General features: G+C 49.3%; 3 protein-coding genes across 11 annotated transcripts; 1 reads left to right on the forward strand and 2 right to left on the reverse strand.

Annotated features, from left to right (window-relative positions):
• Nucleotides 1-2,110: 2,110 nt before the first annotated feature.
• Nucleotides 2,111-25,613, reverse strand: LRRC74A (leucine rich repeat containing 74A). Of its 2 annotated transcripts, XM_077267528.1 has the most exons (13): nt 25,253-25,612; nt 24,882-25,060; nt 24,685-24,792; nt 24,515-24,608; nt 22,575-22,624; nt 21,368-21,449; nt 17,554-17,639; nt 16,429-16,623; nt 8,113-8,208; nt 7,884-8,027; nt 6,867-6,971; nt 6,470-6,555; nt 2,111-2,936 (listed from the first exon to the last, which is right to left on the reverse strand). In XM_077267528.1, the coding sequence occupies exons 1-13, from the start codon at nt 25,332-25,334 to the stop codon at nt 2,546-2,548; spliced, it is 1,698 nt and encodes a 565-aa protein (XP_077123643.1). In that variant the 5' UTR covers nt 25,335-25,612; the 3' UTR covers nt 2,111-2,545. The 2 variants fall into 2 exon arrangements, with proteins under 2 accessions (XP_077123643.1, XP_077123644.1); XM_077267529.1 differs by lacking the exon at nt 16,429-16,623 and having other exon boundaries at nt 25,253-25,613.
• On the forward strand, nt 25,012-38,623 carry ANGEL1 (angel homolog 1). Of its 4 annotated transcripts, none has more exons than XM_077267532.1 (9): nt 25,012-25,265; nt 35,046-35,314; nt 35,388-35,596; nt 35,749-35,818; nt 35,901-36,467; nt 37,471-37,581; nt 37,684-37,738; nt 38,004-38,173; nt 38,246-38,623. In XM_077267532.1, exons 2-9 carry the CDS (start codon nt 35,074-35,076, stop codon nt 38,458-38,460), a joined length of 1,638 nt encoding a protein of 545 aa, XP_077123647.1. In that variant the 5' UTR covers nt 25,012-25,265; nt 35,046-35,073; the 3' UTR covers nt 38,461-38,623. The 4 variants fall into 4 exon arrangements, 3 of the variants coding, with proteins under 3 accessions (XP_077123647.1, XP_077123645.1, XP_077123646.1); XR_013216511.1 differs by lacking the exon at nt 25,012-25,265 and adding an exon at nt 29,313-29,530 and having other exon boundaries at nt 37,870-38,173; XM_077267530.1 differs by lacking the exon at nt 25,012-25,265 and adding an exon at nt 29,316-29,530.
• Nucleotides 38,624-38,676: 53 nt separating this feature from the next.
• On the reverse strand, nt 38,677-44,314 carry VASH1 (vasohibin 1). 5 transcript variants are annotated; one of them, XM_077267537.1, is made up of 8 exons: nt 43,713-44,314; nt 43,156-43,552; nt 42,984-43,072; nt 42,188-42,244; nt 41,862-41,936; nt 39,753-40,134; nt 39,573-39,679; nt 38,677-39,041 (listed from the first exon to the last, which is right to left on the reverse strand). In XM_077267537.1, the coding sequence occupies exons 2-8, from the start codon at nt 43,336-43,338 to the stop codon at nt 38,972-38,974; spliced, it is 963 nt and encodes a 320-aa protein (XP_077123652.1). In that variant the 5' UTR covers nt 43,339-43,552; nt 43,713-44,314; the 3' UTR covers nt 38,677-38,971. The 5 variants fall into 5 exon arrangements, with proteins under 5 accessions (XP_077123652.1, XP_077123654.1, XP_077123653.1 ...); XM_077267539.1 differs by having other exon boundaries at nt 43,156-43,256; nt 44,124-44,313; XM_077267538.1 differs by having other exon boundaries at nt 43,156-43,256; nt 44,092-44,313.
• Between the last annotated feature and the right edge of the window lie 8,617 nt (nt 44,315-52,931).

Consider the following 52,931-nt stretch of genomic DNA (forward strand, 5'->3'; position numbering starts at 1 on the left):
GAGCAGTGGTGATTACGAGTATGGGTACTTGAAACAATGATGACTATGAGGATGTAAACTGGGAGCATTAACTACGAGCAGTGGTGACTACGAGGATGTGTACTGAGAGTGGTGGTGACTACAAGGATGTGTACTGGGAGCAGTGGTGACTACGAGAAAGTATACTGGAAGCAGTCATTACTACGAGGATTTGTACTGATAGCAGTGGTGACTACCAGGATGTGTACTGGGAGCAAAGGTGCCTACGAGGATATGTACTGGGAGCAGTGGTGCCTACGAGGATGTGTACTGGGAGCAGTGGTGCCTATGGGGATGTGTACTGGGAGCAGTGGTGCCTACGAGGATGTGTACTTGGGAGCATTGGTGCCTACAAAGATATGCATTTAGAGCAGTGTTGACTACGATTATGTGTACTGAGAGCAGCGGTGCCTACGAGGATGTGTACTGGGAGCAGTGGTGATTACGAGGATGTGTACTAGGAGCAGTGGTGACTACGAGGGTGTGTACTGGCAGCAGTGGTGAGAAGAAGATGTGCACTGGGAGCAGTAGTGATTACGAGGATGTGTACTAGGAGCAGTGATGATTACAAGGGTGTGTACTGGGAGCAGTGGTGACTACGAGGATGTGTACTGGGAATAGAGTAGAACACAAGGATCTGTGTTGTGAATACGATTTGCAATAAAATGTCTGTTTTGATACAACATATCGTAGGATAATATTCTATGAAGCTCTAATATTGAAGTCTCAACTGTAATATGCATTACTTATCGTAAGAGCCAACACACTGCATGGTTTCTACTGTAATAGCGGCCACATTATGGAGCTCTGTACTGTATGAGCGGTCACACTATGGAGCTCTGTGCTGTAAGAGCGGTCACACTATGGAGCTCTGTACTGTAAGAGCAGTCACACTATGGAGCTCTGTACTGTACGAGCGGTCACACTATGGAGCTCTGTACTGTAAGAGCAGTCACACTATGGAGCTCTGTACTGTAAGAGCAGTCACACTATGGAGCTCTGTACTGTAAGAGCGGTCACACTATAGAGCTCTGTACTGTAAGAGCAGTCACACTATGGAGCTCTGTACTGTAAGAGCGGTCACACTATAGAGCTCTGTACTGTAAGAGCGGTCACACTATGGAGCTCTGTACTGTAAGAGCAGTCACACTATGGAGCTCTGTACTGTAAGAGCGGTCACACTATAGAGCTCTGTACTGTAAGAGCGGTCACACTATGGAGCTCTGTACTGTAAGAGCGGTCACACTATAGAGCTCTGTACTGTAAGAGCGGTCACACTATGGAGCTCTGTAATGTAAGAGCAGTCACACTATGGAGCTCTGTACTGTAAGAGCGGTCACACTATAGAGCTCTGTACTGTAAGAGCGGTCACACTATGGAGCTCTGTACTGTAAGAGCGGTCACACTATAGAGCTCTGTACTGTAAGAGCGGTCACACTATGGAGCTCTGTAATGTAAGAGCAGTCACACTATGGAGCTCTGTACTGTAAGAGCGGTCACACTATAGAGCTCTGTACTGTAAGAGCGGTCACACTATGGAGCTCTGTACTGTAAGAGCGGTCACACTATAGAGCTCTGTACTGTAAGAGCGGTCACACTATAGAGCTCTGTGCTGTAAGAGCGGTCACACTATGGAGCTCTGTACTGTACGAGCGGTCACACTATGGAGCTTTGTGCTGTAAGAGCTGTCACACTATGGAGTTCTGTACTGGAAGAGCTGTCACACTACTGTATGGAGCTTTGTAGTCACGCTGTGGATTCCTCACAGTAAGATTGGTCACACTATGGAGTTCTGTACTGTAAGGGCGGTGTTATAGTAACAGCTGCAACACTGCAGCATTTTCTAGACTCCCCTAGAATTCCGTATCTCGTGGCCGCAGTCATGAGACCTGGGAGATTTTCTGATCCAATCTGTATTACAACATTTCAGTCAAATTATTGGACAAAATAAATACTCATGAAAATCTGGAATGGAGTTACCCATACACGAGGCCCCTGCAGATAATGCCATGACTATGTAATCAATCCTCACTTTCTGCAGCTCTTTACCTGCCATGAAATCGTTGTGAGACAGAAATACAGATACGGAAGGTGTTTCGACCGAAGCTTTATTACTGCAAGTGAGATGTGCACCGTGAATGCAGAGGAGCGCACTTTCAATGTGCATGGTGTCTAGTGTTGATCATCATCATTCCGGTAGACGTGTCATTGCCTCTTCTCCTGCTGCTCCTTATTATTACTGTAAATCATGCGAGCACAGCGAGCGTAAGATCTTGGTGGTTACTAATAATTTACTTTTCTGACCCAAGGATCTAAATATTGATTTCAACTCATGGAGGTTGGATTGTAAGTGTCTAGAAGGTAGGGATGATGGGAGTAATACACTGTTTCACATTGAGTTTAGAGTGAGCTGCTAAGGTCAGGGGTGATGGGACTGATACATCTATAAACATGAGATTATTAAGTCTGGACATTATTAACTGGACATTCTGCATTGATCTTCCCAACCTCAGTATAGCATGTCCTGTCACTTCATATTGGGGGGTGATGGGGTGTTTCTTTTTGGAGTCACAAGTTCAGATTGACTTCGTGAAGTTAAACTCCAGTGCGATTTATTACTGCACTCAACTTCCATGTCATCCGAGCCTGCATTTTGGGTGTGTAGAGAACTGGCTACCTCTGCAGGCTCTCCCTCCTGATACCAAGAGCTACATGGAGTAACACAAGAATGAGCAGAGCTGACAGCACTGCCTGGGGCCTGTCTGAACACAGGAGGTGGAGTCAGGGCTCTCACTGCCGTGTGAAAGGACTTCAGCGCTCTTTCGCTGCGCTGTCTTTCCTGGCGTTCTTTTTTTTCCCTGCGACGCTGTTGTTTGCGTTGTTCTTTCACCATTTGTTTACGAGAGTCAACGAAGTGCCTGAAAATGTGAAAGTTGGAAACAAGAATTGCTGCAACCAATAAAAAGATCACATACAGTTCGTGTTGTTGAAAGAAACCACTGCATTTTGTGAGTGGTCATGAGAGAAGGACATGGACATTAAAAGTGTTGATGTTCTGGAGATGAGAGCAGCACAGACAAATAATGAGAAACTCACTGTAATATAATCATTAGATAAGATGATAAGAAGAGCAGGAGAGGGAGAAGAGGAAGAGGTAGCGAAGAAGATGGCCTGAAGACAGTAAAGATGGAAAGAGATCAGGAGAAGAGTAAGAGATAGAGATAGTGAAGATGATGTCATTGAGATTTAGAAGATCCTTCCTTCCCAACATCACTGAAGGAGCGCTTACTCATGTCTCCAAATCGCACCTCACCATTTGGGCACTTGACCCCATCCCATTCTCACCAGCACACTTACCCTGGTTTTAACCCATCTTTTCAGTCTATCATTAACTTCTGGTACTTTCCCTTTTGCAATCAAACATGCCACTATCACACCTATCCTGAAGAAACCATCCCTCAACCTGACTTCTATATCTAGCTATTATCTCATATCATGCTATTATCCCATATCGCTGCTCCAATTCGCCGCCAAACTCCTCAAACAGCATGTCCATGCTGAACTTTCCTTCCACCTCTCTAGCTTACTCTTTGACAAGGTACAATCTGACTTCCGTCCCCACCACTCCACCGAAACTGCCCTGACCAAAATTACTAACGACTTACTGCCTAAGCTAATAAGCAATTCTCTATACTCCTCCTTCTAGATCTGTCATCAGCGTTTGACACAGTCGACCACTCATTTCTACTACAGATTCTCTCTTCACTTGGCGTCAAAGACCTTGACCTTTCCTGGATCTCCTCATACTTTTCTAACCTCATATTTAGCATCTCCCACTATACTACCTCTTCATCCTGCCCTATATATGTTGGTGTCCCTGAAGGCTCTGTCCTAAGAACCCTACTTTTCTCCATCTACACCTTTTGCCTGGGACAACTCATAAAGTCCCATGGCTTCCAGTGCCATCTGTACCCTGATGACACTTATATCTATTTCTCTGGCAGAGAGTCACCTCTCTGCTGTTAAGGAATCCCAGAGTGTCTATCACCCATATCCACCTCCTTTTCATCACGCTTCCTAAAGGTCACTGTGGGCAAAACTGAACTCGTCATCTTTTCTCCATCTCAACTATCTCTCCCAATAAATTACATTACACTTTCCATAGTACCTGAAGTCTGCAGGCTTGGCGTGTCCCTTGACTCTGCCCATTCATTCAAACCACACATCCAAGCTCTCACGACATCATGCCACCTCCAATTCAAAAACATTTCTAGAATCCGTTCTTTCCTTAACCTTGACTCTACTAACATTTTAGTGCATGCCCTCATCATCTCACATCTCGACTACTGTAATATTCTCCTCTTTGGTCTCCCTGATAACACTCTCGCACCTCTCCAGTCCGTCCTTAAGTCTGCTGCCCAACTAATCCAGCTTTCGCCTAACTTTTCCACTGCTTTTCTCTGCAAATTCTTTCATTGGCTCCCAATTCCCCAAAGTATCCAGCTCCAACTACTAACATTGAATTACAAAGCTGTCTGTCTGTCTCCTCTGTATATCTCCAAACTAATCTCCCGATATCTTCGACACGCAACCTCCGGTCGTCCCAAGACTTTCTCTACTTCATACTTTATATGTTTCTCACCCAATCGCCTCCAAGACATTTCTCGACTGTCCTCCTTCCTCTGGAATTCTGTGCCGCAACATGGCCGATTATCCACCTCATTTGGAACGGTCAGACAGAACTTGAAAACGCTTCTTTTCAAGAAAGATACAGCTTGCAGTGACCTCGCTGCCACCTCACCACCACCGGAGGTGCTACCTCTCCACCACCGAAGCTGCCACCTCACCACCATCAGAAATGCCACCTCACCACCACCGGAGGTGCCATCTCACCACTACCTGAGCTGCCACCTCATGACCACCAGAGCTGCCACCTCACCACCACCTGAGCTGCCACCTCACCACCACCAGAGTTGCCACCTCATCACCACCTGACTTGCCATCTTACCACGTGAGCTGCCATCTCACCACTACCTGAGCTGCCGGTCAGCACATCGGGTCTCTCTCGAGGTGCGGCAGCAGTTGCGCCAGGAGATAGACGAGATGCTGGGGGTGATCCAGGCATTCCTTTCCCCACAAGCCCATACCATGCAGCCACCTCTGGAACTCTGCATTATTGAGTTATAAATCATAGCTACCAGGAATTAAATACTGTAGCCGTATTTGGTCTCACTGCACAGATAAAATCCAGCAGAACCCAGTGGTGCCGGTGCCGTCCCGTTTAGAGCTTTTGGTGAAAAGTCATGGATATCCACGGTTCTGCCTGGAAAACCATACCTTCAGATATGGGAGGAGATACGCAGCACAGCCCACGGGTTGGCACAGAGTGTGGGAGGGGGCAGCCTAGGGGATAATAGGCAGCTCCTCATTTTGGACTAAGTTTTTTCTACTGGCAGGAGGCCTGTTATCTGATGCGGCCAGAGAATCACGTAACAAAGATTTGGACCTGTCATCCATCAGCACCTCCCAGTGGTCACATGCTACATAACAGTAATTGTAATCTATCTGCACCCTACCCTTGTACTACACTCCTGATTGTATACTTGTATATTTGCTCTTGAATATATATCTGCATCTTTCTAGTGCGTCTTTTGGCGAATAAATATAAAATTAATCTTCGGTTGCTCTTTTATCTCGATTCACAAAACCCCACGTCCGCACGCTCAGCAGGTTATTATACGCTACCCCGGGGTTGGTTTCTGACCCGATATAAGCCTGTTGTCGGACGGGGCTGATATATAACGAGAAACTGGTGGCAGCATACCGTATTGTGTTAGTGAGGACTCTGACAATGATGGCCGGGAGGTTTACATATGTATGCCCAGCCAGGACTGGTGATACATATCTCCCCTTCATGGGAGCTCCTCAATAACTTGTACCTATAAGGGAAGCCTCTCCAGCGACTATTTGCCCTCGGTGCAGTTCCCTGACTGACCTGGGGTAAGTAGTGGCGCCAGAGAGCCGATCTCTGCTGGATCATTCTCTCCCCACCCCACAGGTGAGTGAAGTTGACACACCCCTTCGCCTATAAGATCCGCTACAACAACTTATGTACAGCCACATGGAATCAATGGTGCGCTGAAAATATAAATAATAATAATAATATCAGGACAAATAAGATGAAATGATAGAGAAGATGTTGATGAAAGAAGAAAAGATTGAGGAGGTCAGATGAGAGATACCAGGGAGACAGAAAAAAAAAATGGAGAGAGAAGACACAAGAGCAGATGGTGTTAAAGTTTAATTCAACAAAAAGCTCAAATATGAACAGATAATTCTTACAGCAAAGAAATCCAGTTAGGCCGATAATATTAGACTGACAGGAAGAGAGACCGGAAACAGTAATGTGCATACTAGACTAACATATGATCTATGTCGTACACCCCCTCACCTGTAGTCTATGGTACCCGTCAGATCTTTATCCAATCTTTGTACCAACGAATCCATCTGAGCAGCATCCAAGGGCAGACCTGCCACCTGGAGAAAAAAGATTTTGGGATATTAAGGTAGCACATTATTGTCCATGATTTATATTGATATTCACAACTCTATTCTTGGTCCCTGTCTTTACAATTTTACAGCAGTTGGCAGTGAATGTGGCACCAGAAAGTTGAGCTATGAAGTCCCTGGCTATTGTCAACAGGTATCCACAAAGTGTCTAGGCTGCTTCCTGCAGCTACAGTATGTCAGCACAAACCATATGACTGCGATTGGTAAAGGAAAAATTATATATGAAGGTCCCTAATGAAAGACAACATTTCACACTTTATACGGAGCACAATACTCACTGACATATATCTGCAGAAATCACTGACAGGAATGCTCATGCTGCCATCTTTGTCCATGTTCTTGAAAAAATCAATCAATCGAAGTTTGTGTTCATCTAGGAAATCCTGAACGACAGAGCTTCCATGAATACACGACGAACACTGACGTATTCCTGTCACTATACCGAATCATTAGGGCATGGGATCAAACCTCACAATAACAACTTTGACTAGAAAATCCTCAAACATTGGAAACCAAAAACTCAGAGCTCCCATTAGAAAAGCCAGAACTCTGCAGAACACGTTGGGAAAAATTTGATAACTGCATGGGCAATGTTGTTCTGAGCACCGTCCAAAAGCTCTGATGCTTGCAGGACACTGTGCTTTGTATTGTGCACTATATGGCAGCTCATTTATTAACAAGTGCTGATTGGCTTTAAGACAGTTTTGTGAAGCATCACACATTGCTGACTGTACTGATAAACTCTACACAGAAAATAAGGCCACGTGCACACATCAGTATTTTACATCCGTATTTGTATGCCAAAACCAGGAGTGGAAGAATCAGAGGAAAAGTATCATAGAAACACATCACCACTTCTGCATTTTCCTGGTTTTGGCTTACAAATACAGAGGTCAAATACTGAACGTGTGAACATGGCTTAAAGGTCCATTTACACTGTAAGATTATAATGAACGAGTATCCCTAGGAACACTGGTTTCATAATAATCTTGCAGTCTAAACAGGCTTCCCATCAACTGCTCATTCGCCGGTGAAATTATTTTTTTGCGCTGCACAAAATCATTTTTACATCGGCATGTTTTAGAAGGACTCCCTCTGCTATGAACAATGACAGCCCGTGCAGTCTAAAAAATGTATTTCAGCTTGGTCAGTACACATCTGAACGACGGTCTACGCCTATAAACGACGCAAAATTGGGTGGTGTATTATGGTTGGCAGCTATCAGCTCCAGGTTACATCTGACCATTGTTTTCATACATGAGGTTCTAGATCTGTCTAGTTATAATATGTGGCACCTGAATGATCCTCATAGGGTCTGGACGAGCAGAACGTTTTCTGGTGACAAACCCTTTTTTTCCAGCAAAGCGGACATGTAGAGCAGGACGGGATGCTGAAGCAGAGTTGAGAAGGGACAAGAACTGCTCATTAACCAGAACATTCTGGAAGTTGAAGAAGACACAAGACTTTTAATGTGTGTACCATAAAATCCATTTGTTACTCTGTAGAAATCCCTGGTATACTCACAGAGATATCCAGCTCCTCAATCTTGTTCTCTGGCCTCTTAGTAATGCCATTTAGTAAAGTGATGGCACCCTCCACTGTGATGGGATTTCTGGACATCTGCATTGAATAGATAGCATATACAATAGAGTAGAACCAAAGTTCTTAAAGGGACTCTGTCACCCCCTCCAGCCGTTAGAAACTAAAAGAGCCACCTTGTGCAGCAGTAATGCTGCATTCTGACAAGGTGGCTCTTTAGTTATTGGTGCAGTCAAACCAGAAATAAAGCATTTTATAATTTCGCAAAAATACCTGTCTTTAGCCCTGGAGGCAGGTCTTAACCCCGCTGCTGCACGCGCCACACTGCCGTCACTCAAGGCTTCTTCGGCGCCGGGCGCCGCCCCCTCCGTGCTGTTTTCAAATCAAATCCGGCGCCTGCGCTGTTTTGTTCTGCCTGGGGCAGGCTCAGTGAGCGCTGCCCGTCTGACCTCAGATGCAGTCTCGCAGACTGTGCCTGTGCGGGCACCCAGCTTGTGAATCCCAGCCCCGCACTGTGTATAATGCATAACACACTGCGGGTCTGGGATTCACAAGCTGGGTGGCCGCACAGGCGCAGTCTGCAAGACTGCATCGGAGGTCAGACGGGCAGCGCTCACTGCACCTGCCCCAGGCAGAACAAGACAGCGCAGGCACCGGATTTGATTTGAAAACAGCGCGGAGGGGGCGGCGCCCGGCGCCGAAGAAGCCTTGAGTGACGGCAGTGTGGCGTGTGCAGCAGGGGGGTTAAGACCTGCCTCCAGGGCTAAAGACAGGTATTTTTGCAAAATTATAAAACACTTTATTTCTGCTTTGACTGCACCAATAACTAAAAGAGCCACCTTGCCAGAATGCAGCATTACTGCTGCACAAGGTGGCTCTTTTAGTTTCTATAGTTTCTAACGCCTGTAGGGGGTGACAGAGTCCCTTTAATGTGTCTGCTCAGCTATCAGGTACAGTTGCTGGATGAGATGAGTAAGGCTGATGAAAAGATGCTGTATAACTATAAGAGGAATATGTCACACGTACACTGCCGGTCAGATATCTGGAACCAGATTATAAATGGAATCTCGACAGAGAAGACAGCACTCTGGTCAGCTGCCAATACTGCTCCTCTCCAGTTATATGTAGCTAAGCTCATAGCAATAGCGCTGATTGCCACCTAGGTCCTCAAAGCAGAGATATTATTACCTCAAAGTAGACATGGGAGAGGATTGGAGAAATGTGATGGACAGATGTCTCCCCCAAGACAAGAACAGGGAAAAGAATGCAGATACAGTAGAGGAATGGAGAAACGTGGTGGACAGAGATGCCTCATCTGACACTGGTCATTGACAGGTAAAAGAACGCAGACATGGAAGAGGACTGGAAAAACAATACAAAGAAAATATCACAGGGGGGATGACTTCAGAAATTTGCGAAGGACAGAGAAATCTCATCTGAAACTAGTCAATACCAAGACAAGGGCAAAAAAACAAGTATGGGAGAGGACTGGAGAAACGTGAAGGACAAAGACGAAACATCTGAGACTGGTCAATACAAAAAAACGGAAATAACGCATACACAGAAGATAACTGGTGAAACAATACGACAACAGGGAAAAGATGGCATTGGGGAAGACTGAAGAAACGTATGATGGATAGACATGCCTTATTCGAGACTAGGTCACAACAAGAACAAGGAAAAGAATCCAGACACAGGAGAAGACTGAAGAAACGTGATGGATCGGGATATGTCATCCGAGGCGGGTCAGTACAAGAACAGGGAAAGAACAGAAGCTTGTAAGAGGACTGGGGAAACGTGATCAAAAGAGAAGTTTCAATGTCAAGTGTCTTCACCACAGGGTGAGACGTGTTATGACCCCAATGGCAGAGGGTCTCAGGAATCAATACCAAGTCTGCAAACACAAAAAAAACCAGCTCATAGGGCAGTGGTAACTGGGCTGACCATATATCTAATCCTAGCACCACAAATAGAAGTAGCCGGGGAACGTGCCTACGTTGGTTCTAGACGTCTCGCGCCAGCCGGAGAACTAACTAACCCTAGAAGGGAAAAGAAAGACCTTTCTTGCCTCCAGAGAAAAGACCCCAAAAGTTGGATACAAGCCCCCAACAAATAATAATGGTGAGGTAAGAGGAAAAGACAAACATAAGAATGAGCTAGGTATTTAGCAAAGAGAGGCCCACTAGCTAATAGCAGAATATAGTAAGATGACTTATATGGTCAGCAAAAACCCTATTAAAATATCCACGCTGGATATTCAAGAACCCCCGAACCGTCTAACGGCCGGGGGGAGAACACCAGCCCCCTAGAGCTTCCAGCAAGGTCAGAAATCACATTTAGTACAAGCTGGACAAAAATAGTAGCAAAGCAAGTAACTCAAAAAACAAAGAAGCAAGACTTAGCTTAATTTTGCAAGAGCCAGGACCAGCAGACAGGAGCAACAGAAGGATCAGATTACAACGATGCCAGGCACTGGACTAAGGATCCAGGAAGTTAATATAGCGACACCCCTGGACTATCGACCCAGGTGAGTGCCAAACAGAAAAAAGACAATCCCAGAGTCATACCACTAGTGACCACAAGAGGGAGCCAAAAAGTCTAATTCACAACAGTACCCCCCCCTTAAGGAGGGGTCACCGAACCCTCACCAAGACCACCAGGGCGATCAGGATGAGCAGCGTGAAAGGCACGAACTAAATCGGCCGCATGCACATCAGAGGCAACCACCCAGGAATTATCCTCCTGACCATAGCCCTTCCACTTGACCAGATACTGAAGCCTCCGCCTGGAGAGACGAGAATCCAAGATCTTCTCCACCACGTACTCCAACTCGCCCTCAACCAACACCGGAGCAGGAGGCTCAACAGAAGGAACCACAGGTACAATGTACCGCCGCAACAAAGACCTATGGAACACGTTGTGAATGGCAAACGACACAGGAAGATCCAAGCGAAAGGACACAGGATTAAGGATTTCCAATATCTTGTAAGGACCGATGAAGCGAGGCTTAAATTTAGGAGAGGAGACCTTCATAGGAACAAATCGAGAAGACAGCCATACCAAATCCCCAACACGAAGTCGGGGACCCACACCGCGGCGGCGGTTGGCAAAACGCTGAGCCTTCTCTTGTGACAACTTTAAGTTGTCCACCACATGATTCCAGATCTGCTGCAACCTATCCACCACAGAATCTACCCCAGGACAGTCAGAAGGCTCCACATGTCCCGAGGAAAAACGAGGATGGAAACCAGAGTTGCAGAAAAATGGCGAAACCAATGTAGCGGAACTAGCCCGATTATTAAGGGCAAACTCAGCCAACGGCAAGAAGGTCACCCAATCATCCTGATCCGCAGAAACAAAACACCTCAAATAAGCCTCCAGAGTCTGATTAGTTCGCTCCGTTTGTCCATTAGTCTGAGGATGAAAGGCAGACGAAAACGACAACTCAATGCCCATCCTAGCACAAAATGATCGCCAGAACCTGGAAACAAACTGGGATCCTCTGTCAGACACAATATTCTCAGGAATGCCGTGTAAACGAACCACATTCTGAAAGAACACAGGAACCAGATCGGAAGAGGAAGGCAGCTTAGGCAAAGGTACCAAATGGACCATCTTAGAAAAGCGATCACATACCACCCAGATGACAGACATGCCCTGAGACACCGGGAGATCTGAAATGAAATCCATGGAAATGTGTGTTCAAGGCCTCTTCGGGACAGGCAAGGGCAAGAGCAACCCGCTGGCACGCGAACAGCAAGGCTTAGCTCGAGCACAAGTCCCACATGACTGCACAAACGACCGCACATCCCGTGACAAGGAAGGCCACCAAAAGGACCTAGCCACCAGATCTCTGGTGCCAAAAATTCCCGGATGCCCTGCTAACACCGAGGAATGAACCTCGGAAATGACTCTGCTGGTCCACTTATCAGGAACAAACAGTCTGTCAGGTGGACAAGAGTCAGGTCTACCAGCCTGAAATCTCTGCAACACACGTCACAAATCCGGAGAAATGGCTGACAAGATAACTCCCTCTTTAAGAATACCAACTGGTTCTGCGACTCCCGGAGAGTCAGGCACAAAGCTCCTTGAAAGAGCATCAGCCTTCACATTCTTTGAACCTGGTAAATACGAGACCACAAAGTCAAAACGGGAGAAAAACAATGACCAGCGGGCCTGTCTAGGATTCAGGCGTTTAGCAGACTCGAGATACATCAAATTTTTGTGATCAGTCAAGACCACCACACGATGCTTAGCACCCTCGAGCCAATGACGCCACTCCTCAAATGCCCACTTCATGGCCAACAACTCCCGATTGCCAACATCATAATTCCGCTCAGCAGGCGAAAACTTTCTCGAGAAAAAGGCACAAGGTCTCATCACAGAGCAACCAGGGCCTCTCTGCGACAAAACGGCCCCTGCCCCAATCTCAGAAGCATCCACTTCAACCTGAAAGGGAAGTGAGACATCAGGCTGGCACAAAACAGGCGCCGAAGTAAACCGGCGCTTCAACTCCTGGAAAGCCTCCATGGCTGCTGGAGCCCAGTTAGCAACATCAGAACCTTTCTTGGTCATATCCGTCAAAGGTTTAGCAATGCTAGAAAAATTAGCAATAAAACGACGGTAGAAGTTAGCAAAACCCAAGAACTTCTGAAGACTCTTAACTGACGTGGGTTGAGTCCAATCATGAATAGCACGGACCTTGACTGGGTCCATCTCCACCGCAGAAGGGGAAAAAATAAACCCCAAAAAGGGAACCTTCTGTACTCCAAAGAGACACTTTGAGCCCTTAACAAATAAAGCATTCTCACGCAAAACCTGAAACACTATCCTGACCTGCTCTACATGCGAGTCCCAGTCATCAGAAAAAAACAGAATATCATCCAGATAAACGATCATAAATTTATCCAGATACTTCCGGAAAATATCATGCATAAAGGACTGAAACACTGAAGGAGCATTAGAGAGCCCAAAAGGCATCACCAAGTACTCAAAATGACCTTCGGGCGTATTAAACGCGGTTTTCCATTCATCTCCTCGCTTAATGCGCACAAGGTTGTACGCACCACGAAGATCTATCTTGGTGAACCACTTGGCACCTTTAATTCGGGCAAACAAGTCTGACAACAGAGGCAAAGGATACTGAAATTTAACAGTGATTTTATTCAAAAGCCGATAGTCAATACAAGGTCTCAAAGATCCGTCCTTCTTGGCCACAAAAAAGAATCCCGCACCAAGAGGGGAAGAGGAAGGACGGATATGCCCCTTCTCCAGAGATTCCTTGATATACGAACGCATTGCGGTATGCTCAGGTACAGACAGATTAAATAGTCTTCCCTTAGGAAATTTGCTACCTGGAATCAAATCTATGGCACAGTCACAGTCCCTATGAGGAGGCAGAACACTGGACCTGGACTCGCTGAACACATCCTGATAATCAGACAAATACTCAGGAACTTCCGAAGGAGTAGAGGAAGCAATAGACACCGGCGGGGAATCACCATGAATACCCTGACAGCCCCAACTTGACACAGACATTGCCTTCCAATCCAAGACTGGATTATGAGTCTGTAACCATGGCAAACCCAAAACGACCAAATCATGCATTTTATGCAGAACAAGAAAACAAATCACCTCCCGATGTTCAGGAGTCATGCACATGGTTACCTGTGTCCAAAACTGCGGTTTATTTTCCGCCAATGGCGTAGCATCAATACCCCTCAGAGGGATAGGATTAACCAACGGCTCAAGAACAAAACCACAGCGCTTGGCAAATGACAGATCCATAAGACTCAGGGCAGCACCTGAATCCACAAACGCCATAACAGGGTAAGAGGACAATGAGCAAATTAAAGTCACAGACAAAATAAATTTAGGTTGCAAATTACCAATGGCGACAGGACTAACAACCCTTGTTAGGCGTTTAGAGCATGCTGATATAACATGTGTAGAATCACCACAGTAAAAACACAACCCATTCTGACGTCTATGATTTTTCCGCTCATTTCTGGTCTGAATTCTATCACATTGCATCAAATCAGGTGTTTGTTTAGACAACACCACCAGAGGATTAGCGGTTTTGCGCTCCCGCAAACGCCGGTCAATTTGAATAGCCAGCGCCATGGAATCATTCAGACTTGTAGGAATGGAGAAACCCACCATCACATTCTTAATGGCTTCAGAAAGGCCATTTCTGAAGTTTGCGGCCAGAGCACACTCATTCCACTGAGTAAGCACGGACCATTTCCGAAATTTTTGGCAATACACTTCAGCTTCATCCTGGCCCTGAGAAATAGCCAGCAAGGCTTTTTCTGCCTGAACCTCAAGATTGGGTTCCTCGTAAAGCAATCCGAGCGCCAGAAAAACGCATCAATATTTGCCAATGCCGGATCTCCTGGCGCTAGCGAGAAAGCCCAATCCTGAGGGTCGCCCCGTAAAAAAGAGATAACAATTTTAACTTGCTGAACTGAGTCTCCAGATGAACGGGGTCTCAGAGATAGAAACAATTTACAATTATCCCTGAAATTCCTAAACTTAAATCGGTCTCCAGAAAACAGTTCAGGAATAGGTATTTTAGGTTCAGACATAGGACTACTGGTAACAAAATCTTGTATGCTTTGCACACGAGCAGCAAGCTGGTCCACACTTGTAATCAAGGTCTGGACATTCATGTCTGCAGCAAGCTCAAGCCACTCAGAGGTAAAGGGGAGGAAGAGAGGAAAAAAAAAAAATTCAGAATTTCCTTTCTTATATCCCACTTCTGCAATGCATTAAACATTCAATGTTGGCCTGGCATACTGTTATGACCCCAATGGCAGAGGGTCTCAGGAATCAATACCAAGTCTGCAAACACAAAAAAAACCAGCTCATAGGGCAGTGGTAACTGGGCTGACCATATATCTAATCCTAGCACCACAAATAGAAGTAGCCGGGGAACGTGCCTACGTTGGTTCTAGACGTCTCGCGCCAGCCGGAGAACTAACTAACCCTAGAAGGGAAAAGAAAGACCTTTCTTGCCTCCAGAGAAAAGACCCCAAAAGTTGGATACAAGCCCCCAACAAATAATAACGGTGAGGTAAGAGGAAAAGACAAACATAAGAATGAGCTAGGTATTTAGCAAAGAGAGGCCCACTAGCTAATAGCAGAATATAGTAAGATGACTTATATGGTCAGCAAAAACCCTATTAAAATATCCACGCTGGATATTCAAGAACCCCCGAACCGTCTAACGGCCGGGGGGAGAACACCAGCCCCCTAGAGCTTCCAGCAAGGTCAGAAATCACATTTAGTACAAGCTGGACAAAAATAGTAGCAAAGCAAGTAACTCAAAAAACAAAGAAGCAAGACTTAGCTTAATTTTGCAAGAGCCAGGACCAGCAGACAGGAGCAACAGAAGGATCAGATTACAACGATGCCAGGCACTGGACTAAGGATCCAGGAAGTTAATATAGCGACACCCCTGGACTAACGACCCAGGTGAGTGCCAAACAGAAAAAAGACAATCCCAGAGTCATACCACTAGTGACCACAAGAGGGAGCCAAAAAGTCTAATTCACAACAGAGACGTAAGGAACAGAAGAGAAGATTGTGATTGAAATACATAACACATATAGATTTCACTTGCATATATACTAACAGCTAACATATACATTATAATCAATTGCTTAAAATGGCCACCAAAGACCAGACAACGCCTTGGGACTTTCCAGAGATAAAGAGGAACTGAACACCAGATGTCTCAAATTTTGGCCTAATTACAGAAAAGGTGACAGTTATAGGTTAAATACTTAATCAGCCTGTTGCTATGCCTTACCCACAATATTCCATATATTTAGATAACCAATAACAGAGAAGCTTGACTATATGATCCTTAACTAACCTCCCCTTTCTATATGCAACTCAAAAAGCATATGTTACTCAAATAAAGCATCAGTATTGATGCAATGTTATTCTGTCACCTTGGTCTACAGTGTCATTCTTGAGCGCTCAAATACTTAGCCTAATTGGGAACGGATGCAGCACACACGAAGATAGATTTATCCTAACAAAATTTCCACATCAAGATGCTGGAGAATTCTTGATACATTTGTCATTGTCTTAGAAGGACAAGGAATCCTAAATACAGAAAGACATGGCTCTGTCCTTTGACACCATTTTCTGATTCCATAATTTTGTCAACAGTGTATAATGTTGACTGCAGGTATAAGATGTAGATTATGATTGATAATGTTGTCTAAGTTCCATATAAGCCCTGGGAACGATTCTGCACACCACCTGTTTGCCCATATCATTTTGTGTTACCTTGAGCACGACCAGTGTCTCGTTACTCTCCAGGCCTTTACAAATAAGTCTGACGCCCTCGTTACTGATCCGGTTACAGCTGATATTGAGGTGAAGCAGGGAACTATTCACTCTCAGTGCCTCTCCCAGCGCAAGAGCTCCCTCATTGCCAAAACCATTATAGGACACATCTAAGACTTTAAGCATGCCATTCACCTGTGTGGAATCATAGAATATTCTTGGGAAGGCTTCCCAATAAAAACTCAGGAGACATCTAAAAGAGTACATTTTTGTGTAAGATGTGTTGACGTTAGTGTGATAAAGTGACAGGACTTGGTTTAGTATGGGGTACATGTTGAGATGAAATGACAGGCACTGAATTAGTTTGGGGTGGATTGTGTTGGCGTAAGGTGACAGGCACTGGATTAGCATGGGGTGGATGTTGGAATAAGGTGACAGGCACTGGATTTTAGTATGGGGTGGATGTTAGTGGGATGAGGTGACAGGCACTGGATTAATATGGGGTAGATGTTGGTAGGATGAGGAGACAGGTACCAGATTACTATGGAGTCGATGCTGGTGGGATGAGGTTACAGGACCTGGATTAGTATGGGGTGGATGTTGGTGACATGAGGTGACAGGACCTGGACTAGAATGGGGTAGATATTGGTGGGATGAGGTGACAGGACCTGGATTAGTATGGGGTAGATGTTGGTGGGATGAGGTGACAGGACCTTGGTTAGTATGGGGTGGATGTTGGTGGGATGAGGTGACAGAACCTGGGTTAGTATGGGGTGGATGTTGGCGGGATGAGATGATTGGCACCTGATTATTATGGGGTGGATGTTGGTGGGATGAGGTGATGAGCACCGGACAAGTATGGAGTGGATGTTGGTGGGATGAGGTGACGGGCACCAGACTAGTATGGGATGGATGTTGGTGGGATGAGGTGATGGGCACTGGACTAGTATGTGATGGATGTTGGTGGGATCAGGTGATGAGCACTGGACTAGTATGGGCTGGATGTTGGTTGGATGAGGTGACTGGCACCGTATTAGTATAGGGCTGCCGCTGGTGATGTGGCACTGCCAGGGTTAGTATATGAATAGTGCATGTATAATAAAGATCTTTGAAGTATATTGTCACCCTGAGGCCGGCACTGAGTGCTATGGCTCCCTTCATGCGAATGTGGTTCCAGCTGAGATTCAGTTCCTGGAGACCCTCACTGGCAGCTGAAAATGACAGTAAAAGAAAAGTCAGAGTCCATCAACTCACAGTAAGGCTTCAAGCTGCAAGCATTATTGCTTCTGATCACACAGCTGATGTGTTGTTACAATGTATGGTGTAGAACAGGGGTCTCAAACATGCGGGCTGCATGCAGCCCCTGAGGCTGCTTCATGTGTCCCGCAGGCACTCTAGACCTAGGGATGAGTAGGGACATCTAGGGATGAGTAGGACATGCCGACCTGGCTAGAGATTAGGGGGGCCATGCATATCAGGCTAGAGATAAGGGGGGACATGCCTACCAGGATGGGGATGAGAAGGCCATGCATACCAGGATAGGGATAAGGGGGCTATGCACACCAAGATAGGGATGAGAGGGCCATGCATGCCAGGATATGGATGAGAGAGGCAATGCACACCAGGATGGAGATGAGGGGACCATATATACCAGGATAGGGCATATTAAGTACAGAATTTACCACATTTTTTGCTTCAATTTTTTTTCTAATTTCCTCCTCTAAAACCTAGGTGCGTCTTATGGTCCGGTGTGTCGTATAGTCCGAAAAACATGGTAAATGTGCGTCCAAGGACTCCCATTCAACTGAAATAAAGCACTGCCTTGGCGGACCTCTGGACCGAGCCGCGATCGTCAAGAAGTCTACAGTGCCTGCGGGCCACATGTGCAGAAAAGAGGACACCAAAGGAATAGAGGACGATGAGAATAATCTTTTTTTTTTTCTTTTATGTGTATGTGAAGAACGGCACAATAGGGGACTTTACTACAATTTGAGGACCTGGATTAGGACATTACTACAATAAGGGAACCAGAATGGGGCATTATTACAAGAAGGGGACCAGGATGGAGGGCATTATTACAAGAAGGGGACCAGGATGGAGGACATTAGTACAAGAAGGGGACCAGGATGGAGGACATTAGTACAAGATGGGGACCAGGATGGGGCATTACTACAAGATGGGGACCATTGCTACAATATGGGGACCATGATGTGGCATTACTACAAGAAGAGGACCAGGATGGGGCATTACTACAAGAAGAGGACCAGGATGGGGAATGTAGTGAAATATGTATAAGTATATATGTGTGCAGTGAACTATGTATAGGTTTATTGTGTGACTAGTAATAATTTAACATCTGTCCTGAAGGCTGCAGGTCTGACCCAGGTGTTAATATGTATTTTCCTGAGACAGCAGACTTCTGTCTCCAATCTCACCAGGGGGTCGTGCTGGGAACCAAGAAGAAAGGGAACATTTGACACCTCCTAGCTCTTTGAAGATAGATGTCAATTACAACCTGACACTATCTATCTGTGGGAAGCTTTACACAAAGAATCTCAGAGAAAATAATATATTCATTGGGGGCGCGGCCGTGGTCCAATCAAAAACAAGCAATTAGAATATCAACTTGAGCTGGTCTAGAAATCCGACCTCCAGGGTGACTCTATAAATTTGGCTTGTATACATTCAAAATTGTTCACATGTGAGGGCAGCCTGGGAAGCTGATGTGATCCAGTCTATATTCATCCTACCCTCAGGAAGCAGAAGCAGACTACAAGTTACCTATTTATGTAAGTTTTCTCCTGTTTATTTTATACTGTTTTGCATACTGTATGTCTTTTTATTACCATATTTTTGTATCTTTTTCTTTACTGTAAGCACTGTACTTTTTGTATTAAAGCATAAACTTTAACAGTTGAACCTTGTATGTTCTAAAAAATCCATAGCCTAAGGTGTGTGAGCCTTATGAGTGGTAGACAGTATTAGTAATTTCCGGGACTCATCGCCTGTGTATTCGATGAGTGGTGGCAGCGTGTATGAGCGGGTGTGTGGCCTGGGTCGGTGTGTGATTTATGCTCCCATTACAGCATAGGACAGAGGTTGAATGCTGGACTGAGAGTGGGGAGATAGATTGACCCTTGCAGGCACAACCCCAAGTCACGTGCTGAGAGCGGGCACGTGACGAATTAGCGGCAGTACGGAGTGGGATCAGTGACAAGGCATGACAAGAAGAGGACCAAAACTTTGGGTAGATGGGGGGGGGGGGGTGACGTGGTTTATGAGGACTGCAATAAACCAGGTGGACTGACTATAGATAGAAATGGTACCTGTGTCTACCTCTTTAAGAAGCCAAGTGAGTCGACCTACCATAATACGTATTCACTCCTTTTGCGATGAAGCCCTTAAAAATTTCTGGTGCAAGCAATTCCCTTCATAAGTCACCTGCTTAGTGACAGAACGTCCCCCTGTGTGCAATCTAAGTGTCACATGTCTGTCAATATACACACTTTACCTTTTCTGAAAGGCCACAAAGGCTGCAGCACCAATAACAAGAGGAACCACTGACCAAACACCACCACAAAGACCATCGAGATTTCCAAACAACACCATGAAGACCAAGGAGATCTCCAAACAAGTCAGGACATAGTTGTTGAAAAGTACAAGTCAGGGTTGGGTTATAAAAAAAATCTCCCAATCTCTGATGATCCCCCGGAGAACCATCACATCAATTATCATAAAATGTAAAGAATATGGTACAACAACAAACCTACCAAGAGAGGGCGCCCACCAAAACTCTCAGCCCAGGCCGAGAGGGCAATAATCAGAGAAGCAGCACAGAGACCAAAGAAAACCCTGAAGTAGCTGTAGAGTTCCCAAGCAGAGACTGGAGAATCTGTCCATATGACCACAATAAGCTGTACACTCCATAGAGGAGGCCTTTATGGAAGAGTGGGCAGAAAAAAAAAGATTTACTTACACACAAAAATTGTAAGGCTCGTTTTGAATTTGTCAAAACACATGTGGGAGGCTCCCCAAATGTATGGAGGAAGGTACTGTGGTCAGATGAAACCAAAAAGTTTTTGGTCACCAAGGTAAATGCGATGCCTGGCGCCAAACCAGCACAGCTCATTGCCCCAAGAACACTATCCCCACAGTGAAACGTGATGGCAGCATCATGCTGTGGGGATGTTTTTTGGCAGCAGGGATAGGAAAAATGGTACGAATTAATGGGGAAGATGGATGGTGCGAAATACAGGGATATTCTTGAGCAAAACCTGCTTCAGTCTGTCAGTGATTTGAGACAGGGACGGAGGTTCACCTTCCAACAAAACAATGACCTAAAGCATACTGCTAAAGAAACACTCGAGTGGTTAAGGGGAAATGTGTAAATGTTCTCGAGTGGCTGAGTCAAAACCCAGACCTTAATCCAATGGAGAATCTGTGTTCAGACTTGAAGATTGCTGTTCGCCATCTAACCTGAAGGAGCTGGAGCAGTTTTGCCTTGAGGAATGGGCAAAAATCCCAGTGGCCAGATGTGGAAAGCTCATAGAGACTCATCCAAAGCATCTAGTTGCTGCACAAGGTGGTTCCACAAAGTACTGACTTTTTTGTGTGTGTGTGTGTGTGTGTAAGAGTTATGTACACGGAAGCTTTTAGTTATTTTGTCCTATTTGTTGTTCGCTTCACAATAAAAATAAAACTAAATATTCACAGTTCTTGGCGTCTTCTCTACAAGAACTGATGAACACCCAAAAAAAATTAAATTCCGGGTTGTAAAGTAGCAACACACAAAAAAAGCCAAGAAAGAGTGGGGATTGAATACTTTTGCAAGCTTCTATAGCTGCACATCTATGTAAATCAGCTTTGCTTTGCACTAATTAAGAAATGGGTGATATATTTGCATTTATCTTTGTGATCTCAGAATGTAGATTTCACTCACCGAGCATCTGACCCAGATATTCTCCTCCTTTCTCGCAAAATTCATTGTGGCTGAGATTTAGCTTGGTCACCCGGAAGTTGGCCTGTGGGCAGAGAAAGTGGGGTGTCACATCATGTAAGCTGCTATTATGGTTATTGGAGGTCTTTACTGTGATGTATGGGCAGCACGGTGGCTCAGTGGTTAGCACTGTAGCTTTGCAGCTCTGGGGTCCTGGGATCAAATCCAACCAAAGATGACATTTGGAAGGAGTTTGTATGTTCTCCCCGTGTTTGTGTGTGTTTCCTCCAGGTTCTCCGGCTTCCTCCTACACTCCAAAGACATACTGATAGGGAAAATAGATTGTGAGCCCCAATGGGACAGTGCCGATAATACATGTAAAGCGCTGTGGAATTAATGGCGCTATATAAGAGAGTAAAATAACTAAATAAAAGTATAAAATTCAAGCTGTAGACCGTGTCCAGACAAGTGTGTGAAAAATCAACCAATTTTTCGCCAGAAAATTTGAATGATTTCGACAGTATGTGACAATATTTCTGTAAAAATCAGATGCCGCTCTGTTCTTCTATGTGTGGCCTGATGTTTTACGTATCTATAGACGAGTTGAGTCTCATCCAAAAAGAGAATCCTACGATTTATCTCACATAGACACTCATTCTTTATGAGAACACTGCTGTGCGGACGGCTCTGCTGAACTGCGCTGGTCGATGTGCGGTCTCATCTGTACTTGGACAGCACTGTCCATATTATATGCTCCTCTGAACAAGCCCCTAAGATACAAGAACACAAGATCTACGCTATGTGCGCACAAGGTCTTTTTCAGACAGACGAACCCACTGACATTTTCAAGAGGAACACACTTTAGGAAACGATGGTGGTTTCTCCTGACGTGTTCCCTTTTTAGTGATTCTTGGGATTTTTTCTGTCTTTCAGCCTTCTTATTGACTGGTAATGTAAAGTAAGAGCTGAAAACACCTGAAGAATGGACCAGCACTTCTTATAAACACTTCACTTTCAGGAGCAGAAAGAATTACAAGACGCTCAAAAGCCTGAAAGCGTGCACAAGTCAATTGTACATAGAAATGCGTATGCTCAGACTTTTCAGCATATTCTCAGCAGTTTTCAGGCAGCTTTCAGAGAGGCGCCACCTGAAAAAGATGTTGTTTGCACATATCCTAAGAGAGGGAAACGGCAGGTCGTAGATACTCACAGACAGGGCCTCGGCAAAGTGCTTGGCGGACAGGTCACTGAATCCATTGTCTGAAAGATAAAGAAGTTATGAAGAACCAGAACAATGTTATACAGGGAGCTGCGCTCCAACGTCTGAGAATCCAGCTCCCTAACTGCTTTTATAGCACAGGTCGACAGGAGAATTGTAGTGTTCTGCCTTTAAGAGTAGGGTAACGGATATTGAGAAGATGGTGGCATCCGGCTCTCATTGGCCCTTTTGAAACCACAAAAAAACAGCACCTCAAGAAGATTAGTTGCACAAACATTAAGGTTAAATTTCTCTCTTAATTTCCATTATTTTTGTCGCATTTGTCCTCATATGGTATCGATAATAAACCTCTAATGAAGGAAGATGACAGCAAAGCATAAAACAACAATCTGTATTGTGTCATAGAAAACATTGTGATGCCTTGAAAGACATTCCCATCGTGATGGCGGGTGGGATAGTCCCATCATGATCACGGGAAGGACATTCCCATAGTGATGCCGGGAGGGACAGCAGTGCCATCGTGATTCTGGGAGGGAGGGTCCCATCATGATTCCGGGAATAACATTCCCATCGTGATTCTGGGAGGGAGGGTCCCATTGCGATTCCGAGAGGGACATTCCCATCGTGATGCGGGAGAGACAGCCCCATCGTGATGCCGGGAGGGAGGGTCCCATTGTGATTCCGGGAGGGACATTCCCATCGTGATGCGGGAGAGACAGCCTCATCGTGATGCCGGGAAGGACATTCCCATCGTGCTGCGGGGAGGGTGAGTCCCATCATGATTCCGGGAGGGACATTCCCATCATGATTCTGGGAGGGAGGGTCCCATCGTGATTCCAGGAGGGACATTCCCATTGTGATTCTGGGAGGGACATTCCCATCGTGATGCCGGGAAGGACATTCCCATTGTGATGCGGGGAGGGACGGTCCCATCGTGATTCCTGGAGAGACATTTCCATTGTGATGTCGGAAGGGACGATCCCATCATGATGACAGGAGGGATGGTGCCATCGTGATGCCGAGAAGGACGGTCCCATCGTGATGCGGAGAGAGACATTCCCATCATGATTATGGGAGGGATGGTCCCATCATGATGCTGAGAGGGACGGTCGCAGCGTGAAGCCGGGCGTGGCAGTTCCATTGTGATGCTAGGAGGGACATTACCATCGTGATGCAGCGAGGGACATTCCCATTGTGATGCGGGGAGTGTCGGTCCAATCGTGATACCGGGAGGGACAGCAGAGGGAAGCACAAAGTGCCTAAATATTAATTAAAAAGAATTCCTCAAATCCAAGTCAAAAAGTCAAATGATTGATAAATGCCCTACCCGACATAACGTAACGTGCATAATGGCCTGACTTACTGGTGACCTAGAGAGGTGCGGCTGGAGCCCCTCTGGGGGATGGCTATAGGTTGTGTGGATGTGCTGCGCTCTGCTGATGTGGCCACTGACCGCCTGCACATTCCGGCCCCCTTCCCTTCCTTCTTCAGACCCTTTTTATGGTTTATAAGCAGGTTGTCAGATTTTCTTACACTTTGGGGGTCATCTCCCTTCATCATGGCTTTACAACTGTTTATGGAGTTACTGTTCGCTCTTTTTGAATTTTGGCTATTATTTTGGTTAAATGTGGTATATATTAGTAGCCTCCTTCCGAGGGCATGTTAAGAGTTGTAGTTTTCCAGCAGCTGTGTTAGGCTGCCGTCACACTAGCAGTATTTGGTCAGTATTTTACATCAGTATTTGTAAGCCAAAACAAGGCGTGGAACAAATAGAGGAAAAGTATAATAGAAACATATGCACCACTTCTGCATGTATCACCCACTCCTGGTTTTGGCTTACAAATACTGATGTAAAATACTGACCAAATACTGCTAGTGTGATGGCAGCCTTAGGAGTCTTTTATCCTGCAGCAGATGGAGCAATAACGTACGTGCTACATTGAGGCCATTGATAGAGAGGTTGTCCAGTAACATGGTGGAGAGCACATCCGAGCCCTGCACGCCCAGGTGGTTGTCAGAGAGGTCCTGGTGGAGCAAAGAGTACAACCCTGAGTATACCGCCGGCATATTCATAAATACACACCATCTGTCACTTCCCTACCAGCTCTTGGATGGAGTTGTTCTCTCTCAGAACCTGCACCAGGTGCATCAGCCCCTCGGCCTGAATCCAGTTGTCTTCCAGACTCAGATGGGTGATGCTTGTGTTAGTCTGAAATACAGACAACATGGCGGCTGCAAAGAATGTGCAGTAACTTGACATAGGACTGCAGCCTGCTGACACTGCAGTGGGACACTTACCTGCAGGACTGCTGCCAAAGCACGGGCTCCACGAGGCCCCAAACCATGATGCTTCAGATCCACATGAGTCCTGTACATATGACGGAGAAAGTACGAGGCTGGTACAACGCCCACGTCGTGGCACGCCTGCATGTACAAGTGCTTCCCGTCAGTGGCCTCGGAGGGAGACTTCTTTGACCCTGAGGGGTGAAGGGGAGAGTTCTGCTCAGTCTTCTGTGCTGCAGAGCAGGCACCACCCGGGTACTGACAGCCTGAGTCATGATGAACGTCTGCTTCTCGGGGATGGCGCAGGACTACGCCACTACTTACACTTGGCTCTGATAAAACATGGCGCTTGGCCCAGCAGGACAGTGGTGGCACTGAGCACTCACCTGCAGCGTCCAGGTCTGTATCGTACTGGTCCTCAGAGGTCTCTAGTGAGAGGCTCAGCATCTGCGGGCACAGGGCAGCCATGCTGCTGTCGGAAACAAGTGTGACAGCATGTAATCCACACCACGGATCACATATCCCCTAGTGGGGGGGTCCCACTGCTGCACCAGTAACCAAGGCCCCCAGTAACGCCAGCATCCACCGTCACAAATAGCTCAGGTTTTACCAACATTCCCCCTGTCACACTGTGGGGTGTTCGGGGGTTTCTGAATATGTGGTGTCTGTATATAACTGGGGGGTGTTCGGGGGTCTCTGGATATGGGGTGTCTGTACATAACTGTGGGATGTTAGAAAGTCTCTGAATATATGGTGTCTGTATATAACTAGGGGGTGTTCGGGGGTTTCTGAATATGTGGTGTCTGTATATAACTGGGGGGTGTTCGGGGGTCTCTGGATATGGGGTGTCTGTACATAACTGTGGGATGTTAGAAAGTCTCTGAATATATGGTGTCTGTATATAACTAGGGGGTGTTTGGGGGTCTCTGAATATGTGGTGTCTGTATATAACTGTGGGGTGTTCGGGGGTCTCTGGATATGGGCTGTCTGTACATAACTGAGGGGTGTTAGAAAGTCTCTGAATATATGGTGTCTGTATATAACTGTGGGGTGTTCGGGGGTCTCTGAATATGGGGAAGTATATGGGGAAGTCTGTATATAACTGTGCGGTGTTCGGGGGTCTCTGAATAAATGGTGTCTGTATATAACTGTGGGGTGTTCGGGGGTCTCTGAATATGTGGTGTCTGTATATAACTGGGGGGTGTTCGGGGGTCTCTGAATATGGGGAAGTATATGGGGAAGTCTGTATATAACTGTGCGGTGTTCGGGGGTCTCTGAATATGGGGAAGTCTGTATATAACCGATGTTTGGGGGTCTCTGAATATGAGGGAGTCTGTATATAACTGCGGTGTTTTGGGGTCTCTGGATATGGGGGAATCTGTATATAACTGGGGTGTTTGGGGGTCTCTGAATATGGGGAAGTCTGTATATAACTGCGATGTTCGGGGGTCTCTGGATATGGGGGAATCTGTATATAACTGGGGTGTTCGGGGGTCTCTGAATATGGGGAAGTCTGTATATAACCGATGTTTGGGGGTCTCTGAATATGAGGGAGTCTGTATATAACTGCGGTGTTTTGGGGTCTCTGGATATGGGGGAATCTGTATATAACTGTGGGGTGTTCGGGGGTCTCTGAATATGGGGAAGTCTGTATATAACTGTGCGGTGGTCGGGGGTCTCTGGATATGGGAAAATCTGTATATAACTGTGGGGTGTTCGGGGGTCTCTGAACATGGGGAAGTCTGTATATAACTGCGATGTTCGGGGGTCTCTGGATATGGGGGAATCTGTATATAACTGGGGTGTTCGGGGGTCTCTGAATATGGGGAAGTCTGTATATAACCGATGTTTGGGGGTCTCTGAATATGAGGGAGTCTGTATATAACTGCGGTGTTTTGGGGTCTCTGGATATGGGGGAATCTGTATATAACTGTGGGGTGTTCGGGGGTCTCTGAATATGGGGAAGTCTGTATATAACTGTGCGGTGGTCGGGGGTCTCTGGATATGGGAAAATCTGTATATAACTGTGGGGTGTTCGGGGGTCTCTGAACATGGGGAAGTCTGTATATAACTGCGGTGTTCGGGGGTCTCTGGATATGGGGGAATCTGTATATAACTGGGGTGTTCGGGGGTCTCTGAATATGGGGAAGTCTGTATATAACTGCGGTGTTTGGGGGTCTCTGAATATGGGGAAGTCTGTATATAACTGGGGTGTTCGGGGGTCTCTGAATATGGGGAAGTCTGTATATAACTGCGATGTTTGGGGGTCTCTGAATATGAGGGAGTCTGTATATAACTGCGGTGTTTGGGGGTCTCTGAATATGGGGAAGTCTGTATATAACTGCGGTGTTTGGGGGTCTCTGAATATGGGGGAATCTATATAACTGTGGGGCGTTCAGGGGTCTCTGAATATGGGGAAGTATATGGGGAAGTCTGTATATAACTGTGCGGTGTTCGGGGGTCTCTGGATATGGGGGAATCTGTATATAACTGTGGGGTGTTCGGGGGTCTCTGAATATGGGGAAGTCTGTATATAACTGTGCGGTGGTCAGGGGTCTCTGGATATGGGGGAATCTGTATATAACTGTGGGGTGTTCGGGGGTCTCTGAACATGGGGAAGTCTGTATATAACTGCGGTGTTCGGGGGTCTCTGGATATGGGGGAATCTGTATATAACTGTGGGGTGTTCGGGGGATCTCTGAATATGGGGAAGTCTGTATATAACTGCGATGTTTGGGGGTCTCTGAATATGAGGGAGTCTGTATATAACTGCGGTGTTTGGGGGTCTCTGAATATGGGGAAGTCTGTATATAACTGCGGTGTTTGGGGGTCTCTGAATATGGGGGAATCTGTATATAACTGTCGGGCGTTCAGGGGTCTCTGAATATGGGGAAGTATATGGGGAAGTCTGTATATAACTGTGCGGTGTTCGGGGGTCTCTGGATATGGGGGAATCTGTATATAACTGTGGGGTGTTCGGGGGTCTCTGAATATGGGGAAGTCTGTATATAACTGTGCGGTGGTCAGGGGTCTCTGGATATGGGGGAATCTGTATATAACTGTGGGGTGTTCAGGGGTCTCTGAACATGGGGAAGTCTGTATATAACTGTGGTGTTCGGGGGTCTCTGGATATGGGGGAATCTGTATATAACTGTGGGGTGTTCGGGGGTCTCTGAATATGAGGGAGTCTGTATATAACTGCGGTGTTTGGGGGTCTCTGAATATGGGGAAGTCTATATAACTGTGCGGTGTTCGGGGGTCTCTGGATATGGGGGAATCTGTATATAACTGTGGGGCGTTCGGGGGTATTTGAATATGGGGAAGTCTGTGTATAACTGCGGTGTTCGGGGTCTCTGGATATGGGGGCGTCTGTATGTAACTGAGGTGTTTGGGGGGTCTCTGGATATGGGGGAATCTGTATATAACTGTGCGGTGTTCAGGGGTCTCTGAATTTGGGGGAGTCTGCGTATAACTGTGGGGTGTTCGGGGGTCTCTGAATATGGGGGAAGTCTGTATATAACTGCGGTGTTCGGGGGTCTCTGGATATGGGGGCGTCTGTATATAACTGCGGTGTTCAGGGGTCTCTGGATATGGGGGCGTCTGTATATAACTGCGGTGTTCGGGGGTCTCTGAATGTGATGTCTGTATATAACTGTGGGGTGTTCGGGGGTCTCTGGATATGGGGGCGTCTGTATATAACTGCGGTGTTCGGGGGTCTCTGAATGTGATGTCTGTATATAACTGAGGTGTTCGGGGGTCTCTGGATATGGGGGAAGTCTGTATATAACTGCGGTGTTCGGGGGTCTCTGGATATGGGGGCGTCTGTATATAACTGCGGTGTTCGGGGGTCTCTGAATGTGATGTCTGTATATAACTGAGGTGTTCGGGGGTCTCTGGATATGGGGGAAGTCTGTATATAACTGCGGTGTTCGGGGGTCTCTGAATGTGATGTCTGTATATAACTGAGGTGTTCGGGGGTCTCTGGATATGGGGGAAGTCTGTATATAACTGCGGTGTTCGGGGGTCTCTGGATATGGGGGCGTCTGTATATAACTGCGGTGTTCGGGGGTCTCTGAATGTGATGTCTGTATATAACTGAGGTGTTCGGGGGTCTCTGGATATGGGGGCGTCTGTATATAACTGCGGTGTTCGGGGGTCTCTGAATGTGATGTCTGTATATAACTGAGGTGTTCGGGGGTCTCTGGATATGGGGGAAGTCTGTATATAACTGCGGTGTTCGGGGGTCTCTGAATGTGATGTCTGTATATAACTGTGAGGTGTTCGGGGGTCTCTGAATATGTGGTGTCTGTATATAACTGCGGTGTTCGGGGGTCTCTGGATATGGGGGCGTCTGTAAATAAATATGTAAATAACAATCGGGTGTTCTGGGCGTCTGCGCAGAACTTAGAGTCACATGATGTGGGGCCGTGAACATACTGACATCACTGCGTTTAGTACGTGCATCTCATGCTGCTATCACCCGGAAGAGAACACTTCACACCGGAACTGGGATGGTAGTATTATTGTTTCGGCAGGAAGCACGTGCAGAGTTGTCAGAAGTGACGGAGCGGAGCCCGAGGCGGGGACGAATCCGAGAGCGTAAAAGGCAGAGCCGGGAGCGTGTAACGTGTGCGATGTGCTTGTGATACGTGCAAAAGTCACAGGCAAGTGAGAAACATGCGGCCGTCACAGAAGGGTTAATGGTCTATTATCAATTCACAGCATACAAAGTGACTGAATAAAAAGGGAAATGTGATTCCCATCAGTATCCGGTGACCGCCCGTCACCTCCATCAGTATCTGGTGACTGCCCGTCGCCTCCGTCATCAGTATCCGGTGACCGCCCATCGCCTCCATCATGTTGACGATGGAGGTGAAGGACGGTCACCAGATACTGAAGATGCAGGTGACGGGCAGTCACTGGATACTGATGATTGAGGCGACGGGCGGTCACCGGATACTGATGACGGAGGCGACGGGCAGTCACCAGATACTGATGGAGGCGATGGGCGGTCACCATATACTGATGATGGAGGTGACGGGCAGTCACTGGATACTGATGATTGAGGCGACGGGTGGTCACCGGATACTGATGACGGAGGCGACGGGTGGTCACCGGATACTGATGACGGAGGCGACGGGCGGTCACCAGATACTGATGGAGGCGATGGGCGGTCGCCAGATACTGATGATGGAGGTGACGGGTGGTCACCGGATACTGATGATGGAGGCGACGGGCAGTCACCAGATACTGATGGAGGTGATGGGCAGTCGCCAGATACCGATGATGGAGGTGACGGGTGGTCACCGGATACCGATGATGGAGGCGACGGGCAGTCACCAGATACTGATGGAGGCGATGGGCAGTCGCCAGATACCGATGATGGAGGTGATGGGCAGTCACCAGATACTGATGATGGAGGCGACGGGCGGTCACAGGATACTAATGATGGAGGCAACGGGCGGTCACCAGATACTGATGGGATTTACATTTCTCTTCAGTCACTTTTTATTTTATGAATTGATAATAAACTATTAACCCTTCTGTGTCTGAAGCTTCTGACTCGGCCGCATTTATTCTGTATCTAACACTTCTGCACAGCGCTGTATGTGACGTGTGTGTATGTTCTACATTAAAAAGAAAAAATAGGCCCCGCCCACCGTAGCATTAAATTTATGCCCAAATATGCTTTGTGGCCAATATACAAACACTCACATATACATACACGATGCAGCGCACTGCGACTAAGGAATACATGAACTCCAATATTGCTGCAAATGTTAAAAACACAAAAGTACGTAGCGTTTTTTGATCAGAGTGCAAAAGCCTCCAACCTCCTGCAGGGCTCATCTCCTTATCCACCTAGATTTCCCACATTTAGGTTTGCATTGCGAGCTATGTCTGGTTTCCTTTCACTCCTCATTCACAAGAGGCACTTTTGGCACATGCAGAGGTAGGATAGTTAGTGGTTAGGGACCATCCATATTAAAAGAGCATCTTGACATGATTGAAGGCTTTTTAGATTTTTGATAAAATAAGTACCTTTACATTATTAAGATTTGAAGCAATATTGGGGTTCATGTATTCATTAGTCGCAGTGTGCTGACGCATCGTGTGTGTGTGTGTGCATATACAGCGAGTGAAATAAATGTTGAAGACGTCACCAATTTCCTAAGTAAATCTATTGGTAAAGCTGCTGTTGACCTGAAATTTTCCTCAGATGTCAGTAGCAACCCATCTAATCCACACAGGAAAGAAATCACCATACAAGTCCATAAATTATGTGTAATAATGAGAACTGACACTGGGAAAAGTACTGAACACCTTACTGACATTTAATTAATACTTTGTTGATGATGAAGCTTCCAGACACCTCCTGTATGGAGAAACTAGTCGCAGGCATTGCTCAGGTGTGACTTCGGCCCATATTTCCAGACAAACACTCTTCACATCCTGAAGCTTCCATGGCTCCTTCTATAAACTCTGTGCTTTAGTTCCTTCCATATATTTTCTCTTGGATTCAGGTCCGGTGATCGGCCATTGTTTCAGTTTTATTTTCTGTCTCTGACGCCAATTCAGAGTTTCCTTGGCTTTGTGTTTTTGGATCATTGTCTTGCTGAAATATCCACCCTTGTTTCACCTTCATCATCCTGGTAGATGGCAGCAGATTTTTATAAGGAATGTCTCTGTACGATTGTCCATTCTTCCTTCCTTCAAGTATATGATGTTTACCAGTGCCGTGTGCTGGAATACAGCCTGTCACCATGATGTTCCCAGCTCCACACCACTGCTGGAATGACGTTTTTGCGGTGATATACAGTGCCTTTTGGCCTCCAAACACGGTATGTATTATGGTAAAGAGTTCAATGTTGGTCTAATCTGACCGGACTATATTCTGCAGTATTTCACAGGCTTGTCTAAATGTTGTTGAGCAAACTGTAAATGCCCTTGTGAAGAATATTGGAGATATAATTCCATGTCAATTATTTGTATCCTATTTGGCATGGGATTATAAAAACCACTACAGCTACAAGAAGCCAGGTAGTAAAGCTGTGTTTGGTCTTAACGCGTAGCAGGAGCCGGACCGTATCCGATAGCCCTAGGACCGTCCAGAAAGGAGTTAATGATCTTTCATAGGTTTTGTAGAATTAGTTTCAAACCTCCAGGGGAGGGGGATAAGGACCACCCTGTGGGTGGAAAAGGGTGTGACCAACCAAGGCATTAAATGCTCCTGCAGTGCTTGGGATAGTACTTTTTCTTTGGGGAGGTCGCAAGGACATATTGTGTGGGGAGAAGTCAAGGAACAGAGGGGACCACAAGCCTCCCATGTGGCAGCCTTTCCTCTGCAAGCCAGACCTTTCATCTACTGGTAACTGACCCATATATTCTGCTTCTATCTCTTGTCCTGCCACTATTGTAGTTGCATATACAGATCTGGCAAAAAGTAATACCACCACATCAAATCCCTGTCATGGCCAGCCCAATCTCCAGACCTGAACTCCATTGAAAACCTCTGGAATGTAATCAAGAGGAAGATGGATAATCACAAGCCATCAATCAAAGAAGAACTGCTGAAATTTGTGTACCAGGAGCAGTGTGAAAGACTGGTGAAAAGCATGCCAAGACGCATGAAAGCTGTGGTTAAAAATCATGGTTATTCCACAAAATATTGATTTCTGAACTCTTCCTGAGCTAAAGCATTAGTATTGTTGTTTCTAAATGATTATGAACTTGTTTTCTAAGCATTATTTGAGGTCTGCCAGCAATGCATTTTTTTGTTATTTTGACCATTTCTCCGTTTTAGAAAAAAAAATAAAATTATTGCTTGGAAATTCAGAGACATGTTGTCAGAAGTTTATAGATTGAAATAATTTACACTTTACTAAAAAATATACCTATAAAGAGAAAAATCAGACAAACTGAACATTTTGCAGTGGTCTCTTAATTTTTGCCAGAGTTGTATGACCATTGTATATGTGTAACCATCGTGTATATAGTGTATTGGCTAGTGTGCCCTTAAGGCGATTAAATATATAATTTAACCTTGGTCTGCTCTTTTATCTCGATCCGCTAATCCACACGTCAATTTCTCGGTTTAATTTTCCATGTTACCAGGGCTGGTTTCGGATCCGATACAGCCCTGTTAACGGATCAGGCTTATATCGAACAAGGAACTGGTGGCAGTCCTACCGGGCCGACCAGGCGCTATTTTACTGGTGCTAGGGAATGGGGCCTCTCAGCCTGTCAGGGTTGTGGGCGAGTGTGGTGCCACATCAGTGACTGTGTGGGCCACACCCTCTCACTACCCATGCAGACAGGAGGTGTCTGTACAAGTGGAGAAACCTTCCCATGTGATCCTGCTGACGAAGTATTGATGTCAGGCTGGGTAGCAAGGTGCTGATCTTTCATGGTCTTACATGGTGAGTGTGCATACAGGCCATTGAGGTTGTATGGTGAACATGTTTACAGACCATTGAGGATGTGTGGAGAATGTACATAAAGGCCATGGAGGTTGTGCATACAGGTCATGGAATTTGCATTGAGTGCGCATACATGTTTTTATTATGTATACCCCTTCTCACATGTAAAGCGTCATGGAATAAATGGCGCTATAATAATAAATAATAATACATTTTATGGAGGTTGTATAGTGAGCATTCAAACAGGCCATGGAGGTTGACTGCATTACTTGTAGTTTTCTTGTACCTGCTGATTCCAGGTCTTTCAGTAGCTCTCCACATGTGGTCATTGGCTCTTGGACAACTCTTCTGATTCTTTTCACTCCTCTGTGTGAAATCTTGCTAGGAGCACCTGGTTGTGAACGGTTTCTGGTGAAATTGTTTAGGGAGCACTTGGTTGCAGCCGGTTTATGGTGACATCTTATGGGGAGCACCAGGTTGTGGTCAGTTTTTGGTGAAATCTTTCTTGGAGCACCTGGTCGCGAAGAGTTTATGGCAAAATTATGTTCTTTCCACTTCCGGATTATTGCCCCAACAGTGCTCACTGAAGCCTTCAGTAGTTCAGAAATTCTTCTGAAACCAATGCCATCAGGATGTTTTGTAACAATTAGGTTGTGAAGGTCTTGAGACTACTCACTGGCTTTCCCCATCATGAGATGTTTCTTGTGTGGCACCTTAGTAATGAGACGTCTTTTTATGGGCCGTCAGGTGAACCAGCTGTTATTATGTGTCAGTAAGTGACAGGATTGCTTTCTAATTACTGAGGGTATGTGCACATGATCAGTAATTGCTGCTTGTTTGACAATGCATACTTATGGAGCGTCAAATTCGCAGCGGTCAGATGTTACAGCATAGTGGATGGGATTTCACGCTTACTATGTGTCCACAGACTCCCGTGGCTCACTGGACATGCGACACTGCAGGCTGGAGAGATGCATGTCAATTTCTCTTGCAGAGATGCTAGTCTCCGCAAGAGAAATTTCACCAATAGAATGTATTTTATGCAGTGAATCTGCATGGTACACACAATCCAGAACTAGCAGTGTATGTTCGCTGCCGTCTGTTGAACGCGGATTCACCTGCGTTCAACAGACAGCAGTGAACATACACTGCTAGTTCCGGATTGTGTGTACCCGACCTGATAGATTTGAGCCGGTGTCAGGACTAAACCAGTTTTTTTGCTCCTCTCTTTCTTCATGTGTTCAGTACTTTTCCTTGTGTCATTATTACATATAATTTGTGGACATTTATGGTGATTTCTTTTCTGTGTGGATTGGATGGGTTGTTACCGATATCTCAGGACAATTTCATAACAATAGCATCTTTACAAATAGATTTTCTTAGAAAATTGATGACATGTTCATATTTATTTAACCCGCTGTATGGATGTGTGTGTGTGTGTGCATGATAATTTGCTTGATTTTATGATTATTTTGTGTTAGATGTGCATGCCATCATTTGTTTGGTCTCTTCTCTCCCCTATTTACAGTCTGTCATCCACCCAACTATTTACCCATGATGTTTCATTGAGAATTGATAGTGAACCTTGATCTCTCTCTTGTGTGTGTGCGCGCGCAATGCGTGACGAGTGTGCGCAATGCATGATATGTGCGATGCATGGCGTGACGTGCATGCGCGATTCGTGGCGTGTATGGGTGACATTGCAGCGTCTCCTATTCCTGCCGCTGTCACTCTCTCTCATCTCTGTTTTTCTCTTTAGCCCCTGTACCGCTGGCAGGAAGGGAACCATGGACAGTGTAGAGCGCCCAACAAGTGGAGAGGTCCCGGGGTCATCTCCACAGGGTGCTCACGAGGAGGTGGACAAGACCCCCAAAGAACTGCGGTTGGAGCCCTCATCTAAACCTATAGAGGGCGGCACGTGGCAGAAGGATTCGGCAGTGCTGGAATGGATGCTGCACAGCAAGGAAGATGGCAAGTGGGGGATGGGAGAGCTGGAGCAGACCCTCCCTCAGCCGGTGATGTACCATGGTCAGTGTGGGCACACGAGGGCAGGCCATGTGGGTGACTTGTGTGGACTCATCCTCTTCTCCTGTGTGATCAGAGCTTCTGTGGCGGGACTGGCAGGACCTGTGTGGACCCCCTCTTCCTGATGAGCAGCAGTTTGACTTTGCTGTCCTGTCATACAACATCCTGTCTCAGGACCTGGTGGATCAGAACCCCCAGCTGTACCTGCACTGCAGCCCCTTAATCCTGCGCTGGGACTACCGCTGGCCCAACATTCTCCAGGAGCTGCAGCACTGGGAGGCCGACGTAAGTCAGCGGGACCCCCAATGATGACTATCCACTGAGTGGGATGGTGGTCACCGTGAGGGTCTGGGTTGTTCTTCCCCCTACCCCGCTGTACATGCCCTGCATATACTGCCCCTTGCTGGTTCTCTGTGTTACTCTCTGCTCTTCCGCAGATCCTCTGTCTTCAGGAGGTGCAGGGTGATCATTATCAGGAGCAGGTGGAGCCAAGCCTTCGCGCGCTGGGTAATGTGTCCTGGCTGCTTGGTGTGAGGCTCAGGAGTGTGGTGCAATGTGATGCTGACGGGCACTGTGTCTCCCTCTGCAGGTTACAGCTGTCACTACAAGCGGCGCACAGGCAGGAAGACTGATGGCTGCTGCACTTGCTTCAAAGCTGAACGCTTCACGTTGCTGGCCGAGAATCATGTTGAATTTTTCCGTCCCGCAATTGATGTCTTAAACCGCGACAATGTGGGACTGGTGCTACTGCTGCAGCCGAGGCTTCCTGAAGGGACACAAGATGGCCATGCTGCTCCTCCCCCGCTGTGTGTGGCCAATACCCATCTCCTATACAATCCACGGAGAGGTGACATTAAACTGGCACAGCTGGCACTTCTCCTGGCAGAGGTGGAAAAACTATCTCGCACTCTTGATGGTTCTCACTGCCCAATAATACTGTGCGGAGATCTAAACGCCACCCCAGACTCTCTGCTCTACCAGCTGCTGCACAACGGGGTCCTCAGCTACCGTGGTCTGCCTGCCTGGAAGGTGTCAGGGCAGGAGCACTACTGCACAACCCCCAATCCAAGGCTCCTGTCCTCCCCACTGTGGCCAGACTTCCTGGGCATCAGTGGCCGCTGTCAGTATATCACTCACCCGGCAGCAGAGAAGAAGGGTAAGGCTGCATTCACAGATGACGGGTGCAGAACGTCCTCGGTAATGCGAGGCCGTGTCCCATGATGGCAGGTGCAAGGCGGCACTGGGGACAGATTGCAGATCTCGATGCTGGTCTAATAAAGACTACATGAACCTGCAAGAAAGGGGTTCTAGGACCAATGTGGAGATTGGGGCCGCTTGACCTCTGTAAAAGGGATGGGGGCACGGGCCGCTCATGTCGCTGCATCTGTGAGAGGGATGGGGGGCTTGGACCGCTCGTGTCACTTCCCTAAAAGAGGGATGGGGGCTTGTGCCGCTCGTCTCAATGGCTCTGAGAGGGATGGGGGCACAGGCCACTCATGTCACTGACCTCTGTGAGAGGGATGGGGGCTCGGGCTGCTTGTGTCACTGACCTCTGTGAGAAGGATGGGAGCTCGGGCCGCTCGTGTCGCTGCCTCTGTGAGAGGGATGGGGGCTCGGGCTGTTTGTGTCACTGACCTCTGTGAGAAGGATGGGAGCTCGGGCCACTCGTGTCGCTGCCTCTGTGAGAGGGATGGGGGCTCGGGCTGCTTGTGTCACTGACCTCTGTGAGAAGGATGGGAGCTCGGGCCGCTCATGTCGCTGCCTCTGTGAGAGGGATGGGGGCTCGGGCTGCTTGTGTCACTGACCTCTGTGAGAAGGATGGGGGCTCGGGTCACTCGTGTCGCTGCCTCTGTGAGAGGGATGGGGGCTCGGGCTGCTTGTGTCACTGACCTCTGTGAGAAGGATGGGGCTCGGGCTGCTCGTGTCGCTGCCTCTGTGAGAGGGATGGGGGCTCGGGCTGCTCATGTCACTTCCTCTATAAGAGGGACGGGGGCTCGGGCCGCTTGTGTAGTTGCCTCTGTGAGAGGGATGGGGGTACGGGCCCCTCGTGTCACTTCCTCTATAAGAGGGATGGGGGCTCGGTCCGCTTGTGTAGTTGCCTCTGGGAGAGGGATCTGAGCTGGGGCTGCTCATTACTGAACTCTCTTTTCCTGCTGTAGACAGACAGACATACAGTCGTCGGCGCCTCCTGGAGCTTCGTTACTGTGACTGCGCCCTGCAGAGACCTGAGCGACTGATTCTGATAAAGGGTGTGACTGACAATAAGCCAGGTAGGGTGGTGTCTGCTCTGCACTTCGCCCCGTTTGCTTCGTGCTCCGCAACGTGTGCTTCGTGCACTCCGCCTCCTCGCTCATCTCGTCTTTGTCTCCTAGATCCATGCAGGGAGCTGGCACACGACCAGGTGGACAATGGAGTGCCATCATTCAGGTACTAAGTGTGAGCTGCCTGCCATCAAGGTGGGACAGTAACGATACCGGGTGACGAGTATGACTATCCTTTAGTTGCAGATCCCTGTCCATCACAGCTAGAGCTGCATTCCCAATTCTGCTGTCTTTCAGAGCATTGAGGGGATCGGCCAGGATGGATGAACTACAGGCTGCCATCAGGACTGTGACTGCAGCTCTGGATGTGACTAGTCTCTGTAATGGAGCAGCGGTGTGAGGGGCCTTTATCTGAGTGTCTCCCCCTGCAGGTCACAGCCCCTGTTGCTGGAGCACAGTCTGGACCTCACCTCTGTGTACACCCACTTTCTGCCGGCCAAAGGTCGCTTTGAAGTCACGACGATGCCGCTAGGCACGGGCAGCGTGGTGGATTACATTTTCTATTCGGCGGAGCCCATTCCAGTGTGTGGCATGAAGCACGGTGAGTGCTTAGTACATCGTCCACAATGTTTGCCGCATGGCGCCAGCCTCACACGTGTCTTGTATCTTTCAGGTCTGAGATTCTATAAGGACGCTCAGCTGAAGCTTCTGGGGCGGCTGTGTCTTCTGTCCGAGGAGGATTTGTGGGCGGCGCAGGGTCTCCCCAACCCCTTCTGTTGCTCCGATCACTTGTGTCTTCTGGCGCGGTTCAGTCTGGATCTGTCAGCAGGGGCCACACAGCATTCTAGAGCGGTTGCTCCCTCACCACAGGACTCGGCGCCTTTGTAGGTTTTAGGATTTACTATTGTCCAGCCTTTTATATAGCAGAGTTACTCTCTGGGGGGTCTGCAGCGCCGCCGGCCGGAGCAGGGGCTGTACACAGTGTATGAGAAGCCATGTTAATTCTGGATTGTGTGAGAATGTGGCTCACCAATAAACAGAAGAGACCAGATAGGCTGCACTCCTGCCGTTACCCCCATGAACCAACGCCAGATGAGACTGTGCTCAGATTACACCTTTTATTAGGGAAGAAGTAGTGCTGGGAAAAATGAGGTGACAAATGTGCAACACCACGGCGTCAAGGTGAGAGCAGGGCCGGGCCCTAATAGGCTGGCACATGTGGCTATGTGATAAGGCAATCGGCAAAGGGTTAATACTGACTTATAGCCCCTCGCTCAGTAGTGGTCACTTCGTCACTAATAATGCACGAGGAGTTGGATCAGGGCGCTCCATGGATTCTCTGTAGAAAGTCCAGGTAGAGGCGAGGTAAGAAGATCATCTGTCCTTCCGGCGCTGTCCCTCACACCCGGATTTGGTAGCTGCTGAGGTCTGGTAAGGTCTTGGGGTCCACAGATTTTTCCCCTGAAGGCCTAAAAAAAACAGACCAGAATCCCAATGTCAGGAACATCTCCACTACAGTCCCTGTACTACGCACCATCATGACTGCCCAGTGGTTAAGCTGGCCAGGCAGTGGTCCATTAATAACCTGATCAGCCAGGCTGAGCGCTGACTATGGGCACAGAAAGATCAGTAATGGGGCTCCTGCACCTTTAAACTTTTGCGTGGTCTGCTCCTCTGTCTCTCCCCAATGCTTTGCACTCTAGCTCTGCTTCATTAGGGCAGAGCTATGAGCCGCAGCTCTGGGAGGTACAGCGCTATGTCATGTCGGAGCCATGTTCCTGACCGCCTTGTGCAGCAGTTCTGGCCCATAGTGCCATGGTTTTGGACTGCCTCTGTCTCTGGTGCAGCCGCCACCTTTAGAGCCAGGATCTGGTGCAGGCAGCAGCTTTGGGTATGTGCACGGGGCATTATCAGCAAGTGTTCACACAATCTCACCACCACCACCCGTTTGGACCCATTAATGACATCCAGCAACTGTGGAAAGAAAGGGAGCACCTTACCGTCTCTCTGGCCGCTCCCTGCGCTGTGGGCTCGCCTGTCCTCTCTGAGGGGATGGGGTGACTTCTCTTCTTCGCTCTTTTGGTGGTGAAGGGGGACCCTTAATTATCTATAAAGAAAGAGATATTTGTAAATGAGAAAAGGCCGGGCACTGCTGGATGTCTCCACCTTTCCGCCTTTACCCTGAGTCTCATGTCTCTGCTGTGCCGCTCCAGCTCCCGGCGCAGCCCATCTGCACCCAGTTCCTCGACGTCCAGCACCGAATGCTTCCATTCTATCTGCTCCACGCTGTGTGGGTCATGTGACACGTAGGGCCCAATCTTTATCTTCTTGAGCATGTGCCAGCAGCGAGCATACGCTTCCTGGAAATCTACCATCAGATCGTTCAAAGTCCTGTGCCGAAGAGGCTTGTACATGAGATCTTCCCTGCGACTGATGCCAATAGCTCCAAAGTGTCCGCCCCAGTGCAGTCCCAGCACAATGTGTCGGAAACAGCCGCCCGCAAACTGAGTCTTGAAGCTAACAGGGAAACGCTCGAGGCCGGAGATATGATTTGTCAAATATCTGGTGATGAGAGCTCAGGGAAACAGTGAGAGACGTCTGATAAGCAAAACTCTTTACAGACAGATGAACCCAGAATTGAAGCGCAAGGGTTAAACAGCTGCATCCATCTACAAATAAAAGGACTAAGCTCCAATGTCAGCCTCGCAGAGTCTCCTACATTGAGTGCGACGCCAACATCAGCCTCGCAGAGTCTCCTACATTAAGTGTGGTGCCAACGTAAGCCTCGAGGAGTCTCCTACTCATCTACATTGAGCGCTTCACCAACATAAGCCTCGGGGAGTCTCCTACTCAACTACACTGTGCGCTTCACCAACATAATCCTCGGGGAGTCTCCTCACTTACACAGAGCACTTCGCCGAAGTAAGCTCACGGAGCTTCAATCTACTAACCTACACAGAGCGCTGCCCCAATGTAAGCCTTGCTAGGTTTCCTGCTCACCTACAGTGACAAACTACCAAAAAAATGGTGCAAGAAAATGTCCAAAATGTACAAAAATCTTTATTAAATAAATATAAAAGATATAACAACAAGGAATGCAGAAATGGTGGATAAAAGATGCAGGTAACATGTACCGTATGTCTGGAGATAAATGGCACCTCACCACAAGTCAGCAGACCTACAGTGAGCACGGCAGCAACATAAGCCTTGCGAAGCCTCCATCTACTAACCTACCCTGAGCGCTGCGTCAATGGGAGCCTCCTACTCATCTACACTGAGCGCTGCGCTAACATAATCCTCGAGGACACTCTTATCTACTAATCTACAGTGAGCGTTTCACCAATGTAAGCTACTTACCTACACTGAACACTGTGCCAACGCAAGTCTTTGCGAAGCCTCCATCTTATCACACTGAGCATTGCGCCAACTTAAGCCTTGTGGAGTCTCATCTACTAACCTACACTGAGCGTTGCGCCAACCTAAGCCTTGAGGAGTCTCCTACTCACCTAAAATAAGCGCTTAACCAATGTAAGCCTCACAGAGCCTCCCTCTACTAACCTACACTGAGAGCTGCACGAACGTAAGCCATCTACTAACCTACAATGAGCGTTGCGCCAACGTAAGCCTCCCGGAGTCTCCCATCTACTAAGCTACACTGAGCACTTCAACATAAACCTCACGGAGCCTTCATCTACTAACCTAACACTGAGCGCTTCAACGTAAGCCTCGCTGAGTTTCCTACTCACCTACACTGAGCGTTGCGTCAACGTAAGCCTCGTGAAGCCTCCTACACATCTACACTGAGCGCTGCGCCAACATAAGCCTCGAGGACACTCCATATACTAATCTACAGTGAGCGTTTCACCAACATAAGCCTTGCAGAGCCTCCATCTACTTACCTACACTGTGCCAACGCAAGTCTTTGTGAAGCCTCCATCTACTTGCTTACACGGAGCATGGTGCCAATTTAAGCCTTGCGGGGCCTACCGGCCTACACTGAGCGCTTCGCCAACGTAAGCCTCGTGTAGTCTCCATCTACTCACCTACAATAAGCGCTACACCAACGAGACTCGCAGAACCTCAGTCTATTCAATGAGCGCTATGCCAATGTAAGTTTCACAGAGCCTCCCACACTGAGTGCTATACCAATGTAAGCCTCGCAAGGTCTCCCTTCTACTCTTGTACACTGAGTGTATCTCTAACCTTATGTTGCAAAATTGTGGATTCTGCTCTGCATGTGATGCTTTCTACCCTTGATATATGGTATAAATTTGCGTCTGGAAGGATACAGGCCCAGAATCACGGCCTCCAAGCACTTGATCGGCAGAGCCTCCTTGGTCATCTCTTTGGCCAGGTCCATAAGCCTGTGAAAGAGAGAAGACAAAGTCTGTCGCCTCCTTTCCACCATGATGGGAAGATTCCAGCAGAAGGGGGGGGGGATGTGTCTAAGACTACCTAATGCTGCTCCCTTAACCCCATGTTTCCCGATTACCATTTTGCTGTCCCATCATTTCATAGATGTGGTTCTGTACCCCAATATCTAATCAGCTGACACTGGATTCAAGACAGGGCATGCGCAATGCCACAGCCAAATGTTACCGTCGGCGTTTCTCACCCGGTGAGTGGCCGCGTCTTCTTGATTTCAAAGAACTGAGTCCCTGTGTGATTGTATCTGAGCCAAGAGTTAAGGTCAGAGGTCGGAAGTCTCTTGGCCCCTGGAGACCCTATGAGGAAGATCCTCGCCTCCAGAGTCCACCAGATGTTTGCTGTGGACAAAAGGAAGAAAATTCTCTAGGATGTCAGTGATCGATGGCATGTGACGTCTCCGCTTTCATCAGAGCTTTACAAGATTTTTAAGATTAAAGAAATATGCTCTCATCACACAAAATTGGCATCGATCACATCAAACATCCAGCAGGACGGTGCACGCACTGGTCATATCGATCACACCACCACTGGGACCATGCCTTCCGCCGATCACACCACCACCAGTACTGTCTTAGTCACATCATCCATCTTTCACACCACCACCAGGACCGTGCAGCCCACGGGTCACATCAATCACTGGGACTGTTCCACTTACCGGTCACATGACCACGAAACCCAATGTTCACACCACCAGTGAGATTGCGCCGCCCACTAATCACAACACCAAGTATCCACCGGGACCATACGGCCCATCGATCACATCGCCACCGGGGCCGTGTCAATAACCGGCCACATCACCAAGCATCTACCAAGACCATATAGCTCACCGGTCACATAGATTACACCGCCACTAAGACTGCCACCCACCAATCACACCACTACCGGGAAGGTGCCAGCCACCGGTCACATTACCACATTATCCAGTATATCGCTTTAATCCACTCATAAAAGTCTGGGATGAGGTAGAATGGCGTAAAGGATACTGCAGCTCTCGGATGTAGCGCTGCACAGCCTCCACCCGTTCTGGCACAGAGGCTCCGGACGTCAGCGCTGGCACTGCTGGCATTGGCAACTGTGGATGTGGAAAGTAGCATTAGATAACCTAGACACTTCTTGAAAGTAGGGCCTCAGATTTTTCCCCACTAGGACCCTTACCCGAGGCAGATCCACAGCGCTCCGTATCAGCCTGACAAGATTCTCCCCATCAGGGTGAGTCCGTGCCACGTACCCCCACATCCGTTCCCATGTGGGCTCATCTATGGGAAGACCGCTCTTATTCACATAAAATGGGACCCCTCCATCCTCATCATCAGCCCCATTTTGAAGTCCCTCAGACATTCCTACTCCACACGACTGTCAGCAGGTACTAGACAAACCCTGGCAGGTCTGCGGCTCCCGCACATCACTCCCTGATTCCCGTTCCAGGGCCCCAAAGCAACTTGGAACAGTCGACTTTCCACAGCCGTTCATACCTTAAGCCTCAAAACTGCAGCCCCCCAATACAAGGACACAAAGCAGATCCCCTACACAGCAGAGCCCTTAATGCTGAGACCTCTCACAGGGCAGACCCCCTAATCCTGAGACCCCTCACACGGCAGACCCCCTAATCCTGAGACCTCTCACAGGGCAGACCCCCTAATCCTGAGACCCCTCACACGGCAGACCCCCTAATCCTGAGACCTCTCACAGGGCAGACCCCCTAATCCTGAGACCTCTCACAGGGCAGACCCCCTAATCCTGAGACCCCTCACACGGCAGACCCCCTAATCCTGAGACCTCTCACAGGGCAGACCCCCTAATCCTGAGACCCCTCACAGGGCAAACCCCCCTAATCCTTAGACCCCGTATCCTGAGACCTCTCACATTGAAGACCCCCCCCCCCCAATCCCGAGGCCCCTCACAAGGCAGACCCCGTAATCCTAGGACCCTAAGAAGGCAGACCCCCTAATGCTGAGACCCTCACAGGGTAGACCCCCTAATCTTGAGACCCCTTACACGGCAGACCTCCCTAATGCGGAGACCCCCTAATGCTGAGAGAATCACAGAGTAGACCCCTAATATTGAGACCCTCCTAACGCTCAGACCGCTCACACAGCAGATTTTCTAATCCCGGGACCCCTCACAGGGCAGTCTCCTCCGGTCCTGGTTCCGGCCCCGTCGCTCTGTGGCTCCGCGATTCCCGGGTCCCTGACACAAAGCCCCTGCTCTCCTGGAGGAGCCGCCCTGTCACAGCTGGAGCATCATTAACCCTTGAGATGCTATGGGTTCCGTTATCTCCAGTAGCTATAAAGAGGTGCCCGGAAACGACAGTGTTAATATCAGGAACCAATCACAGAGCATTACGTCATGAAGCTACGACCAATCAAGCGCTGACTGAGAGAGTGGAGGGCGGAGCTAATCAGCAACTGACTGGGTCACGTTATGCAGACTAGTCATGTGACCTCACCCATTCAGGTTGGAGAGCACTGAACTCCCAGAGTGTCCGTGTATGACAGCGGTGGGATCCTCCGCTCCCGGCACATTCATCTGCTGTCCACAGTCACCGGAGAGGGGTCGGCCCTTCACCCGTCCTGTGTGACCCGCGAGGGGCCGGCCCTTCACCCATCCTGTGTGACCCGCGAGGGGTCGGCCCTTCACCCGTCCTGTGTCACCCGCGAGGGGCAGGACCTTCACCCGTCCTGTGTGACCCGCGAGGGGCCGGCCCTTCACCCGTCCTGTGTGACCCGCGAGGGGCCGGCCCTTCACCCGTCCTGTGTGACCCGCGAGGGGCCGGCCCTTCACCCGTCCTGTGTGACCCGCGAGGGGTCGGCCCTTCACCCGTCCTGTGTCACCCGCGAGGGGCCAGCCCTTCACCCGTCCTGTGTGACCCGCGAGGGGCCGGCCCTTCACCCGTCCTGTGTGACCCGCGAGGGGCCGGCCCTTCACCCGTCCTGTGTGACCCGCGAGGGGCCGGCCCTTCACCCGTCCTGTGTGACCCGCGAGGGGCCGGCCCTTCACCCGTCCTGTGTGACCCGCGAGGGGCCGGCCCTCCACCCGTCCTGTGTGACCCGCGAGGGGCCGGCCCTTCACCCGTCCTGTGTGACCCGCGAGGGGCCGGCCCTTCACCCGTCCTGTGTGACCCGCGAGGGGCCGGCCCTTCACCCGTCCTGTGTGACCCGCGAGGGGCCGGCCCTTCACCCGTCCTGTGTGACCCGCGAGGGGCCGGCCCTTCACCCGTCCTGTGTGACCCGCGAGGGGCCGGCCCTCCACCCGTCCTGTGTGACCCGCGAGGGGCCGGCCCTTCACCCGTCCTGTGTGACCCGCGAGGGGCCGGCCCTTCACCCGTCCTGTGTGACCCGCGAGGGGCCGGCCCTTCACCCGTCCTGTGTGACCCGCGAGGGGCCGGCCCTCCACCCGTCCTGTGTGACCCGCGAGGGGCCGGCCCTTCACCCGTCCTGTGTCACCCGCGAGGGGCCAGCCCTTCACCCGTCCTGTGTGACCCGCGAGGGGCCGGCCCTCCACCCGTCCTGTGTGACCCGCGAGGGGCCGGCCCTTCACCCGTCCTGTATCACCCGCGAGGGGCCAGCCCTTCACCCGTCCTGTGTGACCCGCGAGGGGCCGGCCCTTCACCCGTCCTGTGTCACCCGCGAGGGGCCGGCCCTTCACCCATCCTGTGTGACCCGCGAGGGGCCAGCCCTTCACCCATCCTGTGTCACCCGCGAGAGGCCGGCCCTTCACCCATCCTGTGTCACCCGCGAGGGGCAGGACCTTCACCCGTCCTGTGTGACCCGCGAGGGGTCGGACCTTCTCCCGCCCTGTGTGACCCGCGAGGGGCCAGCCTTCACCCGTCCTGTGTGACCCGCGAGGGGCCGGCCCTTCACCCGTCCTGTGTGACCCGCGAGGGGCCGGCCCTCCACCCGTCCTGTGTGACCCGCGAGGGGCCGGCCCTTCACCCGTCCTGTGTCACCCGCGAGGGGCCAGCCCTTCACCCGTCCTGTGTGACCCGCGAGGGGCCGGCCCTTCACCCGTCCTGTGTGACCCGCGAGGGGCCGGCCCTTCACCCGTCCTGTGTCACCCGCGAGGGGCCGGCCCTTCACCCATCCTGTGTCACCCGCGAGGGACAGGACCTTCACCCGTCCTGTGTGACCCGCGAGGGGCCGGCCCTTCACCCATCCTGTGTGACCCGCGAGGGGCCGGCCCTTCACCCATCCTGTGTGACCCGCGAGGGGCCAGCCCTTCACCCATCCTGTGTCACCCGCGAGAGGCCGGCCCTTCACCCATCCTGTGTCACCCGCGAGGGGCCAGCCCTTCACCCATCCTGTGTCACCCGCGAGGGGCCGGCCCTTCACCCATCCTGTGTGACCCGCGAGGGGCCAGCCCTTCACCCATCCTGTGTCACCCGCGAGAGGCCGGCCCTTCACCCATCCTGTGTCACCCGCGAGGGGCAGGACCTTCACCCGTCCTGTGTGACCCGCGAGGGGTCGGACCTTCTCCCGCCCTGTGTGACCCGCGAGGGGCCAGCCTTCACCCGTCCTGTGTGACCCGCGAGGGGCCGGCCCTTCACCCGTCCTGTGTGACCCATGAGGGGCCAGACCTTCACCCATCCTTTGTGACCCGCGAGGGGCCAGCCTTCACCCGTCCTGTGTGACCCGTGAGGAGCCGGCCCTTCACCCGTCCTGTGTCACCCGCGAGGAGCCGGCCCTTCACCCATCCTGTGTGACCCGCGATGGGCCGGCCCTTCACCCGTCCTGTGTGACCCACGAGGGGCCGGCCCTTCACCCATCCTGTGTGACCCGCGAGGGGTCGGCCCTTCACCCGTCCTGTGTGACCCGCGAGGGGCCGGACCTTCACCCGTCCTGTGTGACCCGCGAGGGGCCAGCCTTCACCCGTCCTGTGTGACCCGCGAGGGGCCGGCCCTTCACCCATCCTGTCACCCGTGAGGGACCGGCCCTTCACCCGTCCTGTTATCTGCTGATACACCTTGTTTCGCCTGTCTCCTGGAGTACAGCAGAGGAGTACGATGACGCCGTCACTCGCATGTTCTTCTCCTTGGAGGTTTGTGAACCCTTCAGCTTTTTCCACATTTCTGCATTAAAGGGAATCCGTCACCCCATTTTTGGCCTATAAGCTGCGGCCACCGCCATCAGGGGCTTATCTACTGTATTCTGTAATGCTGTAGCTAAGCCCCCAATGTATCCTGAAAGATGACAAAAAGAGGTTATATTATACTCACCCAGGGGCGGTCCCAGTGCGGGGCGCTCCCAGTGCGGTCCGGTCCGATGGGCGTCGCTGTCCGCTGGACATCGCAGGTTCGGGTGCGGCGCTTCCCATCTTCATACAATGACGTCCTCTTCCTTCTGTCGTGGCTCCTGCGCAGGCGTACTGATTTGCACTGTAGAGGGCAGCGTAAAGTACTGCAGTGCGCAGGCTCCGGGAAAGGTCAGAGAGGCCCAGCGCCTGTGCACTGCAGTACTTTGCGCTGCCCTCAACAGGACAGACAAAGTATGCCTGCTTTTGGAACCGCAGCCGGAAGCAAAGAAGAGGACGTCATTGTATGAAGATGGGAGGCGCCGGACCGCGACACCCATGGGACCGGACCGCAGCGGGACCGCCCCTGGGTGAGTATAATCTAACCTCTTTTTCTCATCTTTTAGGATATATCGGGGGCTTATCTACAGCATTACAGAGTAGGAGGTCTAGGAAGGATCGAAGATTACATGAGGGAAGATATTGGGAGATTAGTTCAGAGACATAGGGAGGGGACAGGTTGTGGATGGCTTTGTAGATCAGTGTTAGTAGTTTGAACTGGATTTGTTGGGGAATTGGGAGCCAGTGGGGGGATTTGCAGAGGGGAGAAGCAGGGGAGTAGCGAGGAGAGAGGTGCAGCAGCAGAGTTGAGGACAGACTGGAGCTGTGCAAGGGAGCTAGCGGGGAGGCCACAGAGGAGGGTGTTGCAGTAATCGAGGTGGGAGATGATGAGGGCATGCACAAGAGTTTTAGTAGATTGTGGGCTGAGGAAGGAACAGATTCTGGCAATATTTTTGAGTTGGAGGCGACAGGAGGTGGCAAGAGTTTGGACGTGCGGTTTGAAGGACAGAGCAGAATCGAGAGTTACCCCTAGGCAGCAGATTTCAGGTGCGGGAGAGAGCGTGATGTCGTTTACCATAATAGATCAGGTAGGGGGAATACGCGAGATGGGGGAAAGATGATGAGTTCGGTTTTGTCTACACTGAGTTTTAGGAAGCAAGAGGTGAAGAAGGAGGATATGGCTGACAGACACTTTAGGATTCTGGACAGTAGAGAGGTGACATCTGGGCCAGAGAGGTAGATCTGAGTGTCGTCCGCATATAGGTGGTACTGGAAGCCATGGGACTTTATGAGTTGCCCTAGGCCAAGGGTATAGATGGAAAAAAGTAGGGGCCCTAGGACAGAGCCTTGAGGGACTCCAACAGAGGGGGGGGGGGGTGAGGTGGGAGTGGGAAACGCTAAATGTGCGGTCGGAAAGGTATGAGGCAATCCAGGACAGGGCAAGGCCTTTAATGCCAAGAGAAGAAAGAATCTGTAGCAGTAGGCAGTGGTCGATTGTGTCAAAGGCAGAGGACAGACGAGAAGGAGGAGGATGGAGAACTGTCTGTTAGCTTTGGCTGTGAGTAAGTCATTAGTAATTTTGTCAGGGCAGTTTCGGTGGAGTGTTGAGGACGGAAGCCAGATTGGAGGTGGTCAAGGAGAGAGTTAGATGAGAGGAGGGAGGAAAGTTGAGCATGGACATGTTGCTCAAAGAGTTTTGAAGCAAACGGGAGCAGTCAGGGCCGGCGTCAGCACCCGGCGTACCCGGGCAAGTGCCGGGGCCCTGGCGAGACGGGGGGGGGCCCATTTATGGCAGTAACATCCAAGTACTGTACACACACATGCGCTCCTGCGCTGCGTGTGACTCTTAGGTGACAGCACATCAATCATCCCCGCCGCGCCGGAGCCCCAGCAGCAGGCGGCACAGAGTCTCTGAGGGTTTCGCTGGCGCTGCGCAATTCTCACCTCCGCCGTCACCATGGATACATAGAGTCACTTCCGGGCCGGCGGTACGTCCACAGGACAGGTCCGGCGGCGGCACTCGGCAGTCGGCAGCGCCAAGCAGAAGACGAGCATCAGCTGCAGTCAGGAGCATGGTTGGTGCATGCACAAAGGGGGCAGCGGCGCCACGTGAAGCAATGACTGGGTGAGTGAGTCTTCGGTCCCAACGCATTGCGGGGGCGAGGGGATGCAGCCTGCTGCCTGGGAGCCGACTCCTGAGGACAAGGTACGAGTACGACCCGTACCGTATAGGCGGCGGCAGGAGTGGATGGTCTCTGCAACTTACTTGCAAGACAGTACTGTCTGGGTCCTCTGGGACTTGTGTGCAGCCAGCTACAATATGGTATGTTAGCTATGCTGGCTGGGACTTGTCATAGACTACTGTATATTCTAAATGGCTGGCTGTGTTATACTACGTGGGCGGTGTAATGTTATATACTACGTCACGGGGCTGTGCTATACTGCATGGGCTGTGCTGTATACTGCATGGGCTGTGCTGTATACTGCATGGGCTGTGCTGTATACTGCATGGGCTGTGCTGTATACTGCATGGGCTGTGCTGTATACTACGTGGCTGTGCTGTATACTACGTGGCTGTGCTGTATACTACGTGGCTGTGCTGTATACTACGTGGCTGTGTTACATACTACGTGGCTGTGTTACATTCTACGTGGCTGTGTTACATTCTAGGTGGCTGTGTTACATTCTACGTGGGATGTGTTAGATGCTACGTGGCTGTGCTATATTTCTGTGCTGTATCTGTGCATCATGAATCGTGGTATGTGTTAAAGAGGGGGCCCACTGAGACTCTTTCGCCCGGGGCCCTCAAAAACCTGGAGCCGGCCCTGGGAGCAGTGATATGGGGCAATAGCTGGGCATAGCAGTTGGGTCGAGGTTAGTTTTTTTGAGGAGGATGGGTGTTATGGTGGCATGTTTGAAGGCAGAGGGGAAGGTACCAGAAGATAAAGATAGGTTGAAGAGATGGGTTAGGGTTGCAATGAGCGTGTTAGTGATAGTGGGGAGCAGGTGGGAAGGGATGGGGTCAAATGCACAGGTGGTGAGGTGTGATTTGGAAAGGAGTCGGGTAAGCTCTCCTTCAGTGATGTTGGAGAGGGAGGTTATTAGGGAAGGGCAGAGGTCTGGTATATGGAGTGGTTGGGTTGGTGGAACAGTAAAGGTTTGCCTTGTTTGGTCAATTTTGTTTTTGAAGTAGGTGGCAAAGTCCTCGGAAGAGATGAGGGGAGTTGGAGGTGGCAGTGGTGGGCGGAGGAGAGAGTTAAATGTGCTGAACAGTTGTTTTGGGTTGTAGGATAATGAAGATACAAGGTTTGTGAAACAGGTCTGTTTAGCAGAGGTGAGGGCTGATTTGAAAGCAAGTGTAGCTTGTTTGAAAGCAGTGAAGTCATCTGGCAGGCAATTGCCTTGCGCTGGCGTGTACTCCGGAGGACAGAGAATGAACTTCAATCCAATATTGCGGCCAGCATGCAGCCAGCGGGTAAGGAAAGGGTGAATCAAACACCCGAAAACTCCGCCCATATGACCCAAAACTGGTCCCGCCAAATCAGGTGACAGGTTCCCTTTAATTCCAGGCCTAGAAGACTCGGCGCCTCCTTACATATCATCGTTACACAATACTAGATGGAGGAATGTTTGAAGTGGGGTGTACTCATATTTTTAGCAAATAATATGCGTAAAGCTGAAGATTTTGTAATGAAGGTTATATCACTAACCTTGCTGTCATGTTATGGGGGAAAAAGTTCTATGAAACTCAGAATTGTCAAAAATTTTAAACCAGTTCTAGGAGATATGAATTAAAATCTTACGTTTCAAAGTAGGTGTTCTTATTTACGCTGAGTACTGTACATAAGATTGTGTCTGCAGCCACCACTAGGGGGAGCTCCCTGTAAATAGAGATACATGATAAGATCCTGAGTGCAGCCACTACTAGGGGGAGCTCCCTGTATACAGAGATACATGATAAGATCCTGTCTGCAGTCACCACTAGGGGGAGCTCCCTGTATACAGAGATACATGATAAGATCCTGTCTGCAGTCACCACTAGGGGGAGCTCCCTGTATGCAGAGATACATGATAAGATCCTGTCCGCAGCCACTACTAGGGGGAGCTCCCTGTATACAGAGATACATGATAAGATTATGGCTGCAGCAACCACTAGTGGGAGTTCCTGTATGTAGAGATACATGATAAGATCCTGAGTGCAGCCATCACTACGAAGAGCTCCCTGTGCACAGAAATACATGATAAGATGCTGTCCGCAGTCTCCACTAATGGGAGCTCCCTGTATACAGAGATACATGATAAGATCCTGTCTGCTTCCACCACAAGGAGGAGCTCCCTGTATACAGAGATACATGATAAGATGCTGACTGCAGTCACCACTAGGGAGAGCTCCCTGTACAGGGTCGGACTGGGACACAAGTGAAATGCCCGGTGGGCCCCGCCCCAGAGAGGAGAAAGGAAAAAAAAAGGACACTGGCCCTTTAAATCTTCAGGCGGCCCCGACCGCCACCACGACTAGGGCCGGTGACACCACCCGGCGAACCCAGGTAAGTGCTGGGTGCCCTGGGCGAACGAGGTGGGACACGGAGTATGGGGTCCGTGAGTCGGGAGAGTCCAGTGCCAGCGCTGGCATCGGGGCCCCCCATCCCGGTGCCACCGCTGGCATCGGGCCCCCCTTCTAATACTCACCTCTCCTCTTTCCGGGCGGCAGCTGCAGTGTCTTCAGCGCCCTCTGACTCTGCGACGTCTCAGGGCAGAGGGTGCGATGACGTCATCACTGCGCGCTCAGCCTCTCTGTCCTGAGCGTTGCAGAGCTGGAGAGATGCTGAGTTTACCGGACCTGCAGAGTGAACGGGAGAGGTGAGGATTTTACTTTTTTTTTTATGGGGCCCATAGTAATATACTGTGCGGGGGGCATAATATTGTGTGGAGGAGCTGGGGGGCATAATACTATGCGGGGCGGCATAATACTGTGTGGAGGAGCTGGAGGGGCATAACACTGCGGAGGAGCTGGGGGGGCATAATACTGTGTGGAGGAGCTGGGGGGCATAATACTGCGTGGAGGAGCTGGGGGGCATAATACTGCATGGAGGAGCTGGGGGGCATAATACTGTGTGGAGGAGCTGGGGAGGCGTAATACTGTGTGGAGGAGCGGGGGGCCCATAATACTGTGTGGAGGACCTGGGTGGGGCATAATACTGTGTGGAGGAGAGGGGGGACCAAAATACTGTATGGAGGAGCGGGGATGCATAATACTGTATGGAGAAGCGGGATCCCATAATACTGTGGGGAGGAGCTGGGGGCATAATACTGTGTGGAGGAGCATGGGGCCCACAATACTGTATGTAGGAGCAGGGGGCCCATGATGTGCTGTATGGAGGAGCATTATATGGGGCCCATAATACTTTATGGAGGACTATGTGGTTGGCCATAATACTGTATGGAGGACTATGAGATGTCCATAATACTGTATGAAGGAGCATTATATGGGGCCAATAATACTGTATGGAGGAGCATTATATGGGGCAATAATACTGTATGGCAGACTATGTGGTTGGCCATAATACTGTATGGATGACTATTAGGTGCCCATAATACTGTATGGAGGAGCATTATATGGGGCCAATAATACTGTATGAAGGAGCATTATATGGGGCCAATAATACTGTATGGAGGAGTATGTGGTTGCCCATAATACTGTATGGAGGACTATGAGGTGCCGTAATACTGTATGGAGGACTATGTGGTTGCCCATAATACTGTATGGAGGACTATGTGTTGACAATAATACTGTATGGCGCACTGTGTGGTGCCTATATATTGTACTATATGTTTTTTTATCTGTGCATCAGGAATCGTGGCAT

The sequence above is a fragment of the Ranitomeya variabilis genome, chromosome 1 (assembly GCF_051348905.1).
Source record: "Ranitomeya variabilis isolate aRanVar5 chromosome 1, aRanVar5.hap1, whole genome shotgun sequence".
NCBI classification, from domain to species: Eukaryota; Metazoa; Chordata; class Amphibia; order Anura; family Dendrobatidae; genus Ranitomeya; species Ranitomeya variabilis.

Bases quoted from the DNA above. Each gene is read 5' to 3' on its own strand.
- LRRC74A (XM_077267528.1), bottom strand. From the start codon at position 25,334: ATGGCTGCCCTGTGCCCGCAGATGCTGAGCCTCTCACTAGAGACCTCT. The intron at 25,061-25,252 runs GTGAGTGCTCAG...TTCACCCCTCAG, and splicing joins TACAGACCTGGACGCTGCAG to GGTCAAAGAAGTCTCCCTCC. The intron at 6,556-6,866 runs GTGAGTATTGTG...TTTTTTCTCCAG, and splicing joins ATTTCTGCAGATATATGTCA to GTGGCAGGTCTGCCCTTGGA.
- ANGEL1 (XM_077267532.1), top strand. From the start codon at position 35,074: ATGGACAGTGTAGAGCGCCCAACAAGTGGAGAGGTCCCGGGGTCATCT. The intron at 36,468-37,470 runs GTAAGGCTGCAT...TTCCTGCTGTAG, and splicing joins CCCGGCAGCAGAGAAGAAGG to ACAGACAGACATACAGTCGT. The intron at 37,582-37,683 runs GTAGGGTGGTGT...TTTGTCTCCTAG, and splicing joins TGTGACTGACAATAAGCCAG to ATCCATGCAGGGAGCTGGCA.
- VASH1 (XM_077267537.1), bottom strand. From the start codon at position 43,338: ATGTCTGAGGGACTTCAAAATGGGGCTGATGATGAGGATGGAGGGGTC. The intron at 42,245-42,983 runs GTATCCTTTACG...CTCTTGGCTCAG, and splicing joins CGCTACATCCGAGAGCTGCA to ATACAATCACACAGGGACTC. The intron at 41,937-42,187 runs GTGAGAAACGCC...TCTCTTTCACAG, and splicing joins AAGACGCGGCCACTCACCGG to GCTTATGGACCTGGCCAAAG.